This window comes from Podarcis melisellensis, assembly GCF_964234715.1.
Source record: "Podarcis melisellensis genome assembly, chromosome: 17".
In the NCBI taxonomy this organism is placed as follows: domain Eukaryota; kingdom Metazoa; phylum Chordata; class Lepidosauria; order Squamata; family Lacertidae; genus Podarcis; species Podarcis melisellensis.
Genome location: NC_138534.1, coordinates 5,945,611 through 6,006,558, shown reverse-complemented (window position 1 = coordinate 6,006,558; position 60,948 = coordinate 5,945,611). Strand labels below are relative to the sequence as shown.

The window sequence follows — 60,948 nt, the reverse complement described above, 5'->3', positions numbered from 1 at the left end:
CGCAGCTGGCATTTGCTCCATAAGACGCACACACATTTCCCCTTACTTTTTAGGAGGAAAAAAGTGAGTCTTATAGAGCAAAAAATACGGTACTTTAGCTCTGTGTTCTTTCAGTCTGTGTTCTTGTTGTAATGCAGTTATATCTCCAATAGTGAATCCTTCCTTCCGCTTCTTTCCTTTTTAAAATGATTATTTGCACTGATCCTTGTATGACAGTTTTCAAAGTGCCCCATAATAAGGCTTCTTGGTACTGTGATGAATCATTATGTACATAGAATTCCTCGATTTTTAATTTGATGCTGGGTTTTATTGAACAGAAAACAGCAAAGTTTCAGAATGTTTAGAAGTGAAGTCAGACACAAACACATGTAAGGATGAGAGGGGGCTTGAAATGTACAAGAGGAAGATCCACTCAAGACAAAGAAATCAAAACTGACCAGGGGTTGAGGAGGGAGGAACTGAAATGGGTGGGCCAGCACAAGAAAGGAGAATGCAGCTGTCCCGGGTTAAGTCTCTTCTCCTTCCCCAGGATAGAGGCAAGGAGAGCAGCTCCTTAGCAAGCTTCTAGTCCCAAACCTTTCTTCACCCTGCATGGGCAGAGGGAGCAGCGGCTGCTCAGGCAAGGAAAGGAGCGTTGAAGTCCACGGCACTGAGATATTCCAGCCAGTCCCGCAGCAAAGGTCTCTCCTGAGGGGGCTGCCAGAAAGAAAGAAGATTAGTGCATCATGGCCAGGACAGAAGAAGAAGAAGAAGAAGAAGAAGAAGAAGAAGAAGAAGAAGAAGAAGAAGAAGAAGAAGAGGCTATAGGACTTGTGCTTGAAGGACAACTTGAAGGATCTGTTGAAGAACTTGAAGAAGAAGTAGTAGTTTGGATTTGACATTCAGTTTTATCACTACCCTAAGGCGTCTCAAAGCAGCTAACAATCTCCTTTCCCTTCCTCCCCCACAACAAACACTCTGTGAGGTGAGTGGGGCTGAGAGACTTCAGAGAAGTGTGACTAGCCCAAGGTCACCCAGCAGCTGCACGTGGAAGAGCGGGGAAGTGAACCCGGTTCACCAGATTATGAGTCGACCACTCTTAACCACTACACCACACAGCCTCAGGAAACCACAAGGAACTCCTAGGAAATGGACGCCCAGGAATCTGAGCATCTCGTCTAACTGGTGCAAGGCAGGCTACTGAGAGTTTTATGCCGCTGCTTAAAACAAAGAGAAGGGCACTGCCCCTCAGGTATCTTCCATAAAAGCATCTCATGCCTCTGTGAACCCACCGCTGTGTCCTTTTGAGTCACTTTTAACATGAGATGGAGGGTTACGGCCAGAAAACAGAGAAGGAAGAAAGAAAAAGCCTATAGATGAGGGACCTTTAGCCTTTCACCCAGAAAGAGGCCCCTCTCACCCCAAAAAACCACGATTCCCCTAGGAATTGCATAGGAGCACTCCATTCCTTTGGGACATCAGCAGCCATTTTACAAATCCCACCTTCATTTATATTTGCATGCCTAACAACCTAGGGAGCAAGTGCAGCTATGCTTAATAGGGCTGGAAGCAAAGCATCAAGAATGAGCATGGACAGAAGCACTGACCCCTCTTTACAGCTGCACTTCCACGCGCATCCCCAATGTTTGGTGCCCATTTTTCTACCCCAAATAGATCTCTAGCCAGAAGGCAGGAGAACAGAGAAAAGTGGGACAGCTCGGCACGAGAGGATCAAAGATTTTAACAGCCTCCTCTCCCCAGAGTCTTAATTCTTGCTGTTTCATTTACCCCCATTCAAGATCACCCCCCACCCAGTACTAACCTTATAGGAAGTTGCGTCAACTGTACCATGCTGAACCTTCACTGAGCAGAGGGAGACGCCACCGCTGGCGGGGTATCCTGGCTCCACATAGAGGTTACAAGTGGAGCTGGGCTTCAGGTAACTCAGAATCCTTTTCTCTTGCTGCCAATCAATAGCAAAACTGCAGAGGGGAGAGCAGAGGGAGGGTTAAGCCATCAGCAATGGCTGGCATGGAGACAGTCAGTGGGGAAGGAAACACAGCCTCCTTCCAAAATGGGAGGGCATTCCCTTGAACGCAGCAATAGAGGCCAGGCAGTTCTCCAAGAACAGGGCAGGTTGATGCCTAAGTGATGGCTAGCAAGCACAAGAGAGCCAGGTCTCATTGATGCCTGGGGTTGGCCCCAGCCCCAAGGCTGCCAGCTGCCAATCCCTACTAAGAGCCCACTAGACAGATACCTTGGCATGTCTCTATGCTGTACAGTGCCTGAACAAGTATGAAAAGGGATTAAAAGGGAACAGAATCTTCTAGGTTCACTGATGTTTTGGTGGGTGGAGGGCATCTCACAGCCTTCCATTCTTTTCCAGCCTTGCTTTCATCCAAATGGCTTGAAACACACACTCTCCAAACGTTCTCAATTGTCTTTAGAACCAGCCAGAGGAGCAGTGAAAAGGTGAGAGTGTGGCTTGGTTAAGAAGACCACCTGAGTTTCTGACAAAGATAAGATCCCAGTTGGGGTCTGAAGACACATCAAAACAGATATCTCTTAACAGCTGCATCAGTGCAGGCGAACTAATACCAGTGTACTGGAAGAAGCAAAGATCACCAGTGTCAAAGCAATGACTCTTCAACATCAACTTCATTGGACTGGTCATGTTGTGCAGGTGCCTGATGATCGTCTTCCAAAGCAACTACTCTATTCCGAACTTAAAAATGGAAAGTGTAATGCTGGTGGTCAATAAAAGAGGTTTAAAGACTCTCTCAAGGCAAATCTTAAAAAATGTAGTACAGTGGTACCTCGGTTACAGACGCTTCGGGTTACAAACTCCACTAAGCAGGAAGTGGTTGCTCCAGGTTAAGAACTTTGCCCCAGGATAAGAACGAAAATTGCGTGCCAGCGGTGCAGCAGCAGCAGGAGGCCCCATTAGCGAAAGCATGTCTCAGGTTAAGAACCATTTCAGGTTAAGAACGGACCTCTGGAACGAATTAAGATCTTAACCTGAGGTATCACTGTATAAAAACCGACAACTAGGAAACACTGGCCTGCGAACGCTCCAATTAGAGAACAGCCTTTACCAAAGGTTTCATGGCCTTTGAAGATGCTTGAACTCAGGATGAAAGGGAGAAACGTGGTAAGAGGAAGGCATGCTTGGCAAATCCACACCGTGATCAACTCCCTCCCAGAAACCTATGTCCCCACTGTGGAAGGACGTGTGGATCCAGAATTGGCCTCCACAGTCACTTACGGACTGACTTTTAAAACCATGTTCATGGAAGACAATCTTACTCGGCTACGAGTAATTGCCAAAGAAAGAAGAAGCTATCAAGTGATCAGAGGAGTGTCGATTTCACATCACTGTGAAGGGACGTATTCACAAAAAACTGGAAGCTGGCCAAGAAACAGAGCAATGTGCACTTTAGTCTCAACAACGGCAACCTTTCTCTCTGAAGCGCTCATGCTGTTAACTTCCCTCCTGGAAAAGGTTAAGCCAGCCCCTCTCTCTCTCTCAAGCTTCAGGCAGGCAATTAAAACCTTCCTATTTTGCCAGCCTTGCAGTGTGGGTGAAAAGTTACATCTCCCTGCTTTTATATTGAATTATATTATCCTGCTATTTTGAGTATTTCAATTTTACTTATTTATGAACTGCTTCCTCTGAAGTATGAGTATCTCAAAGCAATTTCACAATACAGCTCAGTTGCACCCAACTAAATTTTACTCAGAGCAGAGCCGCTGAAATTAGTCATATCCATTCCTTTCAATGGACCAACTCTGAGTAGGAACCAACAAGCCAGTATTATTATCATATACAAATTTTACACAGTTCAGTACACCCAAAGATGTACTGCCAACAATAAAGCATACATCTATGATTGCAAAACAATCAATTCCTCACTTCACATTATAATATCCTCTGTAAAGACACAGAAAGATAAACATCACTATTCCTAGTTACAGGTAGGTAGCCGTGTTGGTCTGCTGTAGTCGAAACAAAAACAAAAAAATCCTTTCAGTAGCACCTTAGAGACCAACTAAGTTTGTTATTGGTATGCACACGAAAGCTCATACCAATAACAAACTTAGTTGGTCTCTAAGGTGCTACTGGAAGGAATGTTTTAATCACTATTCCTAGTTCTCATCTTAATAGTTCTTCCTCATAAATTCAGAAACTCAGTCCTAGTATTGACAGCTGTTTGGTTATGCTTTTTAATTCAACATGCAAAATTGATTTTAGTGACGTGAGCTGCTTTTCTTGTGTTTTATATGTATCATCTATATTTTTTATAAACTGCTTTGCATTTATTCTTGACAAAAGATGAGGGCATAAATTTCTAAATAAAAAAAAATTCAATTTGATTAGCTAAACTAGCAGGCTTGCCAAGGCGGTTTCGGAGCCCCTGTGATCCAACCCCACTTCACTTGGTCTGCTTCATTTGGCAACAGGTCTCTGCACCGCTCCCCTACATGCTCTAAACTGGAGACGCCAGGAAATAAATCAAAGCAAGGTCTCTGGTGCTGAGCTACACCTGCCCCTGCAACTTCCTCTCTGTGTAAAGACAGAAAAACTTCAACTCGACCGTGAACTCCAGAGGCCCAAAACAGCTCTACAAAAGCCATACAAAAGCAAGGAAGCTCACCAGCTGTGTAGCAACTCAATCTCAGCCAGAAGTTGTGCTTGCTGGAAGTAGCTATTCTGCAACTCCAGGACGATGGCTCTGATGTTGCCGCAAGTGCCTTCGGGAAGCACCAAAGAGGGAGGGAAGAAAGGGCTGTCGCTCTACACGGGAGAAGGAGATCCAGTCAGCGGTCTGAAAACTCCGATTCAGGCCAGAACCCGATTCTCGCTCTGACTCACCTGCAGCATGACGCTGCCATCATCCCTCCAGTGCAAGCGCAGCTTCAGGGCGTGGGGAGTGGCAGCCCCCGGCTGGGCTGGGGAGATCAGCTCAAACTCCAGGTCACTCTTTGACTCAGAAAGCAGTCTGACCCCTTGCAAAGTCTCCAGAAGGGACCGGAAGTCAGAGATCCTGCGGACAATGAACAAGTCCAGGGTGGGGCAACAAAGAGGAGGAAATCTGGAGGCATATCTCCAACAAGGCTCATGGTGGAGCAGTCAGGGTGATGGCTGGAGTAGTGAAGGGCTGGATTCCTCCCACCCCAACCTTTTAAAGGCAGCCTTAAGACTGAAGATTTTAACCGATGCTATAAAATAAGGCAATGAGTACTCCAGACAGACAAAATCTGAACTCTGCACCAGGTAACCTGCAGTCTCTTGTGGATTATAGAAATTGCCGTATTTTTCGCTCTATAAGACACTTTTCCCCTCCTAAAAAGTAAGGGGAAATGTGTGTGTGTGTGTGTGTGTGTGTGTGTGTGTGTGTCTTATGGAGTGAATGCAGGCGGGAGGCTCTATTCAGTGCTCCCTTTAAAGAGCCACGTGGAGCGTGTGTGCGGCTCTTGGGGGCTTTTCCCCGAGGAGGAAGAAGGGCTGACTTTCTCCCTCCTCGGGGAAAAGCCCCCAAGAGCCGCACACACGCTCCGCGCGCTCTTTAAAGGGAGTGCGGCTCTTGGGGGAACCTTCCTCCCCCTACCCAGAAGAGGCTGTGCACAGAAGCCAGGACAGCAAGGCAGCAAGGCAGAAGCCAGGACAGCAAGTGGGATCGCTGCAGAGCGATCCCGCTTGCTGTCCTGGCTTATGGCTATCCCAGAAGCCAGATCCCTCTTGCTGTTCTGGCTTCTGGGATTCAGAGTATTTTTTTTCTTGTTTTCCTCCTCCAAAAACTAGGCGGTCTTATGGTCTGGTGCATCTTATAGAGCGAAAAATATGGTGGCGTGATTCCCTTATTATGCATAGTTTGATTCAACCACCATTAGTTACAGGGAGCTGCACACATCTACAAAGGTCACCGCAGAATTTCTCAGCCACCCCTCTGGCTGCCCAGCTGAAAAGAGGCAAGGCCCACGTGTTTCAAGCATGCATCTTTCCTCACATGAGCAGAATCTTAAGTTTCAGTGATGGAGTAGTTGTGCATATCCTGCCCCAACTGCAGATATGGAATCAGGGGGTGGCCGTTATTCCTTATTCCAAGTCCCAGGTCCATTCTTGGGCACATTTCAGATTCCATTCCCCGCAGCCGGAACCAGCGCCCTCACCTCTGGACCTCTTCCTGCCAAGCGCAGGCCTGGCGCTCTTCTTCCTCTAGCTCCCTCCGCAGTTGCTGCAGCTCCTCGCGCTGCGTCTGCAGACTCCCTTGCAGCTCCGCCATGCGCTCCTCCAACCGCTGCTGCTGCTCACACAGGGCGTCCTGCCGGGGTAGAGGCAACCAGGATCAAGCCAAGGGACTCAACCAGCTGCTATCCCCACTCCGGACCAGATCAGATCTAGTTCACTTGCCCTGTTAGCCCCACCTGCTCCTTCTGCTGCCTCTTCTGAGCGCTCCTCGCCTTCTCCTCCATCTCCAGTTTCTACAAGGGAAGCGCAAAGTAAGTAAGCAGGAATCCCAAATGGCTGGGTCATAACCTACACCTTATCAATATACACTGTTGGCTGGGCTTACAGACACGAGTTACCCCTGATGGGACATAGAAACAAAGGGAAGGTGTACTCCATCCCATCCCCCATTATAATATTTTGGCTACTAAGGGGCTTCTTGAATTTGAAGACAGTGAACACAGCATGTGGTTAAACTACAGAATTTGCAGAATTTACAGTGGTACCTCTGGATGCGAACAGGATCCGTTCCGGAGCCGCGTTCACAACCTGGGCAGAACACAACCTGCGTCTGCAGGTCGCGATTCACTGCTTCTGTGCATGCACGTGACATCATTTTGAGTGTCTGCGTATGCGCGAGCGGCAAACCCCGGAAGTAACCCGTTCCGTTACTTCTGGATTGCCGCGGGACGTATCCTGAAAAGATTTAACCCGAAGCATCTTTAACCCGAGGTATGACTGTATCGTCAGCTTGGATGGCTTTAAAGGAGGACAAGACAAACTCATGGAGGATAAAGGCTATCAATGGAGACTACCCATGAAGACCATGTTATTTAATTTTTCAGGTTGGAAAAAAGGAAATCCCAACTAAACAACAGGAAGAACTTTCTGACAGTAAGTGTTGTTCAACAGCGGAACCTCAGGAGGTTGTGGACACTCCTTCCTTGGAGGTTTTTAAGGAGAGACTGGAAGGCCATCTATCATGGATGCTTTAGCTGAGATTCCTGCATTGCAAGTGGTTGGACTAGAGCAGGGGTAGGCAACCTAAGGCCCACGGGCCACAAGCAGCCCACGGGGGTCGTTTAACCGACTCATGAGCCGCCCCCGAACTGAGCAGCCTGCTTGGTAAGTCCCTGCGCACTGCGCTAAACCGCCACAGAGACTTGCTTCTACAGTGCCAGAAATCGCATCTCCACAGACTCCGGAAATTGCAGGCATGCGTGCAACGCGGCCCACAAAGGGATCTCTGCTGGAGTGAAGCTTTTCAAAACATTTAGAGCACCTAAAAACATGTAAGCACAGTCATTCAGCTAATGGGTCCTGCAAATACCTCCCTTGTACCTTCCAAAGGTCATTTAGACTGCGGACACACCATACAAAGTATGTGGCTTCCAAAAAAATCCTGGGAACTGTGGTTGATTCGTTTTTGATATGTTTTATCCACTAACCTCGCAACCTTGTAAGAGAAATCTGGTGCCCTTTTAAATGTGTTGTGGGTTTTAGTATTTCATGCCTCTGCTCCTGCAGATGAGATTGGTGTAACTCACATGCCTGTCTGAGAAGAGTGTGGGAACGGAAGAGTGTGGGAACGGAAGACAGTCTTATCTCTTCCGCTGTATGTACTATTTGTACTGTACTTTTGCTTTTACTTGTGACCTGTTCGTCTCTCGGAGCTGGAGAGAGAAGATGCCATGAATCCTTTGTCTGTACATAGTGTGTAAATAAATATGTAGATTAGCTCTACGATGTCTTCTTGCTGTGTTATGCTAGAAGATTAGTGTGCATATATCATTTGATACATGTCGCTGAAGCGCACTGGGGAAGGGAAATGCCTTTTCTAGAGCTGCGCATGCCGGAGGACGCTCAGAGTTCAGGGGCTTCAGGGGCACCCCAGCGCATTTTCCAACAGTGGGAGGGGGGATTATTCGTTTATTTTTGTTCTCATTTATATTATGCACTTTTGGGGGACTGCTTACTGGCAGGAAGGTAAACGGTGTTTCCATGTGCTGTGCTGGCTCGCCAGATGCAGCTTTGTCACGCTGGCCACGTGACCCGGAAGTGTCTCCAGACAGCGCTGGCCCCCCGCCTCTTAAGTGAGATGGGTGCACAACCCTAGAGTCTGTCAAGACTGACCCGTACGGGCAGGGGTACCTTTACCTTTTACCTTTATATTGTAATTTTATGTTGTGAACCACCCTGAGATCTATGGATGAAGGGTGGAATACAAATTTAGAAGAAGAGAAGAAGAGTTTGGATTTGATATCCCGCTTTATCACTACCCAAAGGAGTCTCAAAGCGGCTAACATTCTCCTTTCCCTTCCTCCCCCACGACAAACACTCTGTGAAGTGAGTGGGGCTGAGAGACTTCAGAGAAGTGTGACTGGCCCAAGGTCACCCAGCAGCTGCATGTGGAGGAGCGGAGACGCAAACCCAGTTCCCCAGATTACGAGACTACCGCTCTTAACCACCACACCACACTGGCTCTCCTACTAATACTAATAATTAATTTTTAAGCTTCCCTCCACCAAATGTGCTGCCTGAATCTTTGTAAGGGTTTTTGCCTTCCCCTCCTTCAACCTCCAAAATTCTGCTGGGTGAGATGTCTAGGCCACCCTGGCTTTAGCATCTTGTCTATGAGCAGCTTGCTTTAATCCAAGGGCAGCAAATCTCTGGGCCTCTAGGTCTGGTTGCGCTAGAGCTCCCACCATTCCTGAGCCATGGGAGCTGACGTCTGGAAACATCTCAAGAGCCACAGGTTCACCACTCTTGCTATAATCAGAAAATAGGGGGACAACTCCATCCCAGGCTCCCCATCGCCACCCCCAAATCAGCAAAGCACCTTGTCTTGGTAGCGTTGCAGAGCTTCTTCCAAGAGCTGAGCTCGGTTCCGCGCCTGCTCCAGCTTGAGCAGCAGTTGTGGCACATCCTTCTTGATGCTCTCCACTTGTTGTTGGTACTCAGCTTTGAGCTTCTTCCACTCCTGCTTCGCTTCGGCTACCTCCTGTCCTGCAAGAGAAGGGGGCGGCGGTGGGGAGCCCAAAATCAGCCTTGGAGATAGAAGAGGCGGTACATGTGCCCCCACCCTCAGTCGTTTCACCGAGTTTCTCAAAGTACCAGAAGTAGAAGCAGGAGTTTCCAACCAGCCACAATAAAAAAAATAAACTCTCCAGGGAACAAGGCTGATGTTCATTAAACCAGCTTGCCCAATACACCCACCAGTCACCGGCTGAAGAAATGTAGCTCCACAGAGCACACTTCAGCACTGCTCAGCTTGGACTCTTGGACTGAAAGCACAGAGTGTTTACTGGGGAGTTTAAAAAAGACATTTCCTGCTTTGCATTAATTATTTTATTTTGTGGGAAATAAATGCAAGGCAGTTTATAAAAATATAAAGGTTAAAAATAAATAATAAATGAAATAATAAAAATAAAAACCCCATTTGCTAATCCAGGGGTGGCCAACATGGCATGCTCTGGGTGCTTTGGACTACAAATCCCATCAGCACCTGCTAGCATGGACTGATGATGATGATGGGAGTTGTAATCCAGCAACATCTGGAGGGTCACAAGTAAGTTGCCCCACTATTTTGGCCCTGGAAACAGTTTAAGGTTGTATATGGCAAGGAGGAAAGCAGTGGTGCAACGCTATGGCACAATTCCATGGGAGTCGATCCAAAAACAAGTTTAACTACACTAAGCAATCCACAATGCAGGGCTATTTTTCAAAATTAACATGCAAACTAGAGATACTTTGATTCACACTACACCCTTATTAGTTTGGACACATAGAAAACCGTGACTTGTGCAGCACGCATACTCACGAACAGAAGATCTGGAGGCGTTCTCAATGCAAAGTCCAGAATCAAGGAAATCCAGACAGAACTTCAACACTTGCAGCTGCATCAACATAAACTTGTGGGCGTGCCTGGTGCTCTGGAAAACACGCACCAAAAGCAGGGTTCAAGTCAGCACTCTGGGAGCTCTCTGCCCGTTGAGCCAGCCAGGACTAAAGCCAGCATCCCCTCCAAGGGGAAAAAGGCTACTACTCACCACGGCATGCTCAGCCAAAACCTGAGGGGGTAGGTCGGCCTCCACCCCATATTGGGCTTGGCTCTCAAAGGCAAGTGCATCCTTCACCCGAGCAAGAAGCCTAAGAAGGACATGAAGAAACCACAACATCAAGACACTAAAAGAGCACTTTTCAAAACTTCCTATCTCCCAGGAAACATTTCAGTTGCCGCGGCAACCCTCCATACTGGTGAAAGATTCAAGGTCATATTCTTACCTAGTCCAGGGTGGGCAAATGTGAGCCCCACAGATGTTGTTGGATTACAAACTCCCATTGTTCCTGGCCACTGGCTACACTGAGGCTAATGGGAGATGTAGTTCAACATCTGGAGGTCACAAGATGCCCACGCCAAGGGCATACATCCAGCTCAGCTGGGATACTTGCCAGGCTAACCAAGATTCAGAGTTGATCTATGCAAACAGGGAGCAACACCTTGAACACACCTTACACCAATGTGGTATAATGGTTAAAGCGTTGGACTAGGATCTGGGAGACAAGGGTTCAAATCCTCACAATCATGAAACTCAACCCACCTCAAAGAGTTGTTATGGGGATTAAACGGGATGGAGAACAACATACACAGCACTGAGGTCCTTGCAGAAAAAAATGTGATATAAATGCAATAAAATAAATAAATATAGCTGTGCAGGTGGTCAGAAATGACAGGGAAGTTGTTCTATACAGGGAAACTTGCCTGCTGTTTCACTGCCTCACTAAGAAACCAGTCAAGCCTATGCTGTTGTTTAATATGTTCTTAACTAATTATTTTGTACTGGTTTTTAAATGGTGTTTTATGTTTTACTTGTTATACGTATTGTTATGAGCTCTTCTATGAGATGGAGGCATATACTTTTATAAGCAAACAACCCCCTGATGAACTTTCAAGGAACACCCAAGTGCCTGTGGAAAATTAATAGAATCGTAGAGTTAGAATCATAGAATCATAGAGTCGGAATAGACCCCAAGGGCCATCGAGTCCAACCCCCTGCCAAGCAGGAAACACCATCAGAGCACTCCTGACATATGGTTGTCAAGCCTCTGCTTAAAGACCTCCAAAGAAGGAGACTCCACCACACTCCTTGGCAGCAAATTCCACTGTCAAACAGCTCTTACTGTCAGGAAGTTCTTCTGAATGTTTAGGTGGAATCTTCTTTCTTGTAGTTTGGATCCATTGCTCCGTGTCCGCTTCTCTGGAGCAGCAGAAAACAACCTTTCTCCCTCCTCTCTGCGACATCCTTTTATATATTTGAACATGGCTTTCATATCACCCCTTAACCTCCTCTTCTCCAGGCTAAACATGCCCAGCTCCCTTAGCCGTTCCTCATAGGGCATCGTTTCCAGGCCTTTGACCATTTTGGTTGCCCTCCTCTGGACACGTTCCAGTTTGTCAGTGTCCTTCTTGAACTGTGGTGCCCAGAACTGGACACAGTACTCCAGGTGAGGTCTGACCAGAGCAGAATACAGTGGCACTATTACTTCCCTTGATCTAGATGCTATACTCCTATTGATGCAGCCCAGAGTTGGAAAGGACCTGCAGATCACCTAGTCCAACCCCCTGCAATTAGAATGTTTTCAAGCAAATGCAGCAGCAGAAGCTAGGGAAATGCAGAATTATGTTTTTGGCAGGCACTGAAAAGTGTACAGTGAAGGCACCTGCTTGATCTCAATAGGCAGGGAGTTTCGAAGTGTAGGCACTGCCAAACTAAAGGATCAAGTTCAAGTGCATAAAATGGGTATTATGTGGCACCTGCTGCTGTAGTGCCAGTAGCCCCAATTCAGAGCGGTTGAGTGGACACAGGGAGGGCCAGGCGACCTCGCAAGCTGGTCCAAAGATACATACATGTGTGTGTGTGTGTGTGTGTGTGTGTGTGTGTGTGTGTGTATTGTATATACAAATGAAAACCATTCTTCATTCAATGCCCAACGAAATAGTTAAGTGCAAGGGGGGGGCGGAGTACCGCAGCTCTCCCAAACGAATCTGCTTGATGTATAAATGGTGGTTTTAGGCGACCTCGTAGGTAAAGCGGTCCCAAGCTGTTAACCTTTTCGAGATTATATGGATTTTTAAAATTTAGTGCGTTAAGCAAAGTCCTGTCGCTCCCAGAAGCCCTTTAACCACTGGAACCCAAATACATTCGTCGCCCGGTGAACTAGCACAAGAGCATTTCGCCCCCTATTGTTTTAATGCATTTATTTGTTTAATAAAATGGATACACCGCTTGGTTGTTCCAAATATTAAAAAGTCCCTGAGCTGTTCGCAAAAAGGCAAGACTATAAAACCAGGAAAAGTTTGCCATATAAATGTTACGCGTGCAATAAACTAAAACAAGATTAAAATACCCTAAGATTTATACCAGCTGAAGAGAAACAAGAGCACTTGCATATTTTTTTAAATATCCCTATTTCCTGGGGATAAGTGGCAAATAAACAGCACTCACTCCGCAGCCTCCGAGGCCGCCATAGCCGCTCAATGTCGCTGCGCTCCTCGCGCCTTTTCATTTGAGTCCACATCGCCCCACTTCCGTCCTCCAAGCACACCAATCGCTGCTCGGAGACCAAGCAATGCCCCGCCCAGTGGCTTGGATCCCGCGGCGCCATTGGACGGAAGAGGGGTGGAGGCGGGAAGATGGGCGGCGACCGAAATGAACGCTCGCCTCCATTTTGAGAAAGGCGTCTGGCGCGGGCGGCCGGGCTGGGGATTGTGGGGAGGAGGAAAGCGGCGCTGGGGCGCCACAACAACCACAATAACAAAACAACCACAGACGCTCAATGCCTAAAAGAGACATATTGGCCGTTTCCGAGGCTGGGGATGGGGGAGGGGTCCACCTCAAAAGAATGAGATTAAATAGAAAATGGGCAGGTTTCACACAGCCCCACTTCCTCGTCTGCATTTGAACACGTTGCTGAAGTTGGTTCCCAGTTGCTTATTTGCTCCAGATTTCGAAAGTACTGTACGCAGTTCCCTCAACATGAAAAGCAAAGTTTATATGGCCCTCAGCCCCAGAAATAAAGCTTAGGTTAACTCATTGGGAGTGGTCATGGGACTACCCTCCTGAAGCACAGCAATAAGCTTATCCAGTCCAAAGCAGACTGCTTGCAAAATGTTCATAAATGCGTGATGACCCCCCCCCCATAAACATCATAAATGGGTAACGGAGGGGATCCCCATCTCAAAAACTGCTTTGGGCCAGGGTGAAGAATAACAGCCAAGCAGATGGCAGAGCATCTTCTGCGATGTGGTGTATCCTGCCTTCCCACAGGTGTATGGAATGGTCAAGGGCATCCTTGAACACCATAAATAGCCAAAATATTTAGAAATAATTGGGGTTTCCCCCTCCCCACCTCCCGCCAAGATGTGCTTCGGGCCAGAACAAATAATACACTCAAGCAAATGGACAGTGCCCTCCACAAGATGTAGGTGCATTCTGCTTGATCCAGAGCTTCCTTTGGGTGCTTGTCACAATTAAGGACATAAAAAAATAGGTAATGTGTGTGTCTACTCCATCCCTCTATCCATTCCTTTTATTTGCACGCCGTTTTCTCACCCCCAAAAAAATCATGCTCAAAGCGGCTTACAACAAAGAAAACAATAATGCATTTTAAACAAACACTACAAAACAATTTCATGATAACATATCAAAACAATATGAAATATAATAACGTACAAAAAATGACATTTCAGTGTTATAAATATAACAAGATTACTTAAACAACATGCAGCGTCCGACAGCAAAAATAACAAGAGAGCTTCACAGTTTCACCTTAGTCCTAGAAACACCCTACTTTCCCTGGTGTTGCTCACAGTCCCTTCCCCGGATGTCAATGACAACAGGATACCACCCACAGTGAGTATGCCCAATATGCCCACTACTCCATTGCCCCGCACCTCTCCAGCAACAGTTTCCTATAAGGCTTCCAAAAGTATGCTCTAGGCCACCATGAATCATGCACCCACTTCTTCTTCTTCTTCTTCTTCTTCTTCTTCTTCTTCTTCTTCTTCTTCTTCTTCTTCTTCTTCTTCTTCTCTTCTTTCAACTTCTACACCGCTCTATACCTGGAGGTCTCAGGGCAGTTCACAAGAGATGATGGTGTGATATTGAATGATATGGAATACCACTTCTCCCGGAGGGTCCTCCTGGCACAGGGCACCATCAAGGAACATCTAAGCACACCAGCTTTAGTGAAGTGTGTGTTTGTTTTTTTAACTTAAAGTAACTTTGGGAGATGTTTTGGTGTCATTAATTGGAAAGAAATTAGACAGCAATACTGACAGGCATTTGTACGGCATGAGCCTAGGCATGTTTATTCAAAAGTAAATTTCACAAAGTTGAATAAGGCCTGTTCCCAGGTGAATGGGCATTGTATTGTCACATTATCATAGCTGTCAACTTTTCCCTTTTCTTGCGAGGAATCCTATTCGGAATAAGGGAATTTCCCTTTTAAAAAGGGGAACGCTGACAGCTATGCGTATTATGTATATTTTTAAGTTACTCTGGATGATATAGTCACAATGAAGCTGTAGCAAGAAACTGAAGAATTTGGCAGATTTTTCCTTCTGTGCCTCTCACCCAGAATTCCTCATTAAGAGCTTAGGATAAAATCCAGGGTTGTGGCTCATTTGTGCATATCCATAATTGTGAGTCATTTGTCTTTCAGCTTCTTCATGAATGAGCCTAGTTCTTTCCTGCATTTTATTCTGGTCCTACGAACTTCTGGCTTATATTCAACTTACAGCTCCCATGGATGTTTAGTCAGAAAGAAGTTCCACAGAGCTTAGGGAGTCTTACTTCCATGTAAGATTGCGTGGAAATGCTGCCTTTTAAGACTGCCGCTTTTTCTTCCAACTTCTCCCGTAGTTAAGCTTCTTATTCCCACTTTTCTCCATGTTAGGAAAATCATCTTGCTTTACTTCTGTGAGTCCGGCTAGAGTTAAAACACCTTCTGCTCTTGCCTTACTCCTCTAGTAAATAAATTATGTTGGGGCTATAAATACATTGTAAACTTAGCTGTAGCTTTGTATGAAGGCTGCAATTCTTGTAAGCGCTTAGTGGAGCATCTCACTGGAAGCAGCGGGGCTGTACTTGTGAGAACAGGAACATAAAGCTCAGGCTATAATGGTAAAATTTCATAGTCCACTCTAGGTGGCCTATAGATGCCTCTCGGAGGCACCTCGCCTTATACCAGGCTCTCCAGGAATTTGAACTACTTACTTTTTTTTTTTTACTTACACGCACACACAGATAGAACTGGCCTTCCTTATCACCAGTTCCTTTCCCAAGCGGCCCCACCCTCTCTACAAAGGCCCAGGTTGCAGCCTAGCAGGTGCATCTGGCTTCCCCGGGAAAGCCATGGAGTGGAATCCGGAGAGGAGGAAAAGAAGCTCCGTGAGTGGCAGCAGCTGGGGCAACTCGAGCTGGATGAGATTCCAGTAAGTTTCCTTGCTTTGTTTTCCCTTGAGCTTCCTGGTGTGGCCTCTGGCTGTGTGGCTTGCAAAACTCTGTACAGACATTTTACAGGAAATGCTTGCTGGCATACTGTTCAATTCCTGCTTGAACTCTCCCTGCTTCTTTTATTGATTTTTAACTAGTCCATCCTTTTTCGCTCTCCTTGCTCTGGATCGCTTTGGTACCGTAAACAAGAGATTCTGCAAGGGCGCAGGGCTCTTAATTCAGTAGAATGGCACGAGAGTGGTTTGTAAAATGACGAGCGCAGAGGCAGGCAGGGTTAACAGGCGCAACTTGCTATACAAGGGTTTGGCATCGCCCAAATTCCTTCCACCCTGTTCTCTTGAATTGGAGACTGGTATTTCTCGGTTGCCTTTGCACCTCCCTCCCCACTCCCTAGCCGTAATGAAGACTGCAAGTCCTTCTAGGCACGAACCTTAGGGTGAGATGCAAGGGTATTCTGCAGCCTAGCAGTGCTATATAGTTAATATTATTATACAACTTATTGTACTATGTTTTTATACGTGTTGTAAGCTGCCCAGATGGGCGGGGTATATTATTATTATTATTATTATTATTATTATTATTATTATTATTATTATTACTGTTACTATTATTAACTATATTGGAGCCTGGAGTTTAAGGGTTAATAAAGCGAGGTCTCAGACCTCCAACTACCCCATCTCCGTTCAGTTCTACGAGTCACTTTTGTGCAACGCAGTTTCAGCAAAAGCTTCCCCAAGTGTATGCAAAACTACAAAATGTCCCTCCCCCTCTAAACACATATTGGGACTTTGTGATGACTACGGACAGGGGTGCCAACTTGAATAAAACATTGGGGGTGGGCCAGGTGAGCCCCGCCCCACATAATCGATCACACGCACACTATCCGGAATGGCAATGCCCATCAACTTGGGGGCGTCTCCCTCCCTCCAATTTTTTTAATAGAGGGGGGGAGGGACCTGGGTCCCTAGGAGTTGGCTCCTATGACAGCGGAAGTGGCTTCGACGTCGAGGCTGGATTAAGCCCCTTTTGATGAATTTTGCAAGGAGCAGAGACGGGGGGAGCAGTGGGGAAAGGAGAAGCGGCGCGGGGGAGGGCAGAGGAGTAGTTCTTTGTTATTGTTTTACAAACGCGTCCGCTTTGAAAATCTCACCAGTTACCCGCCCCGCCCCTCCTCATCCCCGATGGGGAGATTGCACTCTGCACATGCTCTGGAGCGCGCGCGCCGCAGCAGCTGAGCAGCCAGGCCGGCGAGCAACTTCTGGGCGGCTGACAGCGGCCTGCCACTCGCGTCCCCTAAGCGGCGCCCGGCCACCTCCGCCTCGGAAGGGCCGGGCGCCGCCGGGCCCGCATGCGCCGCCGCCGCCGCGCCTTGTGGGCTGGAGCCGCCGGTGCTCCTCCTCCTCCTCCCGCCTTCCTCGTCGTCTCCGCCCTTTTCTTCCGCTGCTCTTGCTGCTGCCGCTGCCGGCCATCGCCGCGGCTGAGGACCCGGGAGCCGCTGCTGCAGGTACCGCCCGCGTCCCCAGCGCCCCTTCCGCCCGCGGGACCCCGATCCGACCCTCCGGCCGGCTGCCCTCGCAGGATGAGGCCCCCCTCCCTCTCCCCGGGTCCGGTTGCCGTGGAAACGAGCCCGCCCCTTGCAAGGTTGGCCTCGCCTGCCTCTCCCGGCGAGGTGGTCGCCATGGAGACCCCGTGGTCTCCCTGCCTTCGGGGCATCCCGCGGACACAGGCCCTTTCTCAGCGCATCCACACCCCTCTCTCTCTTGCCTTCCTTCATCCCCCCCTTCCTCTTCTCATCACCATAGTAACCAGCCCATGCCATCACCCCCAAAACGTCGCTTCTCCCTTCGCATCTCTCCCCACCCCCCACGTAATAGGGAATTAATTCTCCTCCCATCAAAAATGCTTACGGGATTATTCCGCTCCTCCAGCAAATCAGGCTGTCATTGCTTCTCATCCCCGAGATATCATACCGCATCGTGAGCCCGTTCTTCCCTCCCCCAAATCAGAAATTAGGCCCCTTTTGAGGAAAGAGCCAGCAAAAATTGTCCACTGCAAAGTCCAGTTGTCGCAGATGATGCTGGTGCATATCCCCCTCTGACCTTCCTCTTTTCGGGGGAGCGTGTGGTGGGATATTAGAGACCAGATGGCACCGTGCAAAAGGCTGGATTTGGCTTAGGGTTCACTCTTATCTATCTCGTATGGATGCTCTAATGCAGGCACGGCCAATTTCTTAAGCTATGGGGACTGGGCCCCTTTTGCAAAGCCGCTGTAGGGGAGGGGCACTTCTCCCTGGGAAGAACTGCCAAGAATTATTAAGGTACTAATGTGTGGACAGGGCAGATGAGAGTCATGCTGCAGGTCTCCTGACTGGACAGTTTGCAATCCCTGCTCTGGTACCTTTTGCAATCCTGTGGCCCATATGCATTCCCTGTATTAGTGCTGTCTGTTATATGGAGGGAACATCAGTGTCAAACCCAAACCTTTCTTCCCTCCCAGTAAAGCAAGTCAGCAGACTACACAGTGGCTGTCGTATGTGGGACGCACAATTCATGCTCTCCCTTATGCTGCAGGAAACAAAATACTACCACCACACCCATTGGTGACTGAGTCCCATCATCTGCTTCAATTGGCTCTTCCTTAGCATGTCAGAAGCACTGTCACAGAGCTGTTTTTCCTGTGGGAGGGGAGTGTGCCTTCCCGGTCAGTTGCCTATGGCCAGTTTCACAGCTAAGGCTTCTTTTGTCATAGCCATCTGTGCGCCTCTCGGCCTGGAAGTTGCATGCTAATGGATGGGCCATCATGTTGCGCAAGCCTTTAATCCCTCTCTGCGCCCATCTCTGAAGCTGATTTCTCTGTGACCTCTCAATTGCAGACGCCCACTTACAAGCTCCCCTGAGCGGCCAGTGGCAGTGTGGGGCATGGCAGCAGTGTGGCAGCAAGTGTTGGCTGTAGACGCACGGTAAGTGTAAAGGAGTAGGGCCAGCAGGGGTCTTGGGCAGTGCTTTGTGCTGCTGGAGTCTACCTGTGCTGGCGGAAGTAGTATGCTTCTGCATATAAATTGCTGGGAATCACAAACGAGGAGAGTGCTACTGCTCCCAGGTCCTGCTAGTGGGCTTCCCACAGCCATCTGGTTGGCCGTTGTAAGAAAAGGATGCTGGGCCTTTGGTCTGATCCTGCAGGGCTCCCCATGTTATTATGGGAAGAGCAAGTCCAGAGAAGGAGCTAAATCAGTCTTGTCCAATTGTTCAGGGAGATGGGTGTCTTGTGTGAGAATTCTAGATCCATGTTTGGTGGGAACATCAACAATAGCTATGAATATGCTTTCACAATTACCCTTGGTAGTTTCTCCAGGCGAGTCAATCATTTTTGATGCCGTACCTTCAATTAGTGCAGGAATTACCATATTGGTCTGAATATAGGCTGCATCCCGCTCTTCCCCAAACCAGGCCTGTATAAAATCATGCTCTTACTGGTAGAAAAGCTGTGATTTAAAAAAAAAATCTCATTTTAGGGGTGCTTCCTATATTGGGGGAGGCTTGTATCCGGACCAATATGATCAAACCTCCACTAAAGACATGTCCTGAGAAAGGGTCAGTGTCTTGTGTCTTTGGACAACTAAGTTTTAGAAGCAAAATATCAATATTTTAGAGGTAGATGGCGGTTGGGTGGGTTCCTCAAATCTGACTTTCTACCAAAGGGATTTTATTTCCAATTGTTGAATGTTTTTCATTTGGTGGCCTCAAATATATTGTATAATGCCATTATAGTGTTATCAGCTGGAGTACTGACCACAGCGTGGCAATCCAAGATACTGTGCTGCAGGGGAATCTTGAAGGAGATTCTCTCCGTTCAGTTGGTGCTAACCCCAGCGCAATGCTAAAGAGCAAGAGAGAGCAGGGTGATTTAGAATGCAAGTAGGCTCAGGCTTCCAGCAGCTGATGCACCAACCCCTATTTCAGGTACAACGCATACCGCACCCCAACCTTCCCGCAATTCCGCACACAGTACATCCGCCGGCGCAGCCAGCTGCTGCGGGACAACGCCAAGGCCGGCTACGACCCCTCGCTCCGCAAGCAGTACCTGCGGCTGCGCAGTCAACTCCTGGCCCAGCGCTACGGCCCCCTCTCAGAGCAGAGCAGCTTCCGTGCCTACAGCAACAGCATTGTCCGAAGCAGTCGTACCACACTTGACCGCATGGAGGTAACCAAGGGCAGCCGGGTGGGACGACAAGAGTAACACCAGCCCTGTGCATTTGGCCCGGGACATCATATATTTAAATGAAGCCTATTCCGTTGGTGGGAAGAGGCCGTAGGTGTTTTGCCGAGGTCAGCACTTGCTCAGAGGAGAGAATGATTCCTTGCAACACAGGAGCATTTGAGCTCCCACTCCGTGCAGCACAGTATACTTGTCCAGTAGCATCAGGGCTGTGTGTAATCTGTCCCCCAGGGAAGCCAAAGCTAAACTATGCATGTGCCATGGGCATAGCCGGGGGGGGGGGGCAAGGAGAAGCAGCTCCCCCCTCGAGATCAAGTAAAACAATAGAAATACTTAACTGACCAACCACATCGGTTCTGCTCCCCCTAACAAAAAACTTGGCTACGCCCATGACATGTGCAATAGACATACGCAGAGTAAGTTTATTTGTTTAGAGCCGCTCACATAATTCCAATCCCAATATTCAGATTTTCAGAAAATTTGGCAGATTTGGGAAAACAGACAAGAAAAATGGGAATGTAGAGAGCAGAACAAGGTAAGGGCACAGTTAAAGAGGTATTCCTCCCTCCGCAAAGGTTCCAGAGCCTTCATTAAAAGCCTCCCGACACATTTTTAGTCATCGGGATTAGAAAATAGACAAACAAAACAGAGGGAACAGAAGCACAGGTTAGAAATCTGAGTCTTTTATAAAGGCACTCTGCAACTTAAGTGCTGGCGTCCGTTTCCTCATCTTCTCATTGCTTCCTCTCTGAAATCCCTGACCTTGCAGATACGCCTGTCTCTGCTTCCTTCAGTAATTCACCCAGCATGGTACTCCTTGCTATCTTCCAATGTAACTATTTTATGCATTGTGCTATAGGATTTTGATGACGACCCCAGGGCACTGGGTGCCCGAGGCCACCGCCGCTCTGTCAGCCGAGGGTCCTACCAGCTGCAGGCGCAAATGAACCGAGCTGTCTACGATGAGAGGTATAAGGCCGACAGATCTAATCTGGGGCTAAAAGCGGGCATGGCATTCATCTGCTCATTTGGTGCATGCCAGTTCTTTGACTTCCAAGTTTTTGTCAGAACCCTGGATGCTGTTCTGACTCCACTACAGGGGAAGCAGCCAAGACAAAAGCTCTCTGCTCCCATACTGGTCTCCCCACCCCACCCCAACACCCATTCCATTGGAAACAAAGTTTGAGGTGTGTGCTTATTTCATAACAATGCCTTGTGTCTTCCTTTAGACCTCCTGGCAGTGTTGTCCCCACTTCGGTGGCAGAGGCCAGCCGTGCAATGGCCGGGGATACCACCCTAAGTGAGAACTACGCCTTTGCTGGCATGTACCATATATTTGACCAGCACGTGGATGAGGCTGGTGAGTAGAGCAGTAGCTAAGGTGTCATGGGGTAACTACTAACTGTCTCCATGTTGTCTTTTGATGTCACGTTGGTCATATGAACCAGGGTGACAATGAAGATTGCGTTTTGGAGAGAACTATATAGATGTGACAAACCGCACACCCTTGCAAAATACCAAAACAGACGGCTCCAGGACAAGTAGTGAGATTATTATTCCTGCCTTCTTGAGGTGGAAGCAAGCAAGGGAAAGTGGAGGGTTGGAAAAGCCTTGCAGGCTGGTGTTGCTTCTTTTGGTGATAAGCATGCTTAAGTGCAGCTGTTAACTATTAAGTAGCCTAACACAAAGCCTCCCTTCCCCCACAGCCTTCCTCAAATGCTCCTTAGAGAGCTCTGTAATTGTGTTGATGCAAGAAGGGAATCATGTTCTGAGGGGTATCTGGCAGAGAGATATTTGTAGCTGGAGTGCATGGAAATAATTAAGAATCCCTTAAAACTGCCAGCCTCTTAGAGGGTGGGTGCTGGTGTTGCTCTTGCCTTTGCTGTCAACATCCGGCTAACAACCATTTCCCCTTTTCTTCTCCAGTGCCCAAGGTTCAGTTTGCCAATGATGACAAACACCTCTTAGCCTGCTGTTCTCTGGACGGTACCATTTCTGTGTGCCAGCTAGTGCCAACTCCCCCTGTGGTGCTGCGGGTGCTGAAGGGACATAGCCGTGGCGTGTCGGACTTTGCCTGGTCCCTCTCCAACGACATCATTGTTTCCACTTCACTTGACGCCACTATGCGCATATGGGCTACAGAGGATGGCAAGTGCATCCGGGAAATTCCAGATCCAGATGCCTCTGAGCTGCTCTGCTGCACTTTCCAGCCCATGAACAATAATCTCACAGTGGTGAGTGAAGGCCTAGGATATAGTGCCCCTGCCCACTTCCACCTGAGCTAATAAACAAAGCACTGGGCCTTTCGCCTACAAGGGACATGTGCTTGCATACAGTTGAGGTTTCTTCCTTTCTACCCCCCCCCCAAATGATGTAAGTACGGAATAAGTGGGCTGAATCAAAAGAAATGGAATCAGTACTGCTGGGAGTGAAGCAAAGGCAGTCTGGTCAGAAGTCAAAGGGATGTGGCACAGATAAAAACAAACTATCTCCTCTAGGTGTTTTAGGTCCATAATTAACCAAGATGGTGGTGAGGGGAGAGTCTCTTGGGGGGTAAGAGGAAAGGAAGAGTGTGTGTCTGTTGCTCATTCTTCTGCTCTGTAGAATAGTATGAAACTGACATCTTTGTTTGTCCATAAGGTGGGGAATGGAAAGCACAACCTCCATGTGGTGAACATCTCGACAGGGAAAAAAGTGAAGGGTGGCTCAAGCAAGCTAACTGGCCGAGTGCTGTCTCTCTCCTTTGATTCCCCTGGCCGTATCCTCTGGGCAGGAGATGACAAAGGCAGCATATTTTCTTTCCTCTTTGATATGGCAACAGGTGAGTGGAGTGGGATGGGGAGCATCGTAAGGACAAGGATTAGCACAGATTGGCTTCAAGCCCTCTGCTTCCTTCTTCGCCCCCTGCAGGAAAACTGACCAAGGCAAAACGGCTGGTAGTTAACGAGGGCAGTTCTATCACCAGTATCTCAGCCCGCTCTTGGATCAGCAGAGAAGCACGGGACCCCTCCCTCCTCATCAACGCATGTATTAACAAGCTGCTGCTATATAGGTGAGGGGCTTTCCATGGCATTGCCATGCTAGAAGACAGACACTTGCTCTACTCATATGTGTAGAGTGCCAATGAGCCCCACATTAGAGGATAGATTATGTGATACATGTTTGTGTAGTGCAGCTGCAGAGAAGCAGATTGCTATGATTAAGCTATTTATCCATTGTCTGTTCTTGGCTACTTTTTCCTGACAGGGTAGTGGACAACGAAGGGACACTCCAGCTTAAGAGAAGTTTCCAGATACAGCAGAGCTCGCATCCTGTCCGCAGCATCTTCTGCCCCCTCATGTCCTTCCGCCAAGGAGCTTGCATTGGTATGATGCCCATGAGAGTTCACTCTCATTGTAAAGGGGATGCAAGACAAGACATTCTCACTTGCCTGCAATTCTGCTCCTGCATGCAGCTAGTCTGTATGACACACAATTATTGCAGAGCTTAGTTCCCCCCCCCCAACAAAAAAACAACAGGGAAGCTTTTGTCCCCTCTAATACTTCTCTTTGTGCATTTCAGTGACCGGCAGTGAGGATATGTGTGTCTACTTCTTTGACGTGGAGCGAGCTACCAAGGCTATAGTCAACAAACTACAAGGTCATAGTGCTGCTGTGCTGGATGTCAGCTTTAACTGTGACGAGAGCCTGTTGGCATCCAGTGATGCCAAAGGCATGGTTATTGTCTGGAAAAGAGAACAGAAGTAGCATTTCTCCCCGATGAGTGGAAAGAAGTACACTCACTCAACATTGTTGAAGGAGACAGCCTGGGTGAAAGTCAGGAGCCCTAAACACCATTTGTCCTCCTCTTGCTGGTAGTTTTATTTGTATCTTCTGCAGCTGTGAAAGTACTGAGAACATCTTTACAGTGAACCAGCATCCATTTCTTCCCAGGTTTTCAATTAGTGGGATTTTGTATAGCAGACAAAGGATGCAGGTTATCCTGTGAGAAGTTTGGCTTACTTCTGTTGTGGTTTATGTGTTAGATGTCCAGGTTGCTGTCAGCTGTAATCAACAAGACACAATGTATGCCAAAAGGGAAGGTGGTAAACAATGCTGCAGAGCCTCTCTGCCAACTGGCAGCATAGGATTTGGGACTACATGGGTTCTTTGGCTTACGAGCATGAAATTTAGTGGTCCTAGCTCCCATTTAGTGGTAGCTTTCTCCTTGCTGCTGCATAACTACTTTGCTGTTGCAATGGTCCATTCCTTCCTGGACATACCAAGGACATCAAACTCCAGAAAGCTGCATCTTCTCTTTGCCTCCTTCAAGTGCCAGACTGAGCCATCAACTTAGAAGGATCAGCTTTATAAGTGTGCATGTTGGACATGTGAACTTCTGCAGCTACAACTTTGTGGACAGATTCCCCTCCAACATGAAAAATCTTGCAGCTCATGTCTACATTGGGCTCTTAGTTCTGGCATGTGTTTCAGGAGCAGCTACCAGTGATGAAATGTCTTCCGATTACCGGGAAGAGGAAACTGCAGGTGCTGAATAGATTTGCTTGCACACCAACACAGCTTGCTTGAAATATTACTAGGAATGTATTTGGAATATCAAGAAACTCAATCTGGAACATTCCTGACAACTGTATTCAAAAGCAGGTGGTGGAGTAGAGTCTGCTAAATTGAACTTTGCAGCTACTTAATGCAGTTGCTTTTTGCCACTTATCTTCCACAGCATGTGTGGCATTGTAACAGGGAAGGGGGTTAGTTGTATTGAAACTCTTCTGTATTGTGGCTGTGATAGTTGCTTTTTCCTCAAATTTGTTCTTTCTGTGGACTAGGAGAAAAGATTTCTAAATTCACTTTTACTTGAAAAAACAAGTGGTAGGATTTTCAGGCAGGCATGTGTAAGGTAAGAGCTGATGGGATGGTGCTTCAAATTTCCTCATAGGTGCCACATCAGTCACCTTATGAAGAACATGAGTTGAGCTAAGGGGACCCTGTACATAAGGCGGCAAGCCAGCCACTTCTTTGCATCAAACAGATTGCACAGCCGAGAGAATTGTGGCACTCGGAACTGGACACAGCATTCCAGGTGTGATTTGACTGAGACAGTATAAAGCAGTAGTATAACTTCCCTTGGTCTGAACACTATACTTCTGTTGATGCAGCCTAGAATAGCATTCATTTTTTGACCTGCCAAATGCCTTTGGAAAACCCACAAGCAAGACATGAGAATAATAGCCTTGTTGCTAAAGATCAATAATAGATTCAGAGGCATACTTCCTCCAATCTTGAGGAAACAGTGCTTTCAAAACTAGTAGCCCAATAGCCTTGTCCTCTATGAATCTGGCAAATCCCCTTTCAAAGACATTTAAGCTTCTGACCATCATTACATCTTGTGATAGCAAACTTTTTAAAGAAAAAGTGCTGTTTGAAGAACCTCCTTTTGCCATTCCAAAATATCCTGCCAAACAACTTTATTGAATGACTCTGGGTTCCAGTGTAATGAGGATGAAAATTTGTATTTCTACCCACTTTTCCCACACTACACAATTTTATAAGTTCCTGTCATACCCTCATACTTGCTTTCCCACCCTAACTTAAAAGCCCCAAGCACCATAGCCTTTTCCTTATTATAAGAAGTATTCTAAACCTCAGTTTATTTAGTTCAGCCTTTCTGCATCCTCCCAAACTAAACAACCTTTTTGAGATGTGGCAACCAGCACTGTACACAGCACTCCAAGTGTAGTCACTACACTACATGTTTATAACGGCATTGGAATCTCTTGGGCACATGAACAGTGACACAAAAAATATAACACACTGGCAACCTGGACAACAACGCAATAAACTAAACAATGGCCCAGTTTGGTCTCACTATGCTTTAGTGAGAAGGAGCAAGCTTTGCTCCTCCCCTGGCTTTGCTGTTTTCAGACTACCCAGAGCTCACCATTTGTCTTCCCCAAAGAAACTACCAGTGGCAAACCAATAACAAACGTCAGTTGTAACTCACGGTTCATTAGGAATAAATGAACAACACTATTAATCTTAAATATGTGCACAGACCTATCTACTTTGCCATGGGCCAATGATGGAGTGCTCTTTTCTTCTGGTAAGAATTGCATGGCACCTGAGCTTGGATGCTACTAGCATTCTCCTTTTTGAGAGAGGTGGAAGTGGACTGCTTTTCCACACTACATTGTAATAGTTGCACGTCATGCAGAAATTCAGCTCATGGAAATGAAAATGATGGGGGAAAGATCACCTATTACATATTTGCCTGGCCTGCAACTATTAAAAACAGATAATCTCAGTCAGCAAAAAAGCATAGCATCATTACCAGGCATCATACTAAGCAGCTTCTTGAGTTTCTACACTGTGAAGGTCAAATACGTTGCAGTTCACTAAAATGAAAGCAAGATGGATGGCCCTAAAAGCTTTTTTCAGTTTTAAGCAATGAAGAATGAACAAGTGTGTGAATAGACTTCTGATATTTCTTATAGAGATTTACAAGGATGTAGGGCCAGGGACTATCCCCTGAAATGGACAGAGCAAAGCAGGGTCAAGCTCCATCTTGCACATTGAATGAAAATGCAGAAACACTTAACTTCCTCTCCACACATGACATGCTAGTTTCTTTTTCATTTAACATGGCATCCAAACCCAGTATCCTTATTCTTTGTAAACTCTCAGTTTAGAGGGGCTGTACCTAGAGATGTCCCGTTTAATTATCTACAGAAGTAGGATAGAGAGGCCTGGCCCCTAGACTCGAGGTTTCCTACCACAGATTTATACAGCTGATTACTTGTGTGAATGACAGCTACATGGAAAATGGATGCTAAATAAAATTACCTGAAATTAGTAAAGCTTCAGTTCTGTATTCCAAATCTTAGTGTATACCCCCTTTTGTAGTTCTTAGGGCTGATGCAGGTAGCACAAAACAAGTGAATGAGCTGAAGAACTGGAATGACTTTCTGGAATATGTTAGGCTAACACTGGTTTCTAGTTCCCACTTGCCACACACACTGAAATTATCTGAGTTTTTGCTTCAAAGAAAGAAATACAAGATGATATGTCACAAGCAAAATAAGGAACCCAACCATCTAATTCATTTCGTCAGTCATAATTAAAAAGCTTCATCACAGCTTCCAGTGGTTTCCAGAAGCTAGATTCTTTGCCCCAACCCATTTCCAATATATATATATATATATTTAAAAACATATTCTCTTCAAAACAAATGCATTAGTTACAAGAGGCAACATTGTGGCTTTTCACTTTGCATAGGGCTTTATGATGGTTATTAAGTGCGACTTCAAGTACAAATTACATGGGCCTCTCCCATCCTCAATGAAAGCAAGTTCTATGGATGTGGAAAGATGGGGAACAGTCATACGGCACACTGAGGTAATACAGAGTCTTTGTGCAGATAAATCCATTTTTAAATGGCTTGTGTTTTACCACTTATTCATAAATGTGGCTAGAAAGCAGTTCTGCTGTAAAACCAAGACTTGTATCCCTTAGAAAACCACACTGAAGATAAGAAACTCGTCAAGTGTTCTCTGCCACGTTGCACTCACAATCAAGCCTTCAAAACAGTAAAAAGCTATAACAGGTTCTAATAAGACATCCAGAGACTTACGAGATACTATGCTGTGTTTTTCCAACCAGTACATCAACAGCAAGTTTGACAAGTCGAACCAATCTCCTGCCTGCTGAATAATCTCTCAGCTGCTGTAAGAATATTTCAGTCTGGCAGTAAGAAGCAGCCAGTCATGGCTGGGTAGCATAAGAAATGTCAGTTATTGCTCTCTCTGCAATTCAAAGTACTGGGTGTTTTTTGTTTTAAGCAGGTAAGTTCCTGACTCTTACCCTCTGCCTTCAAACTTTCAGCAACTGCCACTTCTGTATTGAATTCTAGTCCAAGTCTATCCAGACAACTGTAAAGCAAAACTGGCAAGGAACTAGAATAGGTATTTCCGGCAAGACTCTGTGCCACATTTACACTCAATGCGCATCCGCTTCTTTGGAGAGCCAGCCAGGCCTCCAACTAGGCCAAAATTAGAGTCCATCCTTGTGCTTTCTGCATTTACTGGGTCCACTGTGGGAGAGATAGGGAAGGTGGGAAATCAGCACTGGAACCAGAATATCTTCCATCATAGCAGACCTGTCATTGAATTTTATCTAGCGAATGCACCCTATCCACAACAAGGCTACATACTGGCCAAAAGACTGAACTCATAAAAGTTCCCTGTTCCTTTAAGCTCCTACCTATCACACTATTAAAAAGAAAAGATAGCAGAATTATCTTAGAATACTGTTGCTATGCTTTATTTGAAATTCGAGGAAATCTAACCAGAATTTTTTAATGGTTCAAAGCATGATCTTCATTCTTAATCCCTGCCTCCCAAAATGAACAGGTCTCAATGCCCACCTAAATTTCTCAAGCACTCCCCTTCTTACCTTGCATGTTGTAGTCAAAGGTGAGTTCCTCACCAACACGAATAGGTCGAGTAGCAAAGAAGGCAATGCGTGGCAGCCGCTCATCCAAATTTTCAATGAAGACATTGTAAACCTGTAGGTTAGGGTTACACTGGAAGCAAAAAACAGGAGTAAGAGGGAAGTAAAACAAGCTCTACGTTAAAAGTTATGTTAAAGATATGGCTCCCTCCCCACTGTGATCTACCCCACTCACACTGTGGTTGACAAAATGTGAAATGTTGCCATAGTATGCGGCATCCACTGTGTATACATCTTCTACGTAATCAAGGTCAAAGAGGTATGTGGCACCCTGTCGATCATAGATCTGACCCCGTCGTTCAGCCTCCTCTGATGTGATTATCTGGGAGAGATGCAAAAAACAGTAAGCACTGCAAAAATGGGGCTACTGCATCTTTCTTAGTAATCTATTGAAAATATTCATCCAGATCTCATTTGTTCCCTAATTTCTGCTATCTCTATGCTGGGTAACCTTTCTACACATGCTTTTGGTTATGCGTTTAAATCGAAGTTCTAAATTCTCAGAGAAGACACGATCATGGATAGAAAACCTTCTAAAGTCATTCCCATCATGGTACATTAATTTGCCAAAATGTTCTTCTTCCATGAATTTTTGATGTTCAAGATTACTGAAAGTTGACTGCCTAATTATTTCAGTAAGGACCTAAAATCTTGACCATCCTTTATGGTATCTTCACCCATCTAAGCCTCTCTGTGACACAGGTATCCAGTAGGTGGCTCCAAAATGCCTCATTTCTGCAGCAAAACTCATTCTACAGGTTCTACTACCCACATGTTTAAGAGTATCAGTTAGGAATCATACAATTATGGCCTTCTTGCTAATCAGCTGCATTCAGTGCTGTTTGTGTGCAAGTAGAATAGACTTCCACTCATGCAACAAGGCTCCCACTGGCCTCACAGTCCTCAAAATCTGCTCCTGAGAGTTCCTCAGTCCTCTGGAGCATATTTGAGGGCATGCAGGGCAGAGAAGAGAAGACCATAGAAGTCTGATCATACAATATCAAAAATTTTATAAATAAACACTAGGCAGAATCTATTTCCCAGTTTGATCAAATAAACCTTGAGGGGACTTATATGTAATTGCAATGATATACACACATGCATATTCACAAACCCAATATAGCAGCCCATAGTCCCCTGGTTGATGAATCACTAAATCTGTGGTGTCAATATGTCATAGGATGATTTACTGAGCAAAATAATGTTGATGTTCTTAGCTTTTGGCACTATTCCCCAAAACTATTTAAATTGTATAAAAGATCTCTCACTTTAAAATGAGATACAGTGGTACCTCGGGTTAAGTACTTAATTTGTTCTGGAGGTCCGTTCTTAACCTGAAGCACCACTTAAGCTAATGGGGCCTCCTGCTGCCGCTGTGCCGCCAGAGCACGATTTCTGTTCTCATCCTGAAGCAAAGTTCTTAACCCGAGGTACTATTTTTGGGTTAGCAGAGTCTGTAACCTGAAGCGTATGTAACCCAAGGTACCACTGTACAGTTTATGACAAGGGCAGGGCTGGCAGGGACACAACTAAGATTTTAAGAAAATTTACTGGTTACATCAGATGAATGTTCAAGTTTGAGTGTCAGCCACAATATCTATACAGTAAATGTTCCTTTCTTCCTGAATTTGTCCATCTACTTGTCCCACTTGAATTAGCAAGACCTACAGAAACCACCCACAGCCTTCCAGAGGCCAGTAATGTAGAGATGGACATTGCACAACTTTCCCAGAGCCCAGTAAAATAGAGATCATCATACATGGGAGGGGGGGTTATTCCAGGGATCTTCCTGATTTCATGCAATGTTGCCTTTTGTGGGCGGACCTCAGGAATGTAACTCCTGTGTAAGTTTTGGGCCTACTGCATTTAAACTCCACAACTTTCATGTTTGAGAACCCCTCAGAATTCAGGGGTCAGCAAACTTTTTCATCAGGGAGCTGGTCCACTGTCCCTCAGACCTTGTGGTGGGCCATACTATATTGGGGGGGGATGAACGAATTCCTATGCCCCAGAAACAACCCAGAGATGCATTTTAAATAAAAGGACACATTCTACTCATGTAAAAACACACTGATTCCCAAACCGTCCGCAGGCCGGATTTAGAAGGCAATTGGGCCAGATCCGGCCCCCGGGCCTTAGTTTGCCTACCTATGCCTCAGATGGATCAGTCACAAAGAGCCTCACTATCCTTGTAATGTAACTGATATCCCCCTGTTCCCTGATCAAAGCAAATCTTGTCAACTGACCATATAAAGTTAATTTTATCACTTTGGAAAGTACAGTGGTGCCTCGCAAGACGAAATTAATCCGTTCCGTGAGGCACTTCGTATAGCGGTTTTTTCGTCTTGCGAAGCAAGCCCATTGACAGCTTAGCGGATTAGCGCTACAGCTGTCAAGCGGCTTCCAGCGATCAGCTGTTAAGCGGCTTATCAGCTGAACAGCTGATAAGCGGCTTAGCGGCTTAAGAAAAGTGTGAAAAAGCGAAAAAAACCCGCGGGGGGACGCAAGATTTTTTTTGTCTTGCGAAGCAACCCCATAGGGGAATTCGTTTTACGAAGCACCTCCAAAACGGAAAACCCTTTCGTCTAGCGGGTTTTTCGTCTTGCGAGGCGTTCGTCTTGCGGGGCACCACTGTAAGTGCAAATATAACCGCTCCATCTTAGACTGGAGCCCATGCAGTATAGCCGTCTATTTAATAATGCCCAGTTTGACTGGAATATTTCAAGTTCCTATCCTTGTCGTGTGTAAATATACATATACCTAGCCCTTTTAGAATTTTGGTGAAGAGTTGCTTCTGACTGACTGGAGCATTTCAGAAAATCAGAAAACATTACAGGCAGTTAAAATAAGTGATACCAGAGCAGAAAGAGAAAGAAAGAGAGAACGTAAGAGATATTTCCATTCTTTATAGTTTCAGGGGTTTTTTGTTTGGTGTTAGCAACAAGTGATATGGATTATATTTTGATAAAATGAAATGTTTGTTGTTTATTCCCAATATACTGTTATGTTTTATGTGTATTGTTTTTAATGTATTAACTGAACTATTATTATTATTATTATTATTATTATTATTATTATTATTATTATTATCATTATCAGACACTAATAAATCCAACTAAGTTTAATGGGGTTTACTCCTAGGTAAGTGGTTATGATTGAAACCTAAGTATCTCTGCCTCTTTGATGAGTCTGAAGTAAATATTTCTACCTGAAGCTCACTGCTGGAGCATGTCACATACAAACATGGTGTTACTGCTTCACATCTTATAGAATGGAACAGGCCAACCCAGCTTCAATTTTTCTTTCCTCCTGTACCCTGGATCACAACTAAACTTCTGGTCCATGCCTGCTCATCCTACCTCTCCTACATACTCCATGACAAAGCTGTTCTTGCGGATCTTCTCCAGTGTGCGCACACCCCAGCCACGTCCATTATCTGTCCGGAAAATGCAAAGATCGTAACGAATGCCTTTCTGCACCACACGGTTAGAGCAGTCAATCCCACAGCTGCAGCGAGAATTGCATTCATAGATGGGCATGCCAGCCTTGATCTTCACTTGGCCAAACTCATTATACGCAAATTTATGGTGTGAAGCACCAGGACAACAACCTCCTGCTGCTTCTGAAAAACAGTCCAAGCACTCACAACCCACAGCCACCTGGTTGAGAGTGATGCCCTCCCCAACCTTGTACTCATTAATGTAGACAAAGTCCCGGGGAGGCCCTTCCAAGTCCACCTCATTCTCTACCACAATGCATCCCTTGTGGTTGCGCTTGGCATTGAGTTCATATTCCCAATGCTGCAAAGCCCGCCGCTGTTTGGCCTTCTGCACTAGGTAGTTGGAGATGCCTTGGTCAAGCAAGCGTGTATTCTTTCTGAGCTTGCTTCCTCGTCGAATCAATGCCTGCTCTAGGTCCCGGTGGAACTGTTTGAGTATACTGATACAGCGCAGGTTCTTTCTGGGCTCCCAAGTGTTCTGTGACTCAGGGTAGCCCCGCCACTTCACCAGGTAGTATTCCTCATCCTGAGTAAAAGGTAACCATGCACAGTGTCAGCTTAAAACATGACAATTCTCTTCCCAGAACTGAAAACAAACCCCAGAAAATAAGCTCTCCCAATAACCCCTTCTCCTCTAACCTACTAAAACCCAGAGTAAAGGACAAAACCCAGGTATCTCATGCAAAATTAAGCAACTCTGCAACATTCTCTCTTAAAAGCTTCAGTCCTGTAAACTATGGGTCACCAATCAAAGGAAAGGGAGATTATCTGGATCAGTAATGCCTGGCTAAAAGTATAAAGTGCAGAAAGAGGGGTGAAGGAGTGCCAACAAACACCAAATCTCAATGTACAAACACTTAACTGAGAGCTAGGGAGAACAGATGCAAGGTTGAATAAAAGGTGTTGCTAAAGTTGCAAGAGGGCCCAAGTAACTCACCCGAGCTTTCTTGTAGTCACAGAGATATTCTACTTCAAAATCACAGAGGTTTTTTCTGGTAATACCCAAACCAGGGCAGCAAACTTTCTGCAAACGGCAGAGATCCTGGAGGTGGGACCAGGTTGATTTGCAACAAACAGTGCAGGCTATGGGAGAAAAGGCAGATATACATTAGAATAACTGTATACTTTCCTTTAACAAAAAGTGGTAATATACTTTTCTGGCTATCTCTATCATTGTTTTTAGGATCATAAGGAAAAGGTACATCTCAGAATGTTAAGTCTTACACACATTTCTGATGTTTGCTGCCACAGAGGGCAAGAACTCTAAAATTTGTGCAATGCATCCTAGAAGGTACAGATTTAATTTCCCAACTCTGTTCCCATTCCAGTACTAAACATACCACACCCCAACCATAATTCCTTGCCTGTGTTTCACTTTCACATCTGAGGTTTGCTTGTTCTTTTGCAAACCTATTTGCATATAGTGATGAATCTTAAAACATGTCGAAAGTTATCACATCATGTGACTACTCAATGCCCTGAATACCAACCCACAGCAAAACGTGGCAATGTAGCACAAGACTTGTGCTGCAAGGCCTCATCCATTTTTGTGATAGCTCTGTCATAATTCTTGCTCTCATCCCTATCTTCTAACAACACCTGAACAGACCTGTGTCCTAGTTGCTTATCCTTAGATAGCTAAGCAACATACTTACATAAAACTATGTCAAATGTTATGTCCCAAGCAAAACATTTTCTGTTTGGCAGCATTTCTAACCAGTTCAGGTCCCAAAGAGTAGGATTACTTCCCCATTTTACACAGAAGACTAAACATACAGCTTTTCTAGGGAAATTACTAAAACACTTCACTGTTCTAAGAGTTAAAAACCTTCTTCTGGTCTCCAGCTTCTATTTGTTGATGGTCCATTTGCTGTCATTATTATTATAATTTATAAAGCATCAAAATTGCTAGGTGCTGTACAGAAATAACACAGCTCTTGCCTTCAGACTTACAATCTAAAAATAAACTTGACACACTGGGGGTGAGGGAATTATTTTTTTCTAATGAACAGTGGCATACCTGATTCTCCTCCACCTCCTCATTTAATCCCTACAACCCTGTGAAGTAGGTTAGGCTGACAGACAGTGACTGACCCAGGGTCACCAAGTGAACTTCAGGGCCAAGTGAGGATTCAAACCCTGGTCTCCCAGAGTCCTAGTCTAAAACTTTAGCCATTACACCACACTGACTCTGAAAGGAGAATCAAGCCAAGGTGAATAGGTATTAAAACATGCAAATGAGAGTTTTCAACCCACTTTCCCATACAGTGTCTAGCTGATGGAAGAGTTCAAGAAGGTAGTAAAGTCAGAGAACCTTTTCCATGCAAAACAGTCCTTGCCAGGCATTTCCAGGTACAGCTGAACAAGTTCTCTGTGTGAGACCCTAAAGAGCTACTGTCAATCTATATATAGATAACACTAAGTTAGGGTAACCAGTGGTTGAATTCATAAGGCATCTTTGTATGTTCACACAATCATTTCGGTGGATTTTCTTGGGGGCATTTGAGTATAAATTCCCCATTCTGGGGCTTTGATCAACAAAATCCTAAGTGAACAGAAATTAAGATGCTTTGTAAAGTTTCTAGGAAACTAGTTTGCAAGGACAATCACAGTTGCATTTTTAAGAGCTAATTGGTAGGTGGAGGTTATCATAAACTTGCCATAAAATCCATTTATTTATTAAATTTATATACTGCCCATCATACGATCTTAGAGTGGTTCACAGGATAAAAACATATAAAAAACTAAAACAAAACAGCAAAACAATTACCCCCGCTTCCCTACTGTATCCTGAAGGCAAGATTAACATAAGCATACTGAAGTGGAAGCAACATGAAGATCATTTCTTTCAGTAATCTCTCATTAGGATGAGAGATCCCCCACTCACTATTCTGAACAACTTAAAAAAAATGCAAGAGTGCATTGCACTAAGAACTCATGTACAGTTTTACACAAATAGGTTACAAGGATTGCCAAATCAGAATTGTACTGTCATCTTAAATTTATGAGGAAGACCTACTTAGGGAACTAAAGTTCTTGTGAGCTTTTTAATCAAAGTGGATTTTTACTTTTCCACCAAAAAGTGGGAGTATATAAATACAATCATTGCTGCAAATATTAAGAAAACTAGAATAACCAATGCCTTTTCTCTGGCTTCTGGCCTATGTAAACTCTCTGAAGTTTCTCCACCAGGTATCAAGCTCACTGCCTCCTCCTGCTCCATGACAGGAAGGTATCGGGATTTGAAGGGGGGGGGCTTCAAAACTGCACGCCCAGGGTAATGCCCCCCCCCCCGAATCAGGGCCGGTCACTCTTAGCCCAGGGGTTTCACAGCTGCTTCCCCGTCTCCACCTGCTGCCAATCTCCCGACTTCCGCACACACAAAGTTCGTCTGGCTGTCTCTCTCGGGAGTCTGACAGGCCAAGGGTCCGAAAGCAAGGCAGCCTTTTGTCAGGAGCCCAACCTTGTGCCATTTCCTACCCCAAAACCGAGAGGCCTAAAGGAAACCCCAGCCTAAAATGTTTAAAGGCGTTCAAGAGTTTTTCAAGGGCGGCAGAAGGAAGGGAAGCACATGGCGAGAACACAAGGCGGGGAGCGGGACACCCACAGAGACACCCACGTATAGGGGGAGGGCGGTTGGCAGAAACAAATGACGGGGGGGGACGGGGGACCACAACGGGGGCAAAGCTCCTTTGCCCAAGAAAGAGAAGTCGGAGGGGCAGGTCGGCGTTTCGGTCCTGGGGGGGCGGGGAGAGGGGCGCTTCTCCCTCTCAGCAAGCGAGACCCCCCCCCCACACACATTCCCCTCACGGCTCCCGTTCTCCCTCTCCCCACGCGCGCCGCCTTCCTCCTCCTTTCCCGCCCTCAGCGCGAGGCGGCCGCCTCTCGCGCGCTCTCCCCGCCCCCGGTAACGGTCGCCCGCGGCCGCCGGGGGCTCCCGTCCTCGCGCCGCCCCCCACCTCCGCCACCGGACGCCCGGCTGCCCAGCGCCGCTTCTGCCCGCGCGGTTCTCTCCATCGCCGGCGCCGCCGCCTCACGCGCCCAGCCCCAAGCTGCGCCTCCCCCTAGCTCGCTCGCTCTCGCCCGTTTTCCCTCTCACCTTTTAAATTTTCCGCCATTTTGCGCTTTTCCCTTTTCTCCCCCCCTTCCAACTCCGCTCCAGCCACTGAGGCCGCCGGAAACTTTTTTCGTCTCTCGCGGGGAGCGCGAGAGGGTCGGAGCGGCGGAGGAGGCGCCAGAGAGTCGCAGGCGGATCCTCGGAGCCATCCGCGCGCGGCCCAATGGCGAGCTCCGCTCAGCTCTGCAGGTCCCGCCCAGCGCCGCCCGCGACCAATGGCCGCTCGCCTCTCCGGCAGCCTCAGTCGGCCTCGGAGTTAAGTAGCCGCCTTGAGCCCCGTCAGGGAAAAGGCGGCGTGTCTGTAGGGACCGTCACTTGGGAAGACAGGCGGACTGATGCCCCTGCAGTGGCGTAGCGTGGGGGGTGCAGGGGGGCGGCCGCACCGGGCGCAACATCTGGGGGTTAGGGTTAGGGGGCGCAAATGCACGGGTTAGGGGGTGCAAAAAACTTGCCTTGCCCTGGGTGCTGACAACCCACGCTATGCCACTGTGCCCATGTAAGCAAAGGTCACCAGTGTCGAAGCAATGATTCTTCAACATCAACTGTACTGGTCATGTTGTCTAATTGTCTTCCAAAACAACTACTCTATTCCGAACTTAAAAATGGAAAGTGAAATGCTGGTGGTCAACAAAAGAAGTTTAAAGACTGTCTCAAGCATAGCTGTCAACTTTCAGATTTGCAAATAAGGGATCAGCAGCCTCACCTGTCCCTGAGACAGTCTATGGGATATCTAACAATCCGGGATAGCAGCGGGAAGCGGCGCTGGAATAAGGGAATTTCCCGCAAAAAAAGGGAAGGTTGACAGCTATGGTCTCAAGGTAAATCTAAAAAAATGTAGTATAAACACCAACAACTAGGAAACACTGTGAGCACTCCAATTGGAGAACAGCCTTTACTAAAGGTGTCATGGGCATTGAAGACACTCGAACGCAGGACGCAAGGGGGAAACGTGCTAAGAGGAAGGCATGCTTGGCAAATCCACACCGTGATCAACTCCTGCCCGGAAACCAATGTCCTCACTGTAGAAGGACGTGTGGATCCAGAATTGGCCTCCACAGTCACTTAAGGACTCATTGTTAAAACCGTGTTTATGGAAGTCAATCTTACTCGGCTACGAGGGATCGCCAAAGAAGAAGAAGACAGAATGACCACTTAGGAATTAGTACCATGTTCTTCCTCCTCACCTCCCTGAACAGAGCACAGCAACACACACCACACACACCTGCTCATCTAACTAAGGTCTTATTTTATGTAAACATAAAAAAAGTTTCTTCAACTTCCCAATCAAACTGACTTCTATGGAATTCCTTCATCTTCTCCACCATAGGTAAAATACAGAGGGTAAACTGTACCTCATTTCTGCCGTTGTCCATCAGCCAGACACAAGGTTTTCTCTGGCTGGAGCAGAGAAAGTGGGAAAGGGTAGCATTATTTATTTCTCAGCAGCTAGCAACTTGCACATTTTAATCCACACTCCCAATATGTACATTTTTTATATATAAATAAATCTGGGTCATATGGTGCCGAGTCCAGGCAATGGCCATGCTCCTAAGTAATACGACAATGCTCCTATTTACTTACTTAACACACATAACTGGCTTTTTGTTGGAATACTACTGCCTCTTCACAAACGAAGGACAAAGCTATTTCCTATAGAGAACACTATTCTACCTAAAAAGAGGATTTATAGAAACCATGGTTATTGATCCCTTCGGCAGCTTTAGGTCAGGAGATGTTGGCAGGATCTCGTAGGTACATCACACCTAAGAATCTAGAGAATCCAGTCCTTGGCCATTTGGGGTGTGGGAAGAAGCCACAGTTGCTCAACTATCTGTAATGCAATCCCATGCAGGTTTCCTCACATCTAAGTGCCACTGTGTTCAGTGAGTGTTTATGCCTAGTATTGCAGCCACAACAGGCTTGCGAAAGATTGCAGTTTGATTTCCCAATTCTTTCCCATCTCTTCGGGCATTTCTTAAAATCTGACTTCTCCCATCTTGGTCTCATGATTGCCCAGGGCCTGTATATAAATGCCTGGCAGTGAACCATTCTGCCATTAAACTTTTTGCTCTTGAACAGCTGTCAGTACTGTTCAGGACCATACACTTTGCCCTAATTTTCCAGTGCCTACCTTTATCTGCTCTCTGTTCTGCCCCTACCGGCTGCTATCTGCAATATTGTGTGGCTATCTTTAGTATTTAGTCTGAGAGCTGCACATTCTCTATCCTGAACTGCATGTGTGTGCTACTTAATGCTCACCAGGGTTTATCTAGATCAAGGGTGGCCAACTCCCAACAGACTGCGATCTACTCACAAAGTTAAAAACTGGCAGTGATCTACCCCCTTTTAGGAAGGGGGAAAGCCACGTTTTTTGGGGGTGCAAGGCAAAGATGTTGAGCTTTTTTTAGGGGAGCCAAACTTGTTGAGCTTCTTTGGGGGGAGCCAGTGATCTACCAGTGATCTACCACAGATGTCCAGTGATCTACCAGTAACTCACGATATACCTGTTGGACGTGCCTGATCTAGATTCTAGAATGGGTACACCATACCTGCCACCAGATAGACCAAAATGGAAGTCTTGTAGTAAATTAGTCTTCTATAAGATTGAGGCAAGTATCTTCAAAAGATTCTGATATAGCGACCTTAAAAGATAATCATGCTTTACAATCTGAAATGCAGAACCTATGTCTTCAAAAATAGTGCAAAGGAAAAACCAGTGATGGTGAAAACAAGGGCTATCTTCTGTACATTTGTCACAATAGAGTAATATGTTTTGAATGCATTATAAACGTGCAACACCAGATGGCACCACAGAGCAAAAAGGAATTTTTATGGCATTTTACATAGGCTTCTTGTTGTTGTTATGATTTAATTCCTGACTTATTTATAGCGTTTTTAACCTGTGTCTAGATCCATCCCAGCTCAGAGTCAGGCAACCATTTGGCTTCTTTAACAGGCTTGTTGCTGCAGAAGATACCGTTGCGTCTTCTGCAAAAGATCTGCTTTTCCCTGCTGTGGTATAATTAGGGTATGTTTTTTTAGCCGGAACTCAGTTCCAGTATCTCTCAGGTGGGTGCCATTGCCATTATAAGAGAACAAGAGAGGTGTTCGTGGTGAGTTCTAGCACCTATTTTTCCTAGAAAAATAGCACTGGGAATGATGATGATGATGATGATGTCCTGCTTGCATCCAGGAAGGTGCTGCTGTTGCACCCTCAGTAATGTAGTAAGATTCAGGATGTCAAGATTCTTGGCCACATGGTGTTCAACAATTATCCCCTCTCCCTGTGCAAATAGGGTTGTGGATTCCACATACTTGGGGAATATCCTGGGTTGTATCCAGTAATCCACAAACAGAACTCCACTTGCACAGCAGGGCTTCCTCTTCCTTCCCTCCGTGTGCCCCCAAAATCTGTTCCAGACGGCTCTCCAAGTCTCTGGAGCTGATTTTGTGAATGCACAGGAGGCTGCAGGGGAGAAGAAGAGAAAGTCTAGTGGAAAATGAACAGTAGTTACTACCCCAGGGTATACAGAAGCAGCTAGGTTTCTGAAATGAAATAAAATTACATTTAAAAAACTTTAATGGAAACCTTTGACTTTACTTAGTTACTCTGTTCATAGCTGTTGAGCCTGTAGAAAGAAAAAAGGATCTAAAGAAACAAGAAAGACTGTGGGCCAAACTAGACATAACACAATGTGCCACTTTAAAATATGTTACAGTTTTTAAATATATATATATATTATAGGCACATAGGTGGGTGTCAGTTTTAATAGGAACTGCAGCACGGGGAGTGGAAGGAGATTTAACCCTTCTTTCCCTAGTTATAATCCTGACCAAATTTCCTCTTCACGGTGCTATTAGCCCTAAAAGAATAAAGCTCACGTTGGCACCAAATTTATAATGTTCCTATACTACCAGACAGCATTTTCCCACCCTGTTGCCACCACAGCACAATGTACTACTTTTATGTTTCACTAGCAACCCTCTAAATATGAGAATAATGAAAATAGAAAAAAAGTGTGTTTGACCTCAGAAGGTGAAAAGTACAGGAGGCTGAGGCTCAGTGCCCCTTCAGACAACCTGTTTATTGAACATTTATCTGTATTTACTTGCATAAAGCTTGATTATATCCTATCATTATTGAGCATTCATCTGGATTCATTTACAGAAAGTTTATACATCTGCCCATTAGTCATATGTTCATCCCACATGTTTCTATGCATTTCACTATCACTTTCTGAACCACAAAAAGACTGATCCCCCCCCCCCCCGTGGATTTGTTGGACTATGGTGACAGAGCTGTTTAATCCACTTTAATTATGCAAACTCAAAGTTCTGGTATGTGCTTGAATCCGTGGCCTCCGGAAGGCACCCTCAAAGGAAAGGATCCTGTGTCTGTTCTCCAAGCTGCCCAGTTTCTTCTGCACAATGTCAAAACACCAAAGGTGAAGCTAAGATTTCCTGTGTGGAGCTACTCACTTGAAAAGTCTCTAGTTACTACAATTTTAATTCCATTCAAAGGTAAGTGGCATAAGCTATTTATCTGTGGTCTTCCAGACATTTTTTTGTTTTTGTTTTGTTCTGTCCAACAGGCACCTTAAGATCCAAGCCAATTTTCCTTTCCTGGAATAGAACAAAGTTCATGGAACTGGATTTTCCCACCTCCCCTTTCTTTCACAACCTTCTGTGTCCAGTGGGGGACCACTGGGAATGGTGTAAGATATGATGTGGGGCGTTGCAGACCATTTGGCAGAAATCACGCCCCCCCCCCCATGCGGAGAGAAGAGCAAATTAGGATCCAAGCCACTGAAAATACTTTAGTTTCCAGTATATATCTATAAGAGGCCCCTGGCCTCTTAAGTGAGATGGGCGCACAACCCCAGAGTCTGTCAAGACTGGCCCGTACGGGCAGGGGTACCTTTACCTTTACCTTATATATCTATAATACCTCTGTCACACTGCAATCAAAACAACCAAATTTGAAAGTAAATAGGTACAGTATACCTGTCTTAAAGTTTGGAGACTGCATCCCGGCGACCCCTACCCAAAGTTAAAACTAAAGCAAGGGAAAACATTCCTCTGAAAGGCGTGCAAATAATTCAGTCAACTAGGATTTTTATGTGTGTTAACAATACACTGGTTATTTTATAAGACAGAGGTTTTGCTTACATTCCTGTAATCTTCATACCTGCACATTGGCCTCAAAGGGGGAACCACTTCTTAAAGACACACAAGATTATACATCGAGGAGAAAGAAAGGAGGATGAAGGGGCTGGATGAAAGATAATATGGCTCTTAGAAAGTTAGAGGAGGAGATTAGAAGTGGTATTGTCAAGGGTTTGAAAGAGGGAGGATTACAGCCGAACTTTCTAAGACTGTCAAAGGCTTGCAGGTGCACAGAATGGGAATTATTCTTTAGCCTAAGTGATGCTGGAGAGGAGGAATGGGAAAATAATGACCTGTCACTGCAGGGACTAAAGCGGAGCTGCCCTTGCACCTACTGGATTTCTGCACAGATTGTGAGGGGGACCATAACAGAGTAGCAGTCTGATTAAATGCCCACAGCAATTCAGACAGCAACAGATGGTCAGAAGGATCAGGCTTTGCGTCCTTCTGGATTCAGTCATCCCACTCGTCATCCTCTTCATCATCACCATTGTCTTCATCGTCATCTGTGGGTACAATAGAACAAAGCAACAATGTGAGAGGAGGCTTTCCCGAATAGCACTTTTAAAGTGCACCTACACCTCTTTTTCCATACAGGAATGAATGGTCATCCCATTCATTCACCCAAACCACCTCCCCATACTTACAAGTTATTCCAGCCTACCCTTCTCCCTTGGAGTTGTATTCAGTGCTAGTCCTACTCAGAGTAGACCCATTTAAAAAATAATAATAAATGAGTGGACTAAAGTTAGCAATCTCTATTGATTTCAATGGTTCTCCTCTGAGTAACAGTGGCGTTGGACAGAACCCTTTGCATTTACAGTCATACCTCATGTTGTGTTTGCTTCAGGTCGACCGTTTTCAGGTTGTGTCCCGCAGCGACCCGGAAGTACTGGAAAGGGTTACTTCCGGGTTTCGCCGCATGCGCGGATGCTCAAAATGACATCATGCGCATGCGCAGAAGCGGCGAACTGCGGCACGCGCAGACCACGGGTTGCGTGCTGCTCATGTTGCGAACAGGGCTCCAGAACGGATCCCATTCACAACCAAAGGTACCACTGCACCTGTTTAATACTAGATACAATACCAGTGCAGGAATCAAGATTTCACCCCTTGTAAAACGGCACTGGCTCTGTCTCAGATCTTAGCTTTGTCCTTTCCAGTCAAGCACAAAACTTTAGACAGTTTGTTAAGTTTTTGTTGGTAAGCACGCAGTTCAAAGGATGAGATGTATCAGATGCAACAAAATTCACCCGAGGAATGAATGACCTTGCTCCTCTTCTGCATGACATGCATAAGAGCTCCTACCAGGCCTTCAGAGCTCTGTGCAGGCGATGGCGGTTCCAGCACATCAGGGGTCTAAAAGGTAAAAGGATTGCAAGTGGTGTCATTAGGGCTTCGAATGCTGACGGCCCTTAGAACCCGCACAAACTTTTCAACCACACAAAGCTGTCTTTGTTCACTTTGCTCTTCCTCAAAACAGATACAGCTGTCACAATGCAGTGGACAGTGGTAACAGGCAAATATTTAAAACTAGTTTACACAAATGCAATTGACCATGTCCGGGCTATACCACTTTAAATTACAGGGGGGCTTATACCACTGAATGTTCTTCCAGGGATTACGCTTCCTTCCACATCAAATTCTAAGTAATAGAGAGAAGGGTTCTGGCCTAGTTTTCTCCCTGTCACACTAGTAGGAAATATTTGTTTTTAGTTTTATTTGCCTTAAATTTTCTATTGAGATGTTTAAAAGGGTAAAGCAAAGCAAAAACAAAAGCAAAGAGAGAGAGAGAGTATAACGCCATCACAATATTACATATATGTGTACATAAGCATAAAGACAATTAAGGCAAATTGTCAGTAAGTGAAAAATAGGTGCCTAGCAAAATGAAAACACATTGTCTCAGAATTTAGCACAGCAGCACTTCTTAAAAATACATATATTAGTCCATTTCTCTTTTCCCTCCTTTTAGGTGCATAAAAATATCAAAAAGTAGCAAAAAATATAATGTCCAAAAGGAAACATTTGATGATGGCAGTTGACAACTGTGTTCTACTACACTAGCAAAGTTAATTGTTTCAAAAGGGCCCTTCTATTTCTGGCCAGGGGCAACCCTAAACTTTTCTAAAGTTTTTTTTCTAAACTTCTAATTTTTTCTAAAGCAGCCGTCTGCTATACTCTCTAATTGTTGTTGTTGTTGTTTAGTCGTTTAGTCGTGTCTGACTCTTCTTGACCCCATGGACCAGAGCACGCCAGGCCTTCCTGTCTTCATACTCTCTAATACCACAGGTCAAATATCACTCCATGAAAATCCCTAGTTGCAAGCTATGATGGTCCTTGCTGCTTCCAGTAAATGACCCAGCAATCCTTTGTGTTTCAATTCTAAATTTAAACCTATATATAGGTTTAACAGTGATAACTGCAAGGCAGGTTGAGCCCACTGTTCAATGTTGGAGTTAATTTCCTTAAACATCACCCCACCCAGAATGTTGATGCACAAAGACATTCCCACCACATGTGTACATATGTTCCAACAAGTTGGAACCCTCTCTAATATATAGATGTCCCCCCTCCCAATTGGGGAGTATTCCATCATGTGATTCCTCACCTGCAGTCTGAAGTGGTAGAGAACTGGAGAACTAGGCCTTAATGTAATGAGAACAGTTAAGTCTGACATCATATTTCTTTCCTCCATTATCACACATTGCCACAACTTTGCTATCCTCCTGCCACATCTGGTTCTTAAGTACGGTAATTCTCTAGCCCAGGGGTGGCCAACTCCCAAGAGACTGTGATCTACTCACAGAGTTAAAAACTGGCAGTGATCTACCTCCATTTTGGGGGTGCAGGGCAAAGATGTTGAGGGTTTTTTTGGAGGGAAAGTCCTGTTTTGGGGGGTTCAGGTCAAAGTTGTTGAGCTTCTTCGGGGATCTACTGGTGATCTACCACAGACGTCCAGTGATCTACCAGTGGATCATGAGCTACCTGTTGGACATGCCTGCTGTAGCCAATCCAACCAGGGAAATCATATATGAGAAATCATACTTAACACACTAAGCACGAACCACCCTTTGATGCTCTCCACCGTGTCTTACCTTATTGAGTTGTATTCCTTGGCGTATCTGATCCAGTAATGCACCACGTCCGGTGGAGGCAACAGCAGGTGAGCTAAGCCCTCCAGAGGGGGGAGGGGGAGGGGGACATGGGGAAGAACTTGGGAATGCAGGAGGGGGTGGCGGGGGTGGCGGGGGTGGGGGTGGCGGTGGGGCTGACCCAGCTGGGGGTGGTGGGGGACGAGCTGCTCCCGGCCGAGAGACTGGTGGAGGAGGTCCCCACTGAGGGCTGGGCTGTCCCCGAGAGGGCTGTGGAGGCGAAGGGACAGCTCCCCTGTTTGATACAGGTGGGATGGGTGGTAGAGGACCACTTCGGCTATGTCCAGGGCCAGAACGATTTGGGGGTGGGGGTGGAGGGTGACTTGGACCTGAAATGAGACAAATATCAACACTAAAATCCCAGTGGGCAGCTTTAGTAGAGAACTACCCATGTATTCTAGACCGAGCAAAAATACTTTGATAGATGGCTTATTGTGTTGATCACGATTAGATCAGTAAGAACAATAAGGATTATTCTCTCTCTCTGAATACCAGTTGCTGGGAGGTTACCAGGGCATAGCTCTAGTAGAGCATAGCCTACGGAAGCTAGGTTACCCCTGGCAAATAGTGGTATACTGGTAGAAAGCACTCCATGCGACTGGGGCCCTCACATGACAGAAAAAGATCCAGGAGAATCACAGAACTACAGACTTCTTCCTTCAGAGAGACTGCAGCCCAATCAAGAACATGCAGTCATCCAGTCAGAAGAGCCGCCCACTAACAATAGCTCCATCTTGTCTGGATTGAGTTTCCCTTTATTGGCCTTCATTCAGTCCATAATTGCACCCAGGCTCTGATTCAGAACATGCACCACCCCACCTGCTGAAGATGAAAAGGAGAGATAGATGTGAAGGTCATCAGCATACCGATGAACATACAGACCAAAATTCCACCCCTCAATGGTGAAAGATAAATGTATTTGCATGGACACACCCCTGCATGCCAATGCCAATTGTGGATTACAATCCACACATCTCGTAAGTGGACTCTAAAAGGTAAAGGTAAAGGGATCCCTGACTGTTAGGTCCAGTCGCAGATGATTCTGGGGTTGCGGCGCTCATCTCACTTTACTGGCTGAGGGAGCCGGCATACAGCTTCCAGGTCATGTGGTCAGCATGACGAAGCCGCTTCTGGCGAACCAGAGCAGCGCACGGAAGCGTCGTTTACCTTCCTGCTGGAGCGGTACCTATTTATCTACTTGCTCTTTGACGTGCTTTCAAACTGCTAGGTTGGCAGGAGCTGGGACTAAGCAAGGGGAGCTCACCCCATCGCGGGGATTCGAACCACCGACCTTCTGATCGGCAAGCCCACAGCGCCACCCGCTACTACTCCACAAACATTTATGCTGTCATAAATCGGTAACCATTTGAGGTGACACAAGGATCTTTGTTGTTCTTACTGCAACAGACTAACATGGCTACTGCTCCAGTTATTACTCCGATCAGTACATCCAAGCTCAAACAAAGCGTTCAGCATGGATAGGCCTTCTAATAGTCAGTGTAGTATTAGTTAGAGACCAGGATCTGGAGCCATTCACTGGTCCAGTCTCAGAGAGGCTGCCAATGACACCTGAGGTCCGAGACCCTCCCATTCCAGCAGCTCACCCTGTCGTCTCAGCTCTTCCTTCACAGCCTCCAGCCCCCCTTGGCCTTCAATGAAGTCATAGATAATCTTTGAAGTCTCAACATCAGTCAGTTGAGCCTCACTGATTCCCGCCTGGGAGAAGAATGTCTTCAAATCGGGATCTAAATTATTCACCTGAAATAAAAACATAGACAAATGTGTGTGTGTGTGTGTGTGTGTGAGAGAGAGAGAGAGAGAGAGAGAGAGAGAGAGAGAGAGAGAGAGAGAAAGAGAGAAAGAAAGAAAGAAAGAGAGAGAAAGAATGTGTTGCCATGTCTGTTCAGTGCCCATCTTCTTGAGCCAATGCTCAAGTCACGATGGTCATCAGGTTACAACTGATAGGACCTGACTTCCAGCATAGAATGAGGTAGCTGGTGTGGTTAAAACGATTATACAGTCCTAACCTCTGCCTAACCTACCATCACCTTAAACCTTCTTCATAGTCAAATCAATCTTAAAACTTCAACTATCTTTAAGCATTACAGTGGTACCTCTAGTTACAAACTTAATTCGTTCTGGAGGTGCGTTCTTAACCTGAAACTGTTCTTAACTAGAGGCGTTCTCATCCTGGGGCAAAGTTCTCAACTTGAGGTAATGTTTCCAGATTAGCAGAGTTTGTAACCTGAAGCGTTTGTAATCTGAGGCGTTTGTAACTCGAGGTACCACTGTACTTCTGACCACTGGCCCTGCGGGCTAGGGCTGAAGGGAGTTAGAGTCCAGCAACAACTGGAGGGCCCCCCATCCTTCCTGTAGCTATTTAGGCTGTGCCTTATCACCCAACTCCAGCCAAATGCAAGAAGAAGACTAGCCGTACCAGCTGAGAGGTGAGAGCAGGCCAGGTGATCTCCCTATAGAAGCTTCTGAATCAAAGCTGTTCAATGAAAAGAGTAACTAGGAGACCACCTGCTCTTCCTAAAGAACAGCATTGCTTCCTCTTGGCTCCAGTCTAAACTTTTTGGCACAGCAACTAGCTCTGACAACACCTTATAATTGGAATATATAAGCAAACCTTGAGAGAAAGAGCCTCATGTTTTCAGTCAGGTATGATGTAAATAAGCAGGTCATGCATTGCAGAGTCCCTTCCAACGCTACAATTCTATGATTCTATGTATAAACACAGAGTTTGCTGGACTTCAGTAACTCAAAAGTCTCATCTCATACACATGTGAGACCTCAGGATAATTTCCCCCCACTGAGACTCTCTCTTTCAAGTCTATTGATGAATCACCGTGGCTACGTACATCAAATCCACTGTTGGGATCCCATCCAATGTGCTGGATATGCCTGGAAAGGAATCACAGAAGACATTCAATGAGTGAAGGCCTTGAATGACAATGCGTCTACATGAAGGCTTCCAGACCTCTTTGACTTCCCCTCTCCTCCTTTCATCTGCAGCATATTGTGACTTGCTTACATCCTAGTTATGTTTCCACCACCTTTCTGTATGAGACAGCACCTGCCCATGTGCAAAGCACAGCATGGCAATCCTCTGCTGTGGGTTAGGGTTACACACACTATGCTACGGAAGTAGTTCTCAAGCTGTGTTTCATAGAAAATTTCCATATGCAAGTAAAGAAACAAGAGTTTCAAGGGCAAAACAAAAGAAGCCTGATATGAAAACTTCAGAAAAAGAAACTGAAGTCAAGGAATCCTTTCTGTTATGTCGTTTGAAATTTGAAGATTTCCTACTTTCCCCAGATCCCAGTCTTTGAGAGGTCTGCATAACTTCCACAAGCACTCACTTGAACCCACTTGGAGCACCAATGTCCGCCTTTGAAATCTTTTTCTTCCCCTTCTTTTTCTCCACTGCAGTAGGAACAGGAAGTCCACGGTAGCGGGAAAATGTGATGTCTGGATTCTGGATGTCAACAGTTGCCAGAGGCAGAGATGCTGGAGGAGAGTTTGGCTGCATGCCACGTCCTTTGGGGAACATAAGATGGGGTGAGGAAGCGAACACCTATCAATCAGACCTCCCTCTACAACACTCCCAGTGTTGCCTGCCATCTCATACACTGTTTTCCTTTCTATGTTTCATCTCTTTATTCACTAGCATTGTCTGACTGTATGTGTGTGTTTATTTTACCCAAGTCACTGGGAACTTTTTCAGCTAAAGAGCTGGATAAATATTGCCCTGCTGTGAGTGCTGAAGACTGCTCCCTGCAAGACCCTTTCCACCTGGCCTAGGAGGACAGGGCCCAGACTCACCCTGCTCAGCGTAAGAGACTCCTGGGAGGCTGGAGGGACATTGCCCTGCTGTGAGTGCTGGAGCCCAAACTCACGGGAACAAAGTCTGGGGTTGGGGCAACTGTTGAAAATGCTTTTAAATGTTTTAAAATAGTTTTTAATCTATGGCATTTTAAATTTTGGTTCTTGTTGGGTCTGTTTGTTTTTTGCTCTGTTGGGGGTGGGATAAATGTTTAGTTGGGTCTGGGGATTAGTTTAATTTTAGTATAACTGCATTTTTTTATTACTAGTTTCTACTGTTTTATTGGTTTATTGTATAGTTTGTATAACACATCCCGGGACTACCTGGGAGTGGGTCCCAGTCAACAGAATGGCTGTGGCAGGTTCCAAGGGCACTGGGACACCTGATCTCAGTGATCACGGGTACGAGGAGGAGTTATGGGACCAGACTATGTCATTACCGAGGAGGCAGGCTTAGTCGTTGTTTGAAGACTATCCCTGCCTCCAGGTTTGGTCTTGACCAGAAGGATGCTGGAATCAACAAGGGAGACCCACGCGACCTTAATGTGCTGCTGTGCAATGCCAGGTCAATGATTCACACGACCTGAAGGACTAAACCTGGCATGTGTAACAAAGACTTGGTTGGATGAAGCAGATAGGCCTGTTCTTGGCTCTGCTTGTCCACCAGGTTTCTCTTAGCCACCCAGGTCATGGGGGGGGGGGGGAGTTGCAGTGATTTTTAGGAAGTCATTAGTTTGCACCAGACATCCTTTTTGGAACACCCAGTTTTCTGAGTGCAGATTTGGAAAGAGGTAGCCCCCACCACGGGAGCAGGGCTGGGGCGGGAGAGTGCTAGAGTCCTGTCTAGTCGAGTTGCATGGGATCAATTCCAATCTGTTACCTCCGAGAATGTGGACAGGCTGCTTGGATGAGTGAAACTGACCGCCTGTCTCCTTGATCCTTCCCACCCTGGCTCATAAAAGTGAGCCGGGAAGGGCTGGGCAATGGGCTCCGTGGGGTGGTGAACGCTTCCCTCTGTGGGGGAGCCTTTCCAGACCCACTGAAAGATATGGTTCTTAAACCACTTCTTAAAAAAAAATCTTTGGACCCGGCCAATATGGCCAAATGTCACCCAGTCTCAAATCTTCCATTCTTGGGCAAGGTGGTTGAGCAGGTGGTCACTGAGCAACTCCAGGCACGCCTAGAGGATGGAGACTATTTGAATCTCTTCCAATTGGGATTCAGACCTCACCATGGGACTGAAACTGCCTTGGTTACGCTGAGGGCAACCCTGTATCAGGAAATTTTTAATGTCTAATGTTTTGCAATTTTTTTATGTGCTGTAAGCCACCCTGAGTGGCTGGGGAAACTCAGCCAGATGGGCACGGTATAAATAATAAAATTATTATTATAAATATACTTTAAACAAATAGATAAGGTGGGCTGCCCCTATTTTGCTTGTGCAAAAGCACACATCTTCCCCTTTAAAGAAAACTGACCAAGCCCATCCTCTCCTCCCCAGCAGTGGCGTAGCGTGGGAGGTGCAGGGGGGGCCGGCCGCACCGGGCGCAACATCTGGGGGTTAATAATAATAATAAGTTTTATTTATATCCCACCCTCCCCAACCGAAGCCGGGCTCAGGGCGGCTAACAACACTAAAACAGTACAACATTATAAAACATTATAGAAATGAATTAAAATCAAAATTGATGGCAACCATAAACTAAAGTTTTGTAAAGATTGCCAAAGGAGGGAGTCAGGCTGCGCCCTGACCAAAGGCCAGGTGGAACAGCTCTGTCTTGCAGGCCCTGCGGAAAGATGTCAAGTCCTGGAGGGCCCTTGTCTCTTGTGACAGAGCGTTCCACCAGGTTGGAGCCGCAGCCGAAAAAGCCCTGGCTCTAGTTGAGGCCAGCCTAACCTCTCTGTGGCTTGGGACCTTCAAGGTGTTTTTATTTGAAGACCGTAAGTTCCTCTGTGGGGCATACCAGGAGAGGCGGTCCCGTAGGTACGAGGGCCCTAGGCCGTATAGGGCTTTGAAGGTTAGGGTTAGGGGGCACAAATCCACGGGTTAGGGGGCGCAAATTACTTGCCTTGCCCCGGGTGCTGACAACCCACGCTACGCCAGTGCTCCCCAGACCAACATAATGACAGTATATGGAGTTGCTGGTACTGGAACAAGCAGCTAAAGAAGAAAATTCTACCTTGTTTTATCTTGGTCACCTTGAAAAGTATAGTGGGTGGGCTCTCATAAGCCCAAGGATGTGATGGGGAGATGTACTCTTCTGCAAGTGGTACAGCACCATGGACAGGGGCGTCCAGTAAGGATGCTCTGATTTGGCAATGATAGGTGACCTTTTAGTTTTAAATCCAATGCACTACTGCCACCTGCAACCCTACAAATGGTTAATAATAATAATAATACCCATAATATCTTTATTATTTATACCCCACCCACCCGGCTGGGTTTCCCCAGCTACTCTGGGCAGCTTACAGCATATATAAAAAATTGTAAAACACCAGACATTAAAAAATTTCCCGATACAGGGCTGCCTTCAGATGTCTTCTAAAAGTCAGAAAGTTTTTTATTTCCTTGACATCTGATGGTTGCAGAGAGTAGTGAAAATTCACAGTGGCCCAGCACAGGATGTTACCTCTATTATAAAATATAATTTTATTGATCTTGTATATCTTTTGGAATTTTTTAAAAAAGGATTTAAATTATTTTTTATGGCTCTTGTACCGAGAGCTCTTTTGCCGTGGTTCATTTTGGATGTTTCTTTTACTGAAAGTTTCTGATTTTATTGCTGTTGTCAGAGCCACCCGTCTGGTCCCAGCTCACAAGAGACCCAACTCCAATCCGGTTTATTTACAGAAAGTCTTTATTGAAGATCATGGTTGCGTTTACATTCCATCTTTGTGACTCTACGTCTGTAACGTTAGACCGCTGAAGTACCCTCTGAATCTGTACCGCCTCGGCACCAATTTAAGAGGCTTGTACTGGACCACCTCTTCCTCTCTTTCCTTTTCCGCAGGGTCTTTCTGCCCCCCTGGGTTCCCCCTCGCCGGGACTTGCCCGAGGCTGAATCCTCTGACGCCTCCGCCCCCCTCCTTCTCGCTTTGGGGCCGGGCTCCTCCCCAGGGCTCTCCTCACTTCCGCGCGCCTCTACATTTGAACTTGGCGCGCGTACGTTGCTTCTGACCTTTCTCTCGACCGCTACACTGCTCCCGGTGCTACTCTCCACCCCCTCCGGCTGAGTGTCCTGCTCCGATCTCCTCCCCCTGTCTCCTTCTCGCTCTGCTCCCTCTGACACACTGGCAACTCCACCCCCTTCACTCCGTTCCGGCTGAGAAGCCGGCTCCTGTGTCCAACTCCTACTGGGGCTTCTCCCTTCGCTCCCCTGCTCCTCACCGTTTCCCCCTTGGCCTCCCTTTGGTCTGACCAGGGGGGCTCCCTTCTGGGAGTCCTCTGACTCACTGGACAGACTCATGGACGACCTTTGGTCATCGTCATCCTCCTCCTCATCTCTCTGGGATTCTTCCCCCTCGCTCTCTGTCTCCTCCCCCATCTGCTCTTCTCTCCCTGAAACCCTGACAGCTGTATTCTCTGTTTTCATGTTGCATTTGTTAGCTGACCTGCGAACTTGTAGTTGTGGATATGGCTACACATTAAATAAATGAAGAAATAGCACGCAAACAGAGTTTCTGCAAGCTGCTTACCATTTGAGTCAATCCCAGAAGATGGCGGCTGGGGGAGAGCTGGTCTTCTGTCTAACAGATGCAAAAAGAGTAGTGATCAGGATGTAAAGAGGCAGTCCTGTCCTGTGTTTGTCACAATCAACACTGTTTCTATTCTGCTGCAGTTCAGCTTGTGATAGAACCTACATTGTTGGCTTTGCTATCGGCTATGGACAAAACTGATGGAATTATATACCTGATTATTTCGATGAAAAGGAAACATCAAAACAATGCAGAAAATACTGTAATTATTTAGGCAGCATTTGAAGATTTCCTTTCCTCGCCTCAGACAAGCATGTGGCTTTTGGCAATTTTCACTCCCGCTTGTGTTTCCAGTGGAATTCTCTGACATCCCTAGTGATAGCTCACCATCAGCAGCTCCAGGAGAATTCCCTGTGGGAGCTGCTGAGAACCTCTTGAAGACAGCACTGCTATCCACAGGCTCTAAAGTAGGAATGCCATATGTCCAGAATGCCATAGGTGGGATACGGCAGTCGGTAACCATGTCCAGGCAGAAATGCAAAAGCTTTAAAAAGCTTTTCTGTCCGGATTTTCACATTTTGAAATATGGCAGCGCAACTCTAAAGCAATAATTCAGGATTCAGTTGTACTTACAGCAATACTTCCTCTCTGGCAACTGGGGTGAGCCCTCAACCAGCACAGTTTACTCACAAATTATGATTATCTATCTCTATCTATCATCTATCTATCTATCTATCTATCTATCATCTATCTATCTATCTATCATCTATCTATCTATCATCTATCTATCAATCTATCAATCTATCAATCTATCAATCTATCCATCTATCATCTATATCTATCTATCTATCATCTATCTATCTATCTATCTATCATCTATCTATCATCTATCATCTATCATCTATCATCTATCTATCTATCTATCTATCTATCTATCTATCTATCTATCATCTATCTATCATCTATCTATCTATCTATCTATCTATCTATCTATCTATCTATCTATCATCTATCTATGTATCATCTATCTATGTATCATCTATCTATCTATCTATCTATCTATCTATCTATCTATCTATCTATCATCTATCTATAAATTTTTTAACATATATGTTCCAACAATCATTTAACATAACTTCTTATCTTACACAATATTTTAGACTTCCGTCAACAACCTCTGAAGATTTTCCGTTCTTTATCACTTGTTCTGCATTTCTTAATTTCTCTGTTACTTTTAATTGTCCTTAACTAATAATTCTTTTCAGTCTTCCTTGCAATATTTCACAAAGTCCTCCTTACAGAACTTCTTGCAGTCCTATTAGCGTAATCTGTTTATCACAATTGCTTTTCAAATAATTCAAATATTTACTCCAGTCCTCTAAGAATCTCTGATCCCGCAGGTTTCGAATCCTTCTTGACAAATTATGATTATCAAGGGCTTTCCCACTACACTTAATAGTTCAGCTCAGGTGCGAGTAACTTGTGGCCCCCAGTCTTATTTTAAAAGCTCCCTGTAAGTGTTAAGTGAGGCTTCTGGTAAGAGCAATCTACCCCTCCTCTGGCAAACTACAGGGCAGGGAAATATAGGGGGAAGAGAGAAAAGGAGGTATGATAAAGAGAGGGAGAAAAGTTGTGGTAGAAAGAGATAAAGAATGAGAAAGGGGGTGGACATGTCTGCTTCTGGTTTTGGACCCAACCCACAGCTGGCATGCGCCCACTGACAGATTATTCTGAAAGGAATGTAGTCCTTGGCAGAAAAAGCACCATTGCCCCTGCTTCGACACAAAAGAGTATAGGGATATGTGAGCAGGGCAGATACATACCTTCATTGACTGGAGGTGGAGGAGGCGGCGGCTGTCTATCTATAAAACAGGAAGAGATTTATGAAGAGGAGAAAAGGGTTTCTGCCGTGCTTCAGTGGAAGAATCTGGCCCCTCTTAGATGGAGTCTTGGTCAGCAGAGGGGTTAATTGTGCTGTAGGAACCACTCACTCATATCATATATATATATACACAGTGGTACGATGCGGGAGGCGCTGTGGGTTAAACCACAAAGCCTAGGACTTGCCGATCAGAAGGTCGGCGGTTCAAATCCCCGCAACGGAGTGAGCTCCCGTTGCTCGGTCCCAGCTCCTGCCAACCTAGCAGTCCAAAAACATTCAAAGTACAAGTAGATAAATAGGTACCGCTCTGGCGGGAGGTAAATGGTGTTTCTGTGCGCTGCTCTGGTTCGCCAGAAGTGGCTTAGTCATGCTTGCCACATGACCCGGAAGCTGTACGCCGGCTCCCTCGGCCAGTAAAGCGAGATGAGTGCCGCAACCCGAGAGTTGGCCACAATTGGACCTAATGGTCAGGGTTCCCTTTACCTTTACCTCGGTTTAAAAACAGTCCGGTTTAAGAACAATTTGGTTTACAAACTCTGCAAAACCAGAAATAGTGTCCTGGTTTGAGAACTTTACCTTGGTCTAAGAACAGAATCTGAACAGTGGAAGGACACCAGTGGCAGGAGGCCTCATTAGGGAAAGCGCGCCTTGGTTTAAGAATGGTTTCAGTTTCAGAATGAACTTCCGGAACAGATTAAGTTTGTAAACCGAGGTACCACTGTATATATATAGAGAGAGAGAGAGTTGCTCACTCTTCAGCTCCAAGTGGGTGGAATTTGTTACTTTGTGAAAATGTTGAATTATTGAGAAATTAATTGAGTTTCTATTCCTAGCCCTCATGGTTGGGGAAACAAGTTTGCATTCCATGTCTAGACTAGAGTTCAGGGGATGAACGCCTAAACGCTGCATGCTAGCATGTCTCTTATTCATGTCCCCCACCTGTTTAGCTCAGTCGTACACCAGCCTGAAGAAGAGTTCAGATTTGATATCCCACTTTATCACTACCTGAAGGAGTCTCAAAGCAGCTAACAATCTTCTTTCCCTTCCTCCCCCACAACAAACACTCTGTGAGGTGAGTGAGGCTGAGAGATTTCAGAGAAGTGTGACTGGCCCAAGGTCACCCAGCAGCTGCATGTGGAGGAGCAGAGACACGAACCCAGTTCACCAGATTACGAGACTACCGCTCTTAACCACTACACCACACTGCTCTCAATGCATTCTCTCTTCTTCACCCATGACCCCGCAGCTCCTGCCAACAAATCCCAAATCCTATAAAAAGTTGGCATCCCTCTTGGTATATACACACTGACACAACTTTGTTAACATATTCAGAAACATTTATCTGAATGTTTATTGTTGTTTTACATGTAATTTTACGGGGGATTTGGTGTCAATTTAGCATGGGAAAATGGCTGGCAGGGAAAGGGTTAAGACACCACTTTTTTTTTGCTCAAAGAAGCACCCTTCCCCACACTGCTTTGCATCAGAAAAAGCAGCCACTTTTTATCCATTTGTTTTAAGGTATGATTTGTCCCTCGGTTGCAAACCCTGCAGACATATTTTCTTACAGCCGCCATTTTGAAAGAGGCATGACACCTACCCATTCTCTGGTTCCTCTTCTGAATCTTCTCTTCCACCATTTGTTGAAAATTGTATGCCTCATTCTCATCGGCAAAGTTGAGCCCCACGTTGCAGTCCTGAAAGCAATCCCAAGTCAAAACCTCTGGGGTGTGGGACCATGGCTGTTCCCATGGCAACAACCCTATATGACTCCAGCTCCTTCAACAAAACTGTCACACAGCTCAATGCACATCCGAAAAAGGGAGCTGGAGTTTCCCCAAGTTTATATTTACTTATCTATTAAAATATAATTGAATAACTTTTATATTTTGAAGGCTTGGTTAAAAAACAACAATAGATGTACATTTGAAATTATATTGTGACTTTAATGAAAAGCAACAAAGCAGAAAATGCTTTCATCTCCACATGCTAACTTTTCTTGCATACAACACAGTAGAATGTGTGAATAAAAATGCTTGCTTTATTTTTTCTGATGTGCTTGTGCTTCTTCTCTGCAGCCTTTGGCCTTTCACTTACCATCCAACAGAGTCACACAACATTTTAGGAATCCTACACACAGTGCTTTTTACGCATACCCAAATCATTTTGTGAATCTTTGTACTTTTGTCCATTTACTGTATTTATTTTCCCCAATTTGAACTATAAAATGGTGATTTTCTTGAGTCAAAATAAGAGTACCCCTAAACATTTTCGAAGAAAAAAAGCACTGCCTACACATATATGCACATATTCACATAGCCACATTTTCAACAATCTAAAGAGCTCTCACATGCTTTCTCCTGCTCTGGAGGTTAGGACCTGAGCCAATGGCCTCAAGAAAGGAGATTCTGACTAAACATCAGGAAGAACTTTCTGACAGCAAGAGCTGTTGGATGGTGGAACAGACTCACACGAGAAGATGGTGGTCTCTCCTTCCTTGGAGGCTTTTAAACAGAGATTGGATGGTCACCTGTCCTATATGATCTAGTTGAGATTCCTGCATTGCAGGGGGTTGGACTAGATGACCCTCAGGGTCCCTTCCAACTCTACAATTCTATGATTCTATGAGTTAATACTCACATCTCCTGAAAAGGTGTGGAAATAAGAGGTGGGAGCCAAGTAGACCAGCTGGCTGCACAGTTCCTGCTCCCAGGTCATCTTCCTGTCCTGAAACAAAGGAGCAGACAAGGGGCAGAGAAAGCAATTCCCCTTAATATGATGCATTTCTGTACATTATTTCCACCGATATATGCATTTTTATGCCTCCTTGACCCCAGTATGGGCCTTTTTGTATACATTACCAGGCTGGAGAACTGCATTGACAAATTCAAATAAGTGTGAATTTGGAAGGCTAGCTATAGTTTGTTTGGCGTCTTTTTCCAGAAGGTGTGAATTAGGTACAGTAGGTTGGCCTTTAAATAAAAACTGAATCAAATGTGTCCCCTGGTCTTCTTTGACTCCTGTGCCCGTGCCATTCAGACCTGGGCTTGTGGCTAAACCTTCTCGCCTCACTAGCATTTGTTGTGAGTCGAGGCCCCACACCCACTTGGAGATAAAGTAAGACACATGGACACAAGTATTTTAGGTTAATGGGCTAAAAAAGGCCATAACTTTATTGGTTACAGGACATGAGTGGTACTGGCTTAGGCATTGGATTGAACAGACTATACTTGACTCCTGCCCGTGCTGCAAGGAGTCACACAAGGGTTAACAACCTGTAGGGGGAGCTCGTTGACTGGAGGGTCATGCCATGGCCCTAGCCACCACTTGGGCATCGGACAGGAACAATGACGCCAGATTCTTTTAACAGAATACCCTTCAAGGGGAGGGGTAGGTGATGGCCACAACCTCACCTCCGACACACAATGCATTTTCCAATGGCTAACAAAGTTGTGACGATTTGCTACAAGGTAGGCAAAGAACCAAGTGGTTGGTGCCAATCTCTCAAGTGGAAAAAAAAATCCTTTCCCAAAATACAGACGTGCCTTCACATTGGCCAGATTGGATGTGATGCCCTCTGCCGTACTTGAGGGCAGATACCAAAAGATTCCAACTGAGGAATGACTCTGCCCCTGTAGAGATGGCAATCTGGAAACAGTGGCTCATGTTGACGCGGTAGCTAAAAAAGCCAATGCAATTCTGGGCTGCATCAATAGGAGTATAGCATCTAGATCAAGGGAAGTAATAGTGTCACTGTATTCTGCTCTGGTCAGACCTCACCTGGAGTACTGTGTCCAGTTCTGGGCACCACAGTTCAAGAAGGACACTGACAAACTGGAACGTGTCCAGAGGAGGGCAACCAAAATGGTCAAAGGCCTGGAAACAATGCCTTATGAGGAACGGCTAAGGGAGCTGGGCATGTTTAGCCTGGAGAAGAGGAGGTTAAGGGGTGATATGATAGCCATGTTCAAATATATAAAAGGATGTCACATAGAGGAGGGAGAAAGGTTGTTTTCTGCTGCTCCAGAGAAGCGGACACGGAGCAATGGATCCAAACTACAAGAAAGAAGATTCCACCTAAACATTAGGAAGAACTTCCTGACAGTAAGAGCTGTTCGACAGTGGAATTTGCTGCCAAGGAGTGTGGTGGAGTCTCCTTCTTTGGAGGTCTTGAAGCAGAGGCTTGACAACCATATGTCAGGAGTGCTCTGATGGTGTTTCCTGCTTGGCAGGGGGTTGGATTCAATGGCCCTTGTGGTCTCTTCCAACTCTATGATTCTATGATTCTATGTTCTCCTGTCCTGTCCCCTTTATGAAGATCTGAGGAATGAGATCATCACCCCACTTTTACTTACCATCCCAGGCCACCCATCTGAGGCCATATTGTTCTTTCTTTTATCAGATCAAAATGATCAGACAACAGCAAAGGTTGATAGGTTTATTGAGGGTGCAATGAGATTAAGGGCCACTATCTGAACGATAATCTTGGTCATCTGATTGTTGTTTTTACCCATTGTTGTATTTTTAATTGTATATATTGCTTGTTTTATGTTGCTATGCTCGTTGGCTAATACAAATAAAGTTTATCTATCTATCATCTATCTATCTATCTATCTATCTATCTATCTATCTATCTATCTATCTATCTATCTATCATCTATCTATCATCTATCTATCTATCTATCTATCTATCTATCTATCTATCTATCTATGATCTATCATCTATCTATCTATCCTCTATCTATCTATCTATCTATCTATCTATCTATCTATCTATCTATCCTACCAGGCCCCTTGGACAACCAAGGCGACCAACCAAAGTCCATAGCAAGGTCAAGAAACCAAGCAAAAACCTAAAGGGAGCAATGGCAGGTGATCCAAGGAAGCCAGGAACATTAACGGAGAGTCCGTGTGCCCGCAGTCATTCAAATACGGCTAAACCATGCCCCCACCCAGCCATATTGGCTGGCTGGTGGGCATGATGCGGGCACAGGACTCAGTGATGCAAGGGGCTTGGTTACGCCCCCTGCGAATGCGGGCAGCAGTTCCCACTCACAACACCTCCCCTCTGGGAAGAGGAGAGACTCTGCGGACTTGACATCATTTTATTCTCATGAATGAGCTCCAGGTGCTCACACCTGGAAGGATGACAGGATGAAGGGCAAGGTCACAATGGAGCCAGGGAACTGGTACCTTCAAATCATAGAAGCGCATGAAATAGGAACGTCTGGGGTTATCCTTCACGAAGCACAGGACACCGCAGCCTTGCTTGGACCAGCTTCTGCTGCCTTGCGGCAAGGCCAGGAGGAGTTGGGCCACAGTTGTGACCATGGTCTAGCGGGAAAGAGCACATGCATGTTAATGATCTACCTGTGCCAAGGATGCCATGCCCAGCCACTGTAAGAGTCTCACGCCTCCTGCAATTTCCTACAAACCACACCAAATCCCTAACCCAAAGATGGAGAAGCATAGACCAGGGGTAAAATCAGGAGCAGATTTAGGGCACTGTGAGCAGTGCAGTTACAGGGCTTTGAGAAGGAGTGGGAGAAGGAGACAACAAACTGTCATTCCGGTAACTTATTAAAATTAACTTCTCCCAGGATCCAAGTCGTGTTTTGTGGAAGTATTATATTTTGGAATCAAGGAGGCCAGGACCCCCGTTTCAATATAAGGGCAGGTCTCAACTGGATTCAAACCACGGAGGAGCCATGAAATGGGGGCCTGTGAACAGAGCCAGAGCCAGGATTTGGGGGGGGGGGCAAACATTGTTGAGTTTTTTTTTGGTGAGATCATGAGTAGAAATCCCCCCTCCCAAAAGAGGATGTTACAGGGGGAAGACTTGTGGGGGGGCAGGGCAGAACCTCAGTGAATTGAATATTTTTAATGCTTTTCAAAGATTTTTTTAGGATTCAGGGGGAGGCAGCTGCCCCCACTTGCCCATGCCCATGCCTGTGAAACTTTCCTTGGGACTCTACTTCCCATCGGCCTCATCCAGGGACGTACCTTGAAGGTTGTTCCCTGCCAAGGGTGCAGGCCCAAGAAGGAGCAAAAATCACGCCCCCCAGCTTAGAGTGGCTAGGAGGAGCGTGTTGTATGATGCATATCTCAAATTAAGTGCTATTTTATCTTGTCACTACAGGCCATGAAATATACTTGGAGTCGAGAGTGGATTTCATGCTCTTTATTCAGCTCATAGTGGTGAGGAGGAATGGAAGTTCCCCCAGAGTGTCTGCTTTATATACATTATTTACACAATGGGCTTCACGTGATTGGCTAATTTTGGGATCCTCCTGTAAGCCAATCGGGTCACGGATTCACTTCCACCTGGAGCTGGATTGGGTGGCTCCTGTGGACCAATCAGACTGCTGCATTCTGAATCCTATTGTTCTAGGACCAATCAGACTGCTGCCTTTTGGATCCTATTCAACTCAGTACATAACAGGCCACACATCTGTTTGTGGATAAGGATATTCCCCTTCATATTTTGGTCCAGTATTTTTGAACCAGGTGAAAGAGTCTATTCTGAAGGCGGGTATGGCTGCACGATGGGGCTTTCTGGATGTCATCACTGCCCAAACCACCACACTGGGCCTCTTGAGGAAGTGGTTTTCTTCCCCCATTTCCTGCAGACAAGGCAGCCTACAAACTACAACCTGCAGCATTCTCACTTTACAAATCAAGCGATTGCTTCATAGCAATACCTCCAGTCTCTTCTACACGGAAGGTGAAAGAGATTCAAGATGCCGTGAGAAATCAGGTTTTCGTTGAGCATCCCAAGCCTAGAGCATTGCCATCTGCTGGTTTCAAGCCACCCCGACCGGGGCATCTTCTTATTTCCAAAACAATGCTAGTCAGTTACCAATTTAAGTCTGCATCAAGAGGCAGGAAGTTCCGAAGTGTAGGTGCTGCCACACTAAAATATTGATTTCTTACAAATATGGAATGAGGAGCACCTGTAACAGAACCGGTTCCAGAGACTAAAACTGAAACTGTGAAGTGGGCATTTGTGGGATGATGGGGTCTCCCCCCAAAAAAGTACTACCCCTCCCCTAACTCCCCCACCACTTCCTGACTGCTCTCTTACTGTTTGTCATAATTTTCTAGCATTTTCTCATTTATCCTCAAGCCAACGCAGAAAGGGAAGTCAAGCTGAGAGGGAC

The 60,948-nt window shown here is 45.8% G+C and overlaps 4 protein-coding genes across 10 annotated transcripts in view; 1 reads left to right on the top strand and 3 right to left on the bottom strand.

Annotated features, from left to right (window-relative positions):
• Positions 1–285: 285 nt before the first annotated feature.
• Positions 286–17,797, bottom strand: LOC309360021 (outer kinetochore KNL1 complex subunit ZWINT-like). Of its 3 annotated transcripts, none has more exons than XM_081894532.1 (10): positions 17,634–17,797; positions 10,258–10,357; positions 10,029–10,140; positions 9,048–9,214; positions 6,406–6,462; positions 6,151–6,302; positions 4,853–5,024; positions 4,635–4,774; positions 1,802–1,961; positions 286–696 (listed from the first exon to the last, which is right to left on the bottom strand). In XM_081894532.1, exons 1-10 carry the CDS (start codon positions 17,699–17,701, stop codon positions 616–618), a joined length of 1,209 nt encoding a protein of 402 aa, XP_081750658.1. In that variant the 5' UTR covers positions 17,702–17,797; the 3' UTR covers positions 286–615. The 3 variants fall into 3 exon arrangements, with proteins under 3 accessions (XP_081750658.1, XP_081750659.1, XP_081750660.1); XM_081894533.1 differs by lacking the exon at positions 17,634–17,797 and adding an exon at positions 12,715–12,822; XM_081894534.1 differs by lacking the exon at positions 17,634–17,797 and adding an exon at positions 10,493–11,183.
• Positions 15,553–26,794, top strand: WDR13 (WD repeat domain 13). Of its 4 annotated transcripts, none has more exons than XM_081894367.1 (10): positions 15,553–15,704; positions 18,599–18,685; positions 19,686–19,926; positions 20,801–20,910; positions 21,171–21,301; positions 21,868–22,175; positions 22,582–22,762; positions 22,852–22,993; positions 23,188–23,306; positions 23,503–26,794. In XM_081894367.1, the coding sequence occupies exons 1-10, from the start codon at positions 15,625–15,627 to the stop codon at positions 23,685–23,687; spliced, it is 1,584 nt and encodes a 527-aa protein (XP_081750493.1). In that variant the 5' UTR covers positions 15,553–15,624; the 3' UTR covers positions 23,688–26,794. The 4 variants fall into 4 exon arrangements, with proteins under 4 accessions (XP_081750493.1, XP_081750495.1, XP_081750494.1 ...); XM_081894369.1 differs by lacking the exon at positions 15,553–15,704 and adding an exon at positions 17,077–17,230; XM_081894368.1 differs by lacking the exon at positions 15,553–15,704 and adding an exon at positions 17,949–18,043.
• Positions 26,795–27,196: 402 nt separating this feature from the next.
• SUV39H1 (SUV39H1 histone lysine methyltransferase) lies at positions 27,197–36,180 on the bottom strand. The gene is made up of 6 exons (XM_081894527.1): positions 36,044–36,180; positions 32,882–33,027; positions 31,805–32,470; positions 28,621–28,767; positions 28,389–28,518; positions 27,197–28,026 (listed from the first exon to the last, which is right to left on the bottom strand). The coding sequence occupies exons 1-6, from the start codon at positions 36,060–36,062 to the stop codon at positions 27,890–27,892; spliced, it is 1,245 nt and encodes a 414-aa protein (XP_081750653.1). The 5' UTR covers positions 36,063–36,180; the 3' UTR covers positions 27,197–27,889.
• Positions 36,181–41,159: 4,979 nt separating this feature from the next.
• The window catches only part of WAS (WASP actin nucleation promoting factor), a 20,254-nt gene continuing 465 nt past the window's right edge, over positions 41,160–60,948 (bottom strand). The window contains exons 2-13 of one of the 2 annotated variants that reach the window (XR_014163932.1): positions 58,982–59,122; positions 56,429–56,515; positions 55,389–55,485; positions 53,730–53,768; positions 51,907–51,957; positions 47,748–47,925; positions 47,247–47,289; positions 45,987–46,140; positions 44,326–44,711; positions 42,481–42,586; positions 41,551–41,733; positions 41,160–41,520 (exon numbers count right to left, since the gene is read on the bottom strand). Coding sequence is in view for 1 of the 2 variants with exons in the window: in XM_081894437.1 (XP_081750563.1) it covers positions 41,681–41,733; positions 42,481–42,586; positions 44,326–44,711; positions 45,987–46,140; positions 47,247–47,289; positions 47,748–47,925; positions 51,907–51,957; positions 53,730–53,768; positions 55,389–55,485; positions 56,429–56,515; positions 58,982–59,122 (1,335 nt within the window). In the remaining variant the exon portion in view is untranslated. Of the gene's footprint in view, positions 41,734–42,480; positions 42,587–44,325; positions 44,712–45,986; positions 46,141–47,246; positions 47,290–47,747; positions 47,926–51,906; positions 51,958–53,729; positions 53,769–55,388; positions 55,486–56,428; positions 56,516–58,981; positions 59,123–60,948 lie in introns of both variants that reach the window. The other variant, XM_081894437.1, reaches the window with a different exon arrangement.

Bases quoted from the DNA above. Each gene is read 5' to 3' on its own strand.
- WDR13 (XM_081894367.1), top strand. From the start codon at position 15,625: ATGGAGTGGAATCCGGAGAGGAGGAAAAGAAGCTCCGTGAGTGGCAGC. The intron at 20,911-21,170 runs GTATAAGGCCGA...GTCTTCCTTTAG, and splicing joins CGAGCTGTCTACGATGAGAG to ACCTCCTGGCAGTGTTGTCC. The intron at 21,302-21,867 runs GTGAGTAGAGCA...TTTCTTCTCCAG, and splicing joins CCAGCACGTGGATGAGGCTG to TGCCCAAGGTTCAGTTTGCC.
- LOC309360021 (XM_081894532.1), bottom strand. From the start codon at position 17,701: ATGCGGTATGATATCTCGGGGATGAGAAGCAATGACAGCCTGATTTGC. The intron at 10,141-10,257 runs GTGAGTAGTAGC...CGTGTTTTCCAG, and splicing joins TTTTGGCTGAGCATGCCGTG to AGCACCAGGCACGCCCACAA. The intron at 5,025-6,150 runs GTGAGGGCGCTG...CATTGTCCGCAG, and splicing joins TGGCAGGAAGAGGTCCAGAG to GATCTCTGACTTCCGGTCCC.
- SUV39H1 (XM_081894527.1), bottom strand. The intron at 32,471-32,881 runs GTGAGTTACTTG...CCTTTTACTCAG, and splicing joins GTGACTACAAGAAAGCTCGG to GATGAGGAATACTACCTGGT. The intron at 28,027-28,388 runs GTAAGAAGGGGA...TCTCTCCCACAG, and splicing joins CTTTGACTACAACATGCAAG to TGGACCCAGTAAATGCAGAA.